Genomic DNA, 72,089 nt, shown 5'->3' on the forward strand with positions numbered 1-72,089 from the left:
AGTATTTTAAATAAAAATATTTAAGTATGTCTATTATTATTTTATTGTCATGATGCACATTCGTGTTTCAATGTAAAACGTTACTATTCGTTTTGTATTTTTGTTTCCGTGAAAAATATTTGAATAATTTTATCCCGAATATATAATTATTGTTCTCAAAACGCATACTTATACATTGCACGCGCGTCTGTTGTGCGCGATTCATGGAAAATCGCAGTGCATGTAATGGGCATTTTGTTATTTTATGTCTGTCCATGACTTTACCACTAACATATGAAAGTTGCAATTTTAATCGCGTAAAATAATGACCTGGAAGACGGAAATATATGTTATTTTTTCTTTCTAACCAATGATAAGGTGACCCGGAATATACAAGCGTACATCGTAATGTACTCGTAATAATACTCGTGTTCTTTTAAATTAACGATAGTACACGCATATTCTTTTTACACTAAAACGAGGAATTTATCGATTTAGTCGCCTACAACGACTGACTCATAAAGTCATAAAAACCGTTAAAAGTTGTAAAATACAGTCAGACTTGTTTTTATTTATTTATTATTATTTTATTTTATTTTTGACATAAATTAATAATAATATAACACAGAGTGCTAAAATATATTTATCTTTTTAATATGACCGAGACAGTTAAATTAATATTGTTAAAATGCAAAAATGCTAAAATTAATACATTTCTCTTTGTTGATATTTTAAATAAAAAGAACGGTATGATAATGAATATTATTATATATCTACGTAAAAGGTGGACTCATTTCCGTTATACGGTATTTTTCGAGTTTCAGTAAAAGTAGTAGGTTATAGATGTCAAGGAATCCAAATTTAAGCATTTTCAAATAATTTATTTACAATAATTTCATTAAAATAAAAATTGTTGATTTTATTTATCTGTTTATTACTTTTCTTTTATTTAGTTATCCTCATTTTATTTATTATTTAACTATTAATTTTTTTTATGAACTATTATAGAACTATATGTATTCTATTTAGAATTAGACATAATTCGGTGAAATTGTAAATTTGACAACATTGCATACGCAATTTCATAATCGTGTTTATTTATTTTTCTTACCCACCTTTTTATTACCCATCTACAAACGAATACAATCAGTGTTCTACCCAATACAAAACCTTTATATTTATCGAACAATTTTAATTAAAATCTTAAGTTAATTAAGAAATTAATTTAGTTTTTACATTATAAATACTCATTAAAAGTCCATAAGTGTATATAATTATATATATGCAGCTATTTATTTTAATTTGATCGTTTAGTTTAAAATCAGTACGGTTAAGTATATATATATATATATTATCATTAATATTTATCTTTATCCATCGGTACACGATATAAGTATAGAATTTAATATTTTACAATGTTATTTGGATATAGGAAAGTGTCATATAATAAAGAATTGAAAAAAGTCGTTTTGAGTAGAAAAAAATGCAGAAATATTTTATCATTCAACCAATCTGTGGATTGAAGAAAAGAAATTATAAGAAGCTGAATATCCTCGTATAACTATTAAATTTCAGTTTTGAATTTTGTAAAGACTTTTTGATACAATAAAATGTATACATAATAAAATATAACTCATGTTTACAAATAGTAATCTGAATTATACGACTGTATTATTTGTGTTTATTCTTTATGACGGTAATATACATAGTAGGGTATCATATAAATGTAATAGTAATAATAATACATCTAGCGTGTTCAAAAATTCTCAATCGTAATATCTAAATCATTTTTCTTTCTGTGGCTAATTTTATTTTTTCCGCACTATAGATAATTATCAAATATAAAATGAAAAAAAGTTATGACAGCACTCACAATATACCAACGTAGCTTGTGGGCTTATTCCCTGCACAACGGGTTACTTAAAGGAATGCAAACTATAATACACTTATTAACATTTATTGACTGTTTCAATGTATTCTCTGAAACTAGTTATAATACAAGATCAGCAATTAAACTACAACATTTTATTTTTATTTTACTTAATGAAAATCTTTAAAAAAAACAATCCCATAATAGTATGCAAATACTTTTCACTTGATGTTAAATATATTCGTACTTGTGTACAACAAATATTTTTGCTCAAAATAGATTTTATTATTATAATAATTATATATAATTAAAATATGATGAATTATGTGATAACTTCATGGAAAATAAGCAAAAATAAAAATATTATAAAATATTTCGTCAATTTAAATAAAACGAATGTTCATCTAAACTTAGAGTTTTAATGTAAAATCGAACTCAAGAGGGACTGGTACCGAATTGGTTCTCGAGCTCCAACCCCACGTGCTGAATTGGTTTCCGTTTGAAAAAGGTACTTTATTAGGTATAGTCGAATTGGTTCCCGTTTAATTACGCCCACATTTTACTTCTCAATTTTACAGGCTTAGGACTGTCAACTTTATAGTAGGCTTGATTAACAATATGCGTTAATGTGTGTTAAAAAAAAAAATGATAAAATATATACAACTTTAAATCGCTGATTTGGAAATGAACTATTCATCACTTAGGTGTATGAAATACAAATAATAAAATATAATAAATATAATTTAAAACCACTGATTTGTACATTTGAAGCTAACTTTCTTTAAATATTCAATTCTCGTAATTTTCTCATTAATGTAGTCAGTCATATAATTTTTCAAGTATTTGTTATATCTTTCCTGTTTGCTTGTAATTTGCTAGTCTCTAGTAATCTATAGTCTATTAAATTTCTATACTCTTATATATATATATATATATATATATATACTCTTCTTTATATCTTATCGATATAATTATTGTGTCTATATGTCATACATATAACTTTTAAAATTTTGTTTTTTGCTCTTTATGCACTGGCCCGCTGGATTTTAATTTTTAATAATGTAGGTAAATTGTATTAAAAATTAAAATTGTCACTATTTTACCTCTACACAAACGAGAACCATTTCGACTATACATAATAAAATACCTTTTTTAAATGGGAACCAATTCGGCCAAATGGACACCAATTTGATTACTTCCCCAAAAGGACTAAGACAAAAAATTTGTATTATTAAGAATTTGTTAATTTCTTTTTTATCTATAAAAATTCACTTTCTAATATCCATTACAAATTGATTTTATTGTTTTTATACTATATGTATCTTTACTATACAAATATTTTATAATTAATAGCATAATACGAACCGGGTAGTTGTAATATTATATTAATTTGTTTTTAGCGATAGTTTAATAAGTGATATTATATTAATTTTAATAAATATAATTTGGTCCTGATAGATCTCAATCGTTTATCGATCAATTATATCTTTAACATAGCTCATGTTCACATCAGTAAACAGCGATACTACTGAAATATAAATTATACCTATGCAATGCTGTTGTCCTATTTTGGACCATTATGATCAGATTCCTGGTTGAAACCCCAAAATTAATGTATACAGTATGCTCAACGATAAAGGTAACATAAAATATTTCGAACGCATGACCTTATATGCAATTCGGGTTTTTTGTAATGCATAAAGGACATAAAATTACATTTATTTTCGATAAATCTTAATTTAAAAAAAAAAAAAAAACGTTTTGCGCATGTGCAACAAAATAATTTTTTTAAATAGCACCCCCTATTTTCGAGTTCAAATTTTAATTATGTGAATTTTTTTCAAGCAACTTTGACTTTTAAAGTTTTGCTCTATCTTCAAAATTGACAGATTGAGAATGAGTTAAATTTTCGATTTATAACATTTGTATTTGTCGTATTTTTTAATAGTCTACTTAGAGTTATACAAATTTATAAGTGATTTCGTATGAATTTTTATTAAAAATTAAGTGTTCTGTCATAAGTACAAGTAATTACATTACTTCTACAGAAATTTTAACTCACTTGCGCATAACGCATTAATTGTTCACGAATATTTAAAAAGAACTTTTAATCATTATATATTAATGGATGGACAGTGTCCATTGGACACTCGTGGATCAGTACAATGGCCACCAAAACCACCAAATTTGACACCTTTGGATTTTTTTTATGGGGACATCTGAAGACGGTTATCTATTCTAATCCACCAAATAATCTTCAAGATTTGAAAAATAAAATAATTCTTGCGTATTAACCGAGGAACAAATACTTTCTACGACACAGAGAAGTGACGTTGTGAAGCATGCATGCATTGCACATAATGTTAATAACTTCGAGCAATTTATACAATGAATTGTAAAATTTAATCAAAACTCACCTGTGCATAGTTTAATTGTTAAATAAAATCAAAATTTTGTTTTAAATTAAAATAATAGAATATGTGTTAGTTTGTTTATTTTGTTTGATTATGTGTTAGTTTTAATCAACCAAAATTATACCATTTACAAGAAATTTGAGTTAAAATTTCTATAGAAGTAATGTAAATTACTTGTACTTATGACAGTATACTTAATTTTTAATAAAAATTCATACGAAATCATTTATAAATTTGTAAAACTCTAAGTAGACTATTGAAAAATACGATAAATACAAATGTTATAAATCGAAAATTTAACTCATTCTCATTTAGTCAATTTTGTAGATAGAGCAAAATTTTAAAGGTCAAAGTTACTTGAAAAAATTCATATAATTCATATTTGAACTCAAAAATGGGGTATGCTATTTAAAAAAAATTATTTTATTGCGCATGCGCAAAATGTTTTTTTTAAAATTAAGATTTATCGAAAATAAATGTAATTTTGTGTTTTTTATGCATTACAAAAAACTCGAATTACATATAAGGTCATGCATTTGAAATATTTCTTGTTACCTTTATCGTTGAACACACTGTATATTTATATTATATGTTGATAGAAAAAATCACAGTTGTTGCAGATAACATATAATGGTGAGGATCTTAAGTTACGCCACACAACCAAAATAATTATTATAATAATAAATTTTAAAGAAATCATGTGTCCAAGTTTGATAGGTACTGTACTTCCGGTTTCAATTCGAACGGATTGCCAAAATACTTTGTTGATATAATTAACGAAACACAATCATACAACTTCAAATATGAACTGATAAAAATTAAACGCTAATACGATAAAAAAAAATATTAAAGAATATATTATTGCGTATTATATTTGTATATAGCGGATCGTAAATGTTCAACCATGGACAAAAAATATTTAAAGAAATAAAATGATGCAAAAATGAATAAATCTGTTGAGAGATGGAATAACAAATGACAATATAAATAAATATAATTCAATTACAAGATGGAATACAAACCATTGTTTACTCTAGAAAGGATAAAAAATGCACTTACAAAATTCGACAGAGAACCAATGAAAGTTTTCAGATTACATTCGAGTGGTCCAAAAAATTAAAAAAAAAGTAAAATTTTATAATTATAAATATTACGATAAATCACGTAAATCAGAAAATAACTATATTCATAAAATACTTAGATAATTATCGTTATAATCTAATTATTGACGTTAATCACTGTTTTTAAATATAATAATTATTAAATATTAAAGTTTGAACAATTAGACATAGGTAATAGAAAAATTTAAAAATGAAAATAATCTCATTCATTGATCACTCATCATTCGAATTCATATTATATTTAAAATAAATTTCATTAATTTTCAAAACATAGTTAGGTAACTTTTAGTTACCTATATCTTGTTTTAATAGAATTCTCCCCTACGATTTGGTGTCCATAAAACACTATGTTAATTCATAGCGCAGTGACCTCATCCCACTCTGCACGACTTCCCTTGACGAGACTTAGCCAACGTACACATACGAAGTATAATCGGAAATTGTTGATAAGTTAAAACAACAAATTTATTTTCACAAACGTAATGTTTCAGTTGGGCACTTAAACATGCGTTTATGGTATATCCGTTTCAAAGTCGATACTGCAATAACTATTATACTGTCAACATTCTGTCAAACCTATTTTGTGACCGCTGGCTATCACCGGTGTGCGGCCGAAATATTACTTGGTCGGTAAATATTTTCGCACATTCACCAATTGTTTTGAAGAATGTTAAATTGCACCAACATTTCAAAATTTCTCAGTTGCATTCGACAGAGACTTACAATTACGCATTCGCTTCGAGCCCGAAATACACTCCGCCATGTCTACGCTATGTTTACGTTGTAAGAGAAAACTACCGAAGGTGCGATTTTAACTTGAAACGTTATAGCGATATGACATCATAGCGAAATAAAATAAACGTTGTTATCAGTTTTTTAAACACGTTTTAATTGTATTTTTGATGAAAATAAGTTAAGTGGTAAATAAGCTTTCGTGTTGCGTGGAGACGATAAGCTTCCATGAAAATAATAATTATGCCATAAAAGCTATCATGTGATAAATATTTTCTACCGTCGACTGACGTGCGCCCATGTGGCAGTGATGCGGTTAGACACGCGCCTATTATATTATCAAATATAATTATGTTTGCACGCGCAAATATTACGGCGTAATGGTAGAAGGTACATGAAAAAAAAATGTACAGTCAAGCGTCTGCAGGTAATCCGTTTAAAGCTTTTTTTTTCAAACTTTATTTATAGATGCTTTTTTAACACGAATACGAAAGACTAAAAAAAAAAAAGGGGGGGGGTAAGTTTTGAAACTATTTTTACCTACTACACGTCTCCGCACACTTTGTAGTATCATCATGCGGTGCAATGTTTTAGCTGGTTTTTTGCCAATTTTACCAGTCTTGGCATGACAGCAACGCTATAATAATATAAATTATATAATAATACAAAATTATACAGGAAATGAAAAAAAGCCTAATATAACCGTTTATTTACTTTGAGTTACGACAGAAAAATATCTAATCAGTTTAGTAGATATACTGGAGCAGAAGAGGGACGGTATTGTTGCGTTAATGTTACGTTAAGCGTCTGTATGATTGATAGCCAATGACGTATTTTGTACATAATAATATAAACTTGTTTTAAATGAATAACGATCAAATAGATTGAAGTAGTATTATAAATAAAACGTTTTTTTCTTCCCTTGGGGCTTGAAGTAATAGAATTGTAGTTTTTAATTTTAATGATACGATACTCCAGTCAATAATAGTTGATACTGAGTATTATTAAAAAATCGTGTGGCGCATTCATCTTCGCTCTGAGATATGTTGTGTTCACACATAAAATGTATTTTATTTAGATAATTTATTAAAATTCAAACTAGTTTTGAACGAATTCAAGAAATAATAATTTGCATAGTCATAAACTGTAATCTCGTAACTGTATGGACAAGTATTTTGGAGGGGGGGGGGGTGTCCTAAAGTATAGAAGTTGAATAGATCTACTGAGGCTTCACCCTCACACTCTATACTAATTTTTATAGATTAATATAACATACGAACAATCAATTTTATACTTCTCCACAAAAATCAAATACTCATTATATGAAATACAATAAACAACACAATAAGACACTTAACGAGGAACGACCATAAACTAAGGTTAAATTATCAATTAAAAATTGAAAAATGAATATATTAAAATGAAATTTACAAGATAAGTGTCGAAACATGTCATTATTTCTCTACATAATTGCCATTGAGGTCAATACATTTATAAAACCTAGGATTTCACCTGGGGTTATTTTTCTGAAGCCAGTTTTTGTATACTCTCGTCGTATACCTTTCGCTCCATCTCCCAAAGCCATTTTTGACAGCATTATGAACTTCTTCGTCATTATCTATCTTAAATTGACATAATGAGAAACAAAAATATAAAAGTATATAAATTGGAATATATTTTTAAATCTGCAACTCATTTTATTTACTTCGAGTTAATTTCTTCTCTAAAATAATAAAAAAAAATTCAGGAGATTAAATAAAACTAGAGATCTTGTCGTGGACCGGTGTATCACGGCACGACGCACAATAATAAAAAAAGAAAAATGTAATAATAATAATAATGAAAATCAGCGGAGCTGAATAAATTAACACTTGTATTCAGAGTCGAGGTTTTCGTATTTATTTGTAAAATAAACAGAAATTATGATGACAAGATGAACATTAAATGATGCACACGAATGGAAAGAAATGTTAAAACAGTGAAACAAAAACAAGTGCGCGCATATACGGAAAAGGGGTCGTGTGTTCACGTACACGGTGTTAATAGAACAGCACGGAACGGACCGGTTCGATAGTGTTGCTGTGCGGACGTCGTCGTGACCGTTCGCGACCCCTGACCATTGATCGATGGGAGGGACGGGGTGTCGCACAACAATAATAACATTAATGAAACACGAGTTTGAGAGAAGATACATTTGTGCAATTTGACCGAAAACCTTTTGATATTTATTACCAGCGCATATAGACGTGCATAGACCTGTATTTCAGAGATGCCTACAATACTTTTAGGCTCTATCTTAACAAAACTTGTAGGTATATATAATATATTTGGTATAATGTATAAATAATTAAATAAACATAAATTTAATTTTTTATTTAACATAGTGGTATATTAGTTCAAAATGAATATGTTTTCCTCGAGTCTCGTAAATTTTTCTCAGATAATTTCAATTATTTTTGATTTATATTCTTGTAGTCAATTGTAGCTGTTACATTATTATAATTAGATTATGCACGAAAATTTAGAAAATTTAGTTTTATTTTTTCTATTATGAAACATAATTTATTTTTACCAAATATTTTAGAATAAATTATATTTAATTTGAACAACATCAGTAAAAATATAGGCCCCTTACTCTTAGACTTTAACTGTAGAGCTCCATTTACAACAATTGGGGCGGTGCCCGAGCACACGCAACTCCCCCCGTGCTCTCGCCATAAGCCAGTACATTATAAGAACCGGTAAAATATACTTATATAATAATTAAAAAAAAATTATTATAATAAAATTAATTTTAATAATTGGAAGATGTATAAAATACATTATGCATAATATATAATGTATGCCATACTGCTGCAAGTGCATATTTGTATGTGTGTATTGGCATCATGTATTGTGAAAATCATTATAATTTGTATTTATAAATATCATACCCAACGGGTGTGTATTTACTACTTATTAATGCAATAGACGAGTTTGTTAGTAATTGTATACCTTTTTTTATTTTAGTCAGATTTTTTTATTTTTGTCACTCATTATTATTATCTAATATTATACTGCTTTATAATATTATGTAAAGAACTTTATACTTATTAGAGTACTAATGAAGTGATACATTTTTAATGCATTTAGTTTCTCTTTTCCTTCGCCTTAACGTGCGCTAATTTCATAAATTGTTCGCAATATTACATCAATGCTACATATAATATATGCTTAGCAACATTTTAGAATGCATCTATTTTTATATTTGATCCTTTCATTTCAATTATTTGTAGGCAACCCTTTAATGTTGTACTATTTGTACTTTGATCCGAAGTATATTTTTAATGAAGCAACTTATTTAAATGATTAAAACATTTTATACTAGGTACGCAATGTAACGCATTAATAGTTACGATCTCATAAATATAGGTCGGATCCGACATACATCAAACATAATTAACTGTTTAATAAGTAAATAAGTATAATCAAGAGATAAAAAATAGTAATTGAATACGTGATAAACCAATCAATCATAAAATAATATAATATGTATTATATATTATAATTTTAATACGTACGAACCAATTTAACTTAATATTGATAATTTATTAAACAGCGGTAGTTGAACAAGTTTCAAATCAGTATTTACATACCTAATTAATTATTAAAATTAAATTGCTTATCAGTAATCACGTATCATTGAGATGGTGTTCATAAAACATTAATTGTGACTTGTAATTCGTTTCAGTGCCCTTTCTGTTAATTTGTATTTCTGCACTTTGCCTGATCCTGTTTTGGGAAATTCATCTTTTTCAATAAATATGTACTTAGGGATCTTAAAATGAGCGATCTGAAATTGCATGGTACAATTAAATGTTAACATTTACGTTGAGTAAATATTAATTGACATAACATAAATATATAACCTTTCCTTTACAGTATGCCTTGAGTTCTGATTCTGTGACTGCCGAACCTTCTTTTACGATAACACTGGCACATATTTCTTCACCCATTCTTTGATCTGGTACACCATACACCTGAAAATTCGAAAATTTATTGCATATAAGCCAATAATCATGCTTAAATACTTATATCAATATTGTTTTAGTTGTTATTTCTATCCAAGAAAATATAAATTAAAATGATATAATTTTTTTCGAATAAAAAGAAAATTTACTAGAATATATACATTTACTAAATTATTTGTCTCATTTAATTAAATTAGTGTTTCATAAAAAAAAATTACTATACTACGTATATTATACGCACAGCTATCGAATAATGTTGGTATTTGTTATATACTAAAATGGATGAAATATTCAAATAAATATTATATATAATGTTTACAATGTACCATATTTAATACATTTATTGATATATTACAATATCAATTTTATAATGAATATAACTACGTGTTTATTTTTTAATAATATTCCAATTAAACTGCTCACTATTACTAACCTATCAACAATATAACTAGATGGCTCAAAGATATTGTATAATAAAGTATGTAAACTATTTATAAGCTAGAGATAAATCGTACATTTAAATAACTATGGTATAAATTTCATTCATTCATCGAAAATGAAAATAAAATTAGCGAAAAAATATAGAATTCAAAAGTCAATCAAATGTCCGTCTATGGTGAGGCTACGAGGCCTACTATATTTCGGGGGTTTTTGAATACATAAATTATGGTACATATATATTTTAAACACATTAATTGTTATTATTATTATTATTATTATTATATAATTAAACTTCATTTTTGAAAAAAAAAGAAAAAAATGTAAAATTATGATATTTGATAAATATAATATATTTTTTGTAATTTTGGGGTCCTTCAAATTCCGGGATCTCCAGCCTGAGCCCTCTGAGCCCATGAATTAATACGGCATTGGTATTGACAACTTTGTGATATAATGCCTAATTGATGAAATGTGTTAAAATACATAAAGCAAAATAATTGATATTAAAAAATGTATTTATTTTTAATTATAGTTTTAACTACATACTTTTATACTATTTTTGTTTTTAATTATTACCTGAACATGCAAAATCAACGGATGTGACTCAAAAAAGTATTCAATTTCTTTCGGAAATATATTTTCACCACCTCGGATAATCATTTCCTTTAATCTACCGACGTAGTTTCCATATCCATCTTCATACATGACAAATTGGTCTCTATACAGTTATGAAGTACAATAAAAACTGGTGTAATAAAAATATTGGCTATAATTAGTATTGCAAATGATCTACCCTGTATGAAGCCATCCGTTTGAATCAATTATTTCCTTTGTCTTTTCTTCGTTGTTATAATAACCGTTCATAACTACGTATCCTCGAACTAATAATTCTCCGGGTGTTCCAAAAGGTACCATTTGACCGTTTGAATCGACTACTTTTGCCTAAATAATATAAATTATAATTCCTATAATAATAATAATTATGAGTCGATCTTAATACTTTTTGCAATTTATAAAAAGTTCAGTATTGCGTATAAAACATGATTTTATATACATAATATTTGTATACATAATAAATATCCATAAACGTTGTCTCATTATTATTCTACAATCGAGTGATCGCCTAACCCGATCGTTATAAAAAAGGATGAATCCGCCTCGGCTGTTGTAGGTACAATACAACACATTAATTGCACAACGCACACCTAGTTTAAATTATTCTGGTTCCATGTAAATACTGACCTCCACGTGCTCTTGTACATGACCCACTGTCGATAGTATTTTTTGATCTGTGTCGTCGTAGAAATTTTGGAATGTACACGGGCTACTCTCCGTCATCCCAAATACTGACTGAAATGAGAGCGATTATTGATTGTACTTATACGAACTCAAACACAATAACATATGAATACACTAGTAATACACTGATAATTACTAATAGTTTAGCGTCTGGAAACATTTTCTTGAACTTAGTCATCAAAGCAGGAGAACTTGGAGCCCCACCAGTTATTGCCACCTTAATATTTTGTTGTTGTTGTTGTTCTGGCAAAAGTTTTTCGAAAACCGACATGATGTCCACGTATAAAGTAGGTGTACCAAAGAAAATTGTACATCTGCATAACATAGTTATGTATATTTGAACATCAAACGAATATTACGTGGAAATTCAAATGTTTAAATATTTTATTTTATATAGGTAATTTCTAACAATATATTACCTATTATTTTATATTGAAATAGCAAAAGTTCAGTTTCGAAACAAAGTACATAAAAATCTATTCTATGGTGTATATTGGTCAAAATTAAGGCTGAAATTCTATATACTAATAGAAAATTAAAGTGTATGTGAATAATATGTGAATAATATGTGTAGTATCATAAATATATTAAATTTAAATATACCACATACAATGAAGTTCCTTTTTTCCGTGTATTTATATGCAACAGCCAAATTAACTTAAAAATATATTAAAAATTTGTTATTTTACATAAAAATATACATTATATTTTCCTGCTATATAACGTTATGCTCAAATATAAAATTAACGTATATATATATATACTCGTATACCTATTCAAAATAAAGAAGATACTGTGGCTCCTGTTGCGAATGAAAATTGACTTTTATGTTTGTTTATCCAATGATTTAGAAATTTCAAAAATAATTTGATCAGTTAGATGGACAAATTTTGATTTTTGTTATTTATATGTGCATAAATACATGCAAAAACTACAAATATGCATAATAGATCCAAATCTTATAAAATAAGCAAAGCAACATAAAAAATTGTTGAATAATGTATGAGTACAAATTTATATCATGTTAAATTGTGGAAGCACGCTTATCCAAAAATAAATTAAATTTATCAAGTTCCAAGTCCTACAATAATATAACGAATCAGTTTTTTCTTCATTACAATCGATATTTTGTTGCAATCAAATTCAATCTGAATGAATCAAAGTTACGCTGTAGAAATTTACTTTTCTTTGGTCAGAACATCAACCGTAGTTTTTGGTTCAAAATGCGCTGTCGGTAAATATACTGTTGATTTGGTGATTATTGGGGCAATTATACCGGCGGACAGACCAAAAGTGTGAAATAATGGCATCGTACAGCAAAATTTATGTACATTTTCCTAAAATTATAATTATCGTATGAACCAAACATAATTAATGTTAATTAAATATCCAAATTAATTCAATTATGAAAAATCACCTCATTGGTATCATCACGAATTCCAAAACGTTTCATAATGTAGTAGGAGTTGTTGATTACACCAAAGTGGCTCAATACTGCTGCTTTAGGTCTACCAGTAGTCCCCTAAAACGTATAGTTTTTTTCTTATTTATACTTTTCGGTTGGCATATAGGAACAGTATTTCAAAAACCATAGGCGTAAGGGGTCTTAGGGGAAGGAGGTGGGGGAAATTGCCACCTAGAATAAAATAGTCATTTATCTAACCTAATGTTAGAAAATGAATAATTTTATATAATATTATGTAGATAGTAAAGCGGCGTTTAGCCTCGGACACTCTTTTCGTTAGATATGTAATTATTTTTCTTCCCCCTCCTCCCTTAATATATTTTCAAGTTACGCTTATGTCAGAAACATTCAACAAAATAACCAATATAATTAATAATGTCTTTTAAAAATTATAAAAATAATATTTTAAATCATATATACAACGTGATAATTTAGTAGGTACTAGTTATTGTTTTACGCTATTTTTTTACGCAAAGATGTTTGAAATTAAATATCCATACATCTGTATGTATATAAGATATTATAATTTAAAGAAAATGTAGTAACGATAATATTTAAAATATAATACGTTTAGTTTTCTGATTATAAATGAATAAAAATGTATTATAGACAAGTAATAGCTTAACATAACATAATCAGCAAGGTTACAAATGATAAATAATAATAATAATAAATAATATATATATATAACATTAATTACTTACTGAAGTAAACTGAATACTACATCCTTCATCAGGCTGAATATTTGGAGTACTATAACTTGTATTCGAACCTAAGTCCAAGAATGATTCTAAATTATAAGCACCACTGCAACAGGAATTATATCATTAACGCAATAATATGCGGAGATCATTTTATGTTATTGATTGAGTTTTTATCGTTTGTTAATTTACCATTCTTACTATAAATATTCAGGAGCGTATACAAGGGGGGGATTTGGGGGGGTCAGATCCCCCATAGAACTTTTAAAATGGTATAAAATAGTGTTCTTAATGTAAGGAAATTATAAGGAAACAAAAAAAATATTGCAAGGATTTATTGTAAATTATGATTTTGACACATTCAATACATATAATATAAAATATAAAAAGAATAAAAGAATAAAAAAAAAAATAAAAAAAATAAAAGAAAATAAAATAAAAATAAAAAAAAAGATATATATATATATATATATCTTTTATTATTTAAATGTGCAGGTACTTAGGTTTAGGAATTTTCCTTCCATAATAATTTGTTTGCAACTGATCCCCCTCCCATACAAAAGTTATGTATACGCCACTGTACATATTCTATAACGGTAAGTAATTATGCTAACTTAATATGATTCTCGGTAATGAAAACGACCGTTTCTAGCGTTGGCAACATTTTAGACTTGATCGGGGAGTTAGTAGGCTGCTTAAAGATTTCCGGATCAACATTTTCCAAAATTTTTGGATAATTTTGAGATTTAAACTTTTCCAAGGCCACCAGACATTTTATACCGACTAGGTTCGCTGAGTATTTTAGTTCGTCACTTTGATATGCGGGATTAATATTTACCTATAATTGCGTAAACCTTTTGATGATTATAAACGGTTTTATAAAAATCACCAACACAGTAATTAACTGTTGGAGATTCGTTTTGTTCATGACCACAATAATAAATTATATTACCAAAACTAGCCCCAGGCGAGCCACCGCGAGTATCATCGTGTAGTAAATCGCGTAGTTGGGTAACCACACCCCTACTCGATCGCCGTGCGTAAGGCCAATAGCGTTAAAACTTTTGCACAGCTTATCCACCTGTAAAAAAAAATATAAATATAAACATGTATATAATGCATATATATATAAATACTCTCACGTATTGTGAATTAACACGCATGTCTTTAGTATATATTTTTAGTGTGTCGCGTGTTGGCATTTTTCATGTCAAACACAAATAATATGTACACGTGTACGGACGAAACCGCTTTCAGTGAAATCGAAAAGAATTATTACACAAGGTATTATTTTCACCGACCTCAGAGTGCATGGTTGTGAACGTGAATCTCTTGTTTTCGTGGCAGCTGACCAAGCATTCGCGGTCCGGAGTTTTCTGTACGGCGTCATCGAATATTCCTGCGATCGTGTACGCTTTCAAGGGATCACTCGAAGCTCCACACAAATAGCTGTACTTGCTCCAATGAGTGTTTCTTACACACACGCGAATGCTGAAAAATAAATGGAAAAGTAAACAAAATGCTTATCGAAATTAGGATTGATATCAGGAGTTTATTTAAAGGATAGCGAAGAATCTAGGAGGCCTCGATTATCCTCGTTAATACTTGGCGCCAAAAACACATGGGGAGTAATCTGAAATGAGTGACTTAAATTGTTCAATAAAACGTAACCTTTTAAATAACTAAGCTTTGTTTAATGTATAAAGTGATTTATTAAAACATTTAAATAAAAATCAAATAATTAATTAATTTCCTTAAAATCTTAAAAGTTACAAAGATAATACTTGAAAAATATATTAATTGTATTTTAGCAGTATTATTTAATAATAAAAGTATTTTACATATTTCATAATTATTAAATATATTTTTATAGCTTGAATACCTAATTTTACTTAATTTTTTTGATATTATATAATTTATTTTGTTAAATTAATCATTGAAACTATTTTGAATTTTAAATAAATATTTTTTTACTTTATTATATCATTATTATTATTATTATTATTATTAGTTTTAGTAATTTATATTTATTGGAATACTATGATAGGTGTATATGTAGAGTCTTTAGAATTTTTGAATTACCTGGGACAGCTAATTAGTTGTCTATGAAGTGTTAAAGTAATAAAAAAAAAAAACCAAAGTGGAAAAACTGTAACATATCATAGCATCGCGAAAAAAAATATCGAAACAACACAAGTAGATGAATTTTTAGTTTTTTTTGTTTTCAATAATAAAAAGGGAAAAATGTTGATGTGTTTTAAAAACTCGCATCATAAAATATTAAATGATCTCTAATCACGACTGATGTACAGCTTTTTCATTAAATAAAATACAATTCTCCAAAGGGCATGTTTGATTGGAACAAAAATGCTACTGATGATTCAATGTACGTGACTGTATAAGGTTATAGTACATGGCGATAACTAATTTAATATTGTACATAAAAATACGTTCAGCTATTAGGTATATGTAGTTTAATGGAATTAGAGCATTTACAAGTAAAATAACAATTTCTAAAATTAAATTATGTCTACATGTGACTATACCATTTTGTGGCTAAATAATTTTTTCATACGAATTTTTTTTACTCTTTTACACATTATCAAATTCTAAACCATAATGTACTATAATATTCGAATTAAAATCTACACATAAATCGCATGGAAATTTTAGATAGTAATTTGTAATGACATTCTTAATAAATTTACATTTTTAGTAAAAAAATATTGATTAGGCTAATGAATTTTTATCCTGCGATTTAATAATAAGTTGTGACAATACATTTAGTAATAAAACATACTTATCCGCTTGTTTTCTGATAGAGAAGCATAATTAACTTTAACGGTTAAAGGTAAATATTTTTAATATAATTTTTATTTACGCAAATGTGACAAAACAGTAAAATAACTATTAACCATACAATATTTCTGTTGACTTTAATTATGGTCACTGATCCGAGTGTATTGATATTAAACTCTGCACCAACTTATGGTTCATATGAAATGCTATATTTGTCAGTTTTGGGAAAGTTATTTTTAAAAATAAACGCATTCCCCTTTCTCATACCTGCTGCAAAAAAAGAAAAACGTTATTGTTCTTTCAAAAAAAAAGAATGCGTGACCGTTTCTTTTAAATTTTTTTTAAAATCCAAGATGTTGTTAATGATGTACTTTTTGCGGACGATTTTTAAACAAAAAATTACCGACTAATTTTTAAAGTCAAAACATTTTTTGGTAGATTATTAAACTCAGATTGAACTTTAAAAACGTCAGCTTTTGATTTTTCTCATTTACAATATTCATTAAATTTGAAAGGAAAAACTAACAAAATGTAACAGAAAAACTGAAATTTTTAAAAAATCCCAATTTTTAACAACATTTAATTGTATTATTTATATCGTTTTTACAGCTAAACAACCATGATTTATACTATCATATTAATTTCATATTATTGTGTACCTTGTGTGCAAATTTATTAAATAATAAAATTATAGATAGGACATAACGTCTCATCGACAGTAATCAATGATTTCAATTAAAGCCAAATAAGTATATACCTTTTACCATTGTTATAAAATAAACTATTACTATTTTATTACTAAGATTAAAATTTAGTAGAATATATTTAATATGTTCTAGAAAATATTATTATTAAAATTAACATGTGTTTAATTTTTTATGTTTTTTTTTTGGAACGGAAATTTGCTCTCAAGTTCTTAATAAATAAGAACTCTTTCCCGTTCCTCGTCACTATATTTGAAAAGGAACATGTTCCAAGCTTTGCTCCATCAACCTTTAAAGATGAAATATCAAATGACGTATTTAACGTAGGCATGTTCGTGTTTAGTGACTGATCTCGAAAAAGCTGGTTTCTTCTTTTGATATATACCACGAAGCCACAGAAGTGCTACCGCTGGTAAGACGATAATTAACATGAAAAGTAAGCATAGTTAAAAATAAGGTTTTATTATGTTGTAGATGAACATAAGCGTGCGAAATATTACATTGAAACATGATATTTATGCACAATCGATAATACGAGAAAGACCTGAAATTTTGATGGCATCATGAGTAATGTACATGTTATTTAAACTTAAATGAAAAAGAGTTGTAATGCTGTATAAATCCATATATAGACTCAAATCAGTTAAAAATATAAAGATATATGTCAGTGTTTTGATCAAGAAACTCGAAAAATTATATCTACAATACTGTTTTTGTACAAATATTAATGTTCAAATTGAATACAGAAAACATTTTATTTTAATTATATTTATAAATAATGCTATACTATTACATTATTAAAATACACTTTCCGATTATACTTATTAAAACTTAAAGATTTCTTTAAAGCCAAATAAGAAACTGTTTTTCTTGAACTAGTATACCTATGTATTTGAATAAAAATGCCATATTCATTATCTCTATATTAACCACTGTTGTTCAAATTTAATTAAATTTTTTTGAGGTTTAAAGTGTTCCTTATAGTCTAATTTAAATATCTATAGTTTCTGTTTGCATAAAATAAGCCTCATAAAAATACGTTTAACAATGTAACGGTTTATTTAGCCGATCTGAAATGAAATGAAAACTATTTTCATTCACTGCATGCGTAGTATTACGCCATAGACTCAAAAACTCTGTAGGTCATGGCCACCCGTGCGAAAATGACCTAGTTGCAGTGCGGTACTTGATTTTTTTATTTTTATTATTATTATTTTTTTTTTTTACGGAAAAAATAAAGGGCTAGAAAATCAACGGGGGTAAACGCTAAGTGACCTACCCTCTCAGTAATATATTTTAACACTGTTTGATATACGTTTGCATGCTTCGTTCGTGCAATTAATACCAAAAACATGACATGCCTCGTTCCTTGATATGCGCTGTAGTGAACGCAGGCCAATCTATTTCTAATTATTAATTGTTTTCCTATCTTGTTCAGTTTTATTAGTGAGTTGAAATTCAAATTCGTATATACAAAATGTGCTTGCATTATTATTATTAATACCTACAATTTTAAATTGACCAAACCGGTTGAAATTTAATTGCATATAAATCTTGTTACAGCATTTTAATATATTACGCCCGTTCGATGAATAACGGTTTATTCAATGCTTGCGTATTTGCATTAATGCTCTACAGTATGATAAAATTAACTATAATTAGGTTGTAAGACATATAATACTCACATTAGATGCCTATTGAAATCTCGTAATCCTTTAAATCTCGTTATTTTAAACAACGAGTTCGTCATTTTATCAATTATTTTATAATACTATCTGTATCTATCACTATAGATAATACATTATTTGTTCATTAATTAAATAAATTTAAGTAAAAATAAATTGTTAAAATCAACAACGGTTTAATACAAATTCTCTCGAACTTTCAATCTTTTAATAGGTAATCGTTCTGCGGTTAATCGACAACTGTTCATTATGTTCCGTGAGAATGTCGAGAAATATATATAGGTAACGTGTAAATCTTATCGGTTACGTGCTACATATATATATATTTTATATTAATACAGCTCTATACTGCATAAAATTAATTGATTATATAAAGAGAGAGGGATATGACGTTAAAAAGTTGTTTCGTTGTTGGCTTTCAAATATTTATAATATTATACAGTATTTTGTTCGACTAAAGGTTTAATTATTTTATTGAGTTTATATGCTTTTATAGTACTATAAAATTAATCTAACTTTTTAACTGTTCGTTTTTACTATATTATTTAAATATAATATTTAATAAATATGAATACAAATGAAGTGGTTTTCAATGATAATATCAAATAAAAATCCAAATTGGTTTAAACCCATTCATAAATATCTGTAGTTTAAATTTGATTTTAACTTGAATAAAATACTAAAAAACAATATATTTCTCCATACTTACTGCTTGTATATAGGTTATAGTTTTTAAAATCCCAAAAATGTAATTATTGTTGCCACAGCCGTTTCTCGTAATCAGCTCGGCCTCGTTTTATTGCACTATTTATGTTAATTAATAATAATAAGGATTGTTAATTTTATAAGTATATTATATCATATGTTTATCGTATGTTTATTTATATCGTCCATTAAAGTCACCAAGTTGAAGTTATGTGCATTTTTGTGGTGTAATTTACGTGGCTGCCCAAAAAAAGTTATTTTTATTTTTTCGTATCACCATGTCGACTCGTTGCGATTTTTTATTTATTTTAAATAAGAATATTAATATTCACCTTATTTTATACTCAAATAGAAAAAATCAAGTTTCCTAATCAAAATTTTTGTAATGACTAGAATAGTCATACTATTAAAATATCGGATTAAATATAGTCAATTATTATCATAAACAGTAATTATTGTGTACCTAATTATCGTATTTTCCTTATTGTTGCCTGTGTATACCATGGAATAAGTACAGGCAGTACATCTCCAATACGGTCCAATGTGATTAATGCCGTGATCTTAATTATATTTTATGTATATTGTAATTACCAGTCAATCGATTATTATATTTATTATTATCAATCATTGTGAACAGTATTAAGTCAAAAGGAATCATCGAACTGTAGACTTAGTATTAATGTTATTATTTTTACATAAAAAAAAACACATCATCTTAGTTATTTGAAATTAAAGTACCTTTTCTATATATTAGCCTATGTTACCATAGGCGTGTTTACGGCTAAGGCCAGATCTACAAAATCCAGCTCCGTTTTAAATTTATGCTTAAATCATTAAAAATAATTACTAAAAATAAAAAAGAATGATTAAATAAAACAGAACTAAATAATAAATATTTTTACATAAAATATTATGTATGTATAATATGTTTGTGACAAAAACTAACCAATAATATTTACTATCTAATATCCATAGATAGCCGTGTAGTTCTAGTAGTATTTTATGTTATATACCTTTTATTTTTTTTGAAGAGAGTGAGTATATTATTTACTAGCTATAGTTATTGTAGTAGCTACAATTACTACGCACGTTCTCGAGGATGTGTATTGTGTGTAAGTCACTCTTTGTCTTCGTATCCTAAATGAAAATTTCAATTTTCCTAATGAAAAATGTTATTGGCTATACCTGTACGAAATTTTCAGACACGCCTATGTATGTTACCCATTAACATTGGTCACATTACTTATTAGATCTGCAATGTAATCCAAGCCAATATTGACTATCTCATTATATAACACCACTGACCAGTTGCACATGTTTATACATTTTTATAATAAATTTATATATATATTTATCTACCTAGATTATTCCTATAATAACAGAGATGGGTTTGCACGTAACAGAATTTTATGCTTAAGCCCAAATGCGTACATTGAGTTACTGCGTATTTCTTATATTTTAAGGGCATTGCAAACGGATCATTTTTAAGGGGTTCGGTATAGGCAATTATATTAATGTGTGCGTGTGAAGCGTACATATGTATGCGTAGTAAATGATCATTAGTGTTAATGCGGCTTCCGCACTTCCATGATCTTCCGCACGCTCACGTAAAAGTCACCGACACCGCGCTTCGCGCATGAACAATCCAGAATGTATGTTTTATTGTGCTAAAAGTATGTACTTATTGTCAATCCTACTGTTCAACCTAGTTATGCGATAAGATTTTTAAAAAAGGATTTTAATTCGTTATTTTGTCTACATGAGATCGATCAGACCACATTTCAAGTTTTTAAATTTTAGCTTGGAACAATCAATATTTAAAATTTCGTAAATTTTAAAATATTCAAACTAAATTATTAGATTTTAGGGATCAAAATTTAAAAAAATGGTCTGATCGATCAAAAGTACACGTTATAAAGAATTTAAAACAGTTTTCAAAAATCTTATCGCATTATTCAATACATCGATCCGATTGACAAAAGATAGGTATGTTTTAGTTGAAATAATCAACCGTAAATATCTATGGCTTTTTTCGAAAAAATTTTAAGTTTTTACCCAATTAAAAATCTAGTACTGAAATCTTATGACGTAAGAAAGACCTGGTCAAAAAATATTAAACCAATTTCAACCCTTTAAATTCAAAATTTCAAAAAATCCTTTCTTAGCGCACGTCTACATCATAATAGCTATCTGTATGCCAAATTTCAGCCAGATCCGTCCAATGGTTTGAGCTGTGCGTTGATAGCAGTCAATCAGCTTACTGTTTTATATATACAGAAGAAGATAAAGAATTTGATTGAAGTTGATGAAGAAAAAAAAAGAAAAAAAAAGAATTAAAATAAGAATTTTATAAGACTTCTGAGTATATGATATTTTTTGTTATATTTCTTGTTGAAATTAAAATCATAAGATGATTCGGGTCCCCAGTTCGAGAAAATGCCATGTATAATTGCCCATGTGAAAAGCACTCTGTACGAAGATCTACGCCAACGTACTTGAATGTTTGACCTTGCGCTTTGTTTATGGTAACGGCAAAAGAAACTTTAACCGAGAATTGAAGCCGTTTGAAAGAAAACGGCAAGCCAAAGGGAATCATGGGAATTCTTGGAATAAATGCAATTTCTCCTTTCGCTGGCCCTGTAAGATTTACAGCTTCTATAATATTATTTCGCAACAATTTTATTTGTAATCTTGTACCGTTACATAAGTTCGGTGGTTGAAGATTACGTAATAATGTAATTGGAGTATCAATTTTTAATTTTAGCTTATGAGGAGGAAACCCCGAAGGAGAAAGAGAATTGAGAAATTCTTGTGGATAATGAATAGCATCATCTGTTGATGTAACTGTATCAATAGATAGATATTCATGTGAGTGTCCATCGAATTTTAGAAGGATGATATCATTAATTTCTCCTGCTGTTACATTTCTCGGAGAGATAATAGCTCTTTCACATAACCACTGATAAGATTTATTGGACAGATTAAAAATGTCAGGATAAACTGTAGAAATCAACTCTTCCATGTTATTGACCACCCGTCCAATCGTGTGATTGACTGAAATGTAACCATTTTCATTTTCTAAAGTTACATTTCTAATTTTCAACAACTATGCTAGAAAAATATCGTCCCCTCCGCATAAATAAACTCTCATGTTTGTTCGCAAATAAAGTTTTTCAACATAGTTCCATATAGGGGAAGATTTTAAGCAAGCATTAACGACATCAGCTCGAGTACCTTTAGGGATTACTGGTAAGGTTTGACGGAAATCACCAGCGAAAACAAATGTTATGCCACCCATAAACTTATTATTACACCTAAGATCTTTTAATGTTCGATCAATTGCTTCGATATGTGATCTGTGACATTGTACACTCATCCCACACAACGAATGAGGTTTCTTGGAGAATTTTTCCAAGAGGGCCATTTTTACGAATCGGACAAACGTATTCTGTATCAAATAATACATTTAACGGTAACTTGAAAGTCGAGTGAGCAGTTCTGCCGCCACTAAGGAGAGTTGCTGCTATACCAGATGAAGTTACTACTAATGCAACTTTACCTGAGGATCTAATTTGAGCCAACAACAAATTAATTAGGAATGTTTTTCCTGTACCACCCGGAGAATCTAAAAAAAAACTCTTCCTTGATGATTCATTACGCTTTTTGTAATAACATTAAAAGCATATTTTTGACCATTTACTAATTTTGGTAAATTGATTTCTACAAATTCTTGTAATCGGTTATTATCGTAAGAACGCAAAATTGAGAATTCAAAAGGATCAGATGCTTTTTCATTTCGAACAGGTGAGTTCATTCCAAATTCAGTTAAATATTTTTCAGACAGACAAACAACTTTATCTTTTATTTCAATCAAACCTCTATTAAATATTTCATCAGAAAAAGTAAATTGCAAGTCATTTAATTGAGTGCGCTCTGTATGAAGAATATCTTCACAAAAATAATTTTTGAAATGTTTCCACAAAGATAGAGGTTCAGACGGTTGGCATAAAACTATGATTATTGCGAATAATTCTCTTAATTTTGAAGGACTTTCTGAAAGAGTTGCCTCCGCTAGAGCATTTTTCCATTGCTCGTCATTTTCTAAAAGCCTAAGAGCAAAACAGGTAGCTTTAAAAGTCGCGTGAATGACTCCATCAAAGGCTTGTACATAATTTAGTAACAATCTTAAATGGAAGCACTCACTTTGATTTGGGTGAATCGTGTAAATTCTATCAATAGCAGTGTCCATTTTTATTCCTGGCCAACCTGGAACATATTTTCCCCCTCTTCTCTTTAACCAGCCTCTGCTATCATCCCAGGTATAATAAGAAGGAACTTCATGATAGAACAGTGTTTTCGCAAAATCATCATGTGAACACAGTTCAAAAAATGCTATTAGTGTCGTTTTTCTTGGATTTTCAATAACTTGATGAAGATTATTAGCATAAAAGAAAACACGCTGTCCATTTTCTAGATGAACAGCCAAGTGCTGAACTGTCGGATCTCTATCATGGATTTCAAAATTGAAAATTCTCCAAAACGCTTCAGAAGTACATATGTATCGACCATTCAAATAATTTGTAATCTCGTCGTTTTCACGATTAACAGAAAAAGTAGCTCTATCTGATCCTTTATTAATATATTTACATATGTATTTTATCGCTTAAACCGAATGACAGTATTCTACGTTAATATGCGCATTAAAGCACCTAGATAGCACTGGACAATACGGTACAACCTAACGGTTGTCAACCACGATTTTTGTTTGACCACGAACTTTTAATATTGCAGTATAACCTCCATCATCTGGTGATCTCCGTCGGTAAGTGGGATAACCATCATCCCCAGTTTGAGTATCCTTGACCAATTTGTGAGGATATTTCTTACTACATTTTCCATTACTCATACATGGCGATATAATATTTAACTCGCCGCATGGGCCATGAATCATATTCTTGCATACTATTTCATTAAGTATAGGATCTCTGTCTTTGTTTGGTATCTCGGTAGAAATAATTTTATCAATTTCATCTGGCTGAATATTCGTTTGTAACCACAAAAGAATGTGGCAGTGTGGCAAACCTCGTTTTTGCCATTCAACACTGTAAACATAACAATTTACATCACCGAAAATATATTTATTTTTTAATACATGCATACTAACTTTTTTAGTTTGAGATGAAAATCTCTAGAGATTATATCGTGTCTATCAAACGACTTTTGGTCTTGAAATAATTCATTTTTTATTTCCGGCCATTCCGGATTGTATGTGAAAGTAATAAATAAATCTGGGCGGCCAGATTTACAAACATAAGTCATGGCATCCTGATTTTTTTCATGCATGTAACGTGGGGAGCCAGTAAAAGAGGAGGGAAGAATTACTTGTTACCCCACGTTATTAGCATTAATATTTGCATCACTGTAACAGCATCTCGGAGGTGAACATAATCATCCGCACGTAGTTGTTTTTGATGGTTACGAATAAAGTGCAGTCTTTCAGAAATCATTTTTGCTATCATATCTACGGCGAATTGGCTGAATAATATTTTGTAATAATGTAGATAATTTAGACTTGTTTCTCTAACCATAAACCTATAAGAATAAAATTGCATGCAGGAGACAGTTTTTGTTCGATTTTGGTTATTTTTCTGTAAAATATTAATGTGATAACCGTCTTCGCCTCTAGTATACATCAATGGATATTGCAGTGCAATTATTTTTTGTATTTGTAATTTTTAATTGTCTTCTTTTTTTTAAATTTTTTTTTTTTAGAAAATCTTTTTTCTGACGTCGCGTCGATTGTTGATAGGGTCGATTCTATAGGATGGCAGTGTTCCTGGTACTTTGATCCATGCTCATTAACGAGCTTATTTTTTTTTTGAGGATCATCAATTAGATAATACTGCCGTAGAAATGAGGTATGTCGGTAATTAATTCGTATATGTATATTATTAATATCTATATATATTAATATTACATAAGACCTATCATGGGTGTACTTACTTCAAGGGAGGGGGACTCAAATTTTTTCTTCAATCCAGGCTCAAAATTTACAAGTTAAATTTTTGGTAATATTTAAATCAGGTGAATCCTTAATAATATGTGTTTTTTTTTTTAATCTAATGTCGGATCTACTTAGAATCGACTTTTGTGTAGTTATTTTTTAACACCTGTCTGTGTTTTGAAAGTTACGCTTGTGTATTTATTTAATTTTTCACTAAGTATGGACCCGACAAAAAGCCCAATTCAGTATTCACAACAACGTGTAATTTGATTTCGTTATAAAATGATCCACAGTAAAAAAAATTGAAATGTGTATCTCACATATAATCGATTCATTAAATATGGATTCAGGGGAGGGCAATCGCTCCCCCCCTAAAATACGCCCCTGTCCTGGTATAGTAAATGGTATTGTCCATTCCCCAAAGTAAGAAGTTTTTACACAGAAAATCAGTATTTAAAAAATGTGCACTATGTTCTTTCCAATATATCAAAGTGAACATTTTTATAATAATATAGATATAAATTATTTTTAATTTCCCATATGTATATTTTATATGATATAAAAATCGTTGTTTATTTTATTTAATTTTATCTATGATATATTTTAAATTTTCAATTTATGAAAAATTTAAATCACAATATTTAAAGACCACATTCAATTTTCCGATAAATCTATATCATTTGAGATCAGAAATTTGTAAATGTAAATATTTGTATTAATCATAGATGCCCAGCAGTGAATAAAAACTTATAACTTATGAATGAATACGCGTTTGTACATTCCTAATTTAAACAATAAGTAATATTATATTTACTTTCAAAGTGACTATCAAAAACTTTAGTATGTTTATTAGTAATAATAATATCATTGCTACACATAACTACATAAGAAAATAAACAATGTATTATTAATTTACTACAACAATGCAGTGTTAAGTTCTTAGTCTTGCACGTGATCATATACGAACGGTACACGCTGCGACATTTTTCCAGAAGGCAAAAGTCGATCATATTAAACAATATAATATATTAACAATAACCTATACATATATATATATATACACTGCCTCCTTGAATTTAATGAGGATCACAATATAATTGATAAATAGCCTGGAGCGAAATGGCGTACCCATTTTATGAATATATAACATTAAAACATAAAAGACTTGCACCACCTATTCCATATAATATTAAAAATGTTTAATCAACGCTTACTTACAAAGCACTTGCTCATGCTCCATCGATACACTACATACTCTTTCTATTGTTTACACTTCTATGCATTTTGTATTTTCTACCGTACAAGGACAAAAATACATACGACATTGTAAAATCAATGCAAATTTATTAAGATAACATAACTACAATAATAATAGTTTATATAATTAATTTATGCATACAATAAGGAGTTAAACGCGAGGATAACAATACATTATGTAGGTATATTTGTGTGTGTATGTGTGTGTGTGTGTGCGTGCTCGCGCGCGTGGGTGTATGGAAACCAAATTTCAATGGAAACTAAATAAGCAGTTTGAAAAATATGGGCAATATGTTCGTCCAAAAATGACCTTTCGCTAGGTTAGGTTAGGTTAGGTTATTCGCCCAAATATTTTAAATCTACTTTCCTTTTTTGCCCAATAATATTATATAGCACTTTTCAACCACATTTTTTTAAAACACACTTTGGGTAACACTTACTTTAAATTATTTATGTCTAACATAATAATAATAGATTTGTCATATTTAAATTATTTATTTGTGTAAATTAGTTTTATAAAGCCATTTAGCATTACCCAGAGAGCAACACGAGAAGGTGGCTTCTATTACTCTCCAAAAATGTAATGTGTTTTTGTACATTAATGTAATTTTTATATAATATATGTAAGTTCTTATCAAAAATATAAATCGTCAAAATATTATTATTATTTATTAGTATTGTAGCATTAAATAGAATAGTTAAATGACATTGATTTAATAAAATCATACCATTAATTGATCCTGCTTAATATTGTTGTATTTTTTCCTGATTTTTTAGCTGTCGATCTATATTTTTTTTTATCTTTGGGACACATTTGTAAATTAATATTATTTAATTTTATGTAGACCTCGGTTTGAATTTTATTTATAACACTTATTGGTGGAGAATGATTAAAACTTTTGTTAAAAAAAGAATGAAAAGATTCATACGCGTTGGTTGTTCTTATTAATTCTGACGTATTAAATGCCCAAATACTCATTGGAAATAAACAACCTTCAGATATGTAAGTATCGGTTAAATAGTCATAGTAGTTTGTTAATTTATCATTTACTGGACAATCAGATAATAGATCTTCAACAAAACAATTTGATACTTCATCTGGATTTAAAAATACCAAACCAAATGTATACTGTATCCACTTACCAATTTCTGAAGACTCATCTTTATAGAAAGAAGATAAACCACACTTTTGAATACTTCTCCGCCATGATTGAGTTAAGTGAAATCGGCATCCTATTACTATTATATTCAGCCAGATATTTTCTATAGCTTTATGAATTGTTAATTCAAAATCAACGGTAACTTTTTTGGGTGAGAACAGAAAACCAAGTGTATTACATTTTTCAACAATCATAATAAACACAAAGTCATAAGTTTTGACCGATTTATCAATGAGCAAACAAAATAATAATGGAAATATAATGGAATATAATGGAATATAATGTCCGTTTTTAAATCTACTGAGATAGATATTTCTAGACGACGGACCATTGTAGAAATTATATACATATAGTTTCCAAATATTATAAAAATAAGATTAAGATATTGTAGATATATGATGTAGATATAGTGTTTACCAAAGTGTGTATTATAAAAATATGGTCGAAGAGTATAATATTCTTGAGCGTAAAGAGTACCGCCCGAAAATCTATACCATGTATGTTATATATAACGAAATGCATATTATACAGCCCAACACCTTTCTAAATTTGCAACATACACGTTTACTGGAAGATAAATACACATCTGTAATTAGAGCCGTACCGCGCCATTTTTTATCTTGAGGCAAAACTGAAGCAATACACCCCCTAGGTTGTAGAGTTGTCATACTCACAGCTTTTAATATGTATAATACGATTTGGAAGAATCTGAAAAATTGTAATTAGGTTTCTAGCAAAACAAGAATAACATTTTTTAGCCATAAGTATATAATTATTAATTATCTTCAACTTATGTTATGGTAAGCAAATAAATATAAATTATTATATGTTTGGAAACAATATTTAATAAAATAATAAAAATAAATAAAAATATAATAAAATAATTTAAAACAATTATTATTTATGATTGAATTTTTGTGTCAGCAAATATAATGTAGACATCAAGCAGATACCGATCGATCGTCGATTAAACGGAAAATAGTCATAAATATAATATATATAGTATTAATAACAAAATATAAAATTATAATAATAATAATAATAAATACTAAAAATAATTCAATAATTGTAAAGTAATAAACGAGTAATCAACAAAGAAATACATTTTATATTGAAAATATAATATTACGTTTACGGATCGGTGAGTAGTAATGAAAAATATTTAAATATTATACTGTCAATTATACAGTACTATACGATAATTAATACTTTTTCTTAAGTTAATCGTTTAATATTTTTGCGCCCCCCAACTTCAGCCGCCCAAGGCAAGTGCCTCGCTGGTCTCACCCTAGTTACGGCTCTGTGTGTAATATATTTTGTTCGTACGCCGTGATGTTTAGAAATAATAATACGTACATCGGGTGTTATTGGACATTATTGGAACGCGATGGGATGCGTAAATAATAAATATCATTTAAATACACCGATAACTGGCGCACGGCCTCGGTATTTACTTAAGCGTACACGCGCGTATACGCACGAACATCATCGTCTGCGATGTTCGACTTAAAGGTAATCGTTTGTTCGTACGCACGCGAAACATGAGGGGATTGTCAAAGTTTAATTTCTCCGGGGGTGCCCCTGTCCGCCAGCCGGCCTTGTGCACATGTAATGCCTCGACGACTGTTATTCGGGTGCATTGGGCGGACGTGTATAAAATACGTGCATATGATGTATAAATACGGATGGCGGAATGATATCAAACTCGGATTATACTTGTAGCTGTCAAACATTGCATGCGTATCGAGGGATGGTTTCCGGTAATTGCATGTTATTAGGCCTTCGAGACAAAACTTATTGACAAAACAGCGCATTCATTTAAAACACTTTTATATTTCCGGATGAATTTTCATAGTTCTCCGAAGACAATAATAATATAACACCGTCACCGCCGTCTCGCGAACGCGTTCGGCGCGCAAACAACAACTGTACCTACTGCATGTATGTACTACAACACGCATATTGGATACATAATAAATCAGTGTCTGCAGTGGCGTATTCAATGTTTTTTTGTTTTTTTTTTTTTGTTCTATTCTCGTAGAGACCACTTGCCAAAAAACATATTATTCTCGCCATAATCTAAAATGTAAAATAATTACTACTACGGATTCATAGCAAATATATGTACGACTACAATTAAACTTTTCGCAAACAAGTTATATTTTCTCATTTTGTATAGCACAGTGAAAAATTCGCAAAACGAAAAATGATACTAGTTCAAATGTATAATTAAATAATTTATATCACCAATAAGAGCTTAAAATTAAAACAAACTAGGCAAAAACAAAGGAACAGAAAAAAAATCCAAAATGGAAATTATAAAATAAGTAACCTCAGTATAATTTTTGTTCGAGGGAAATTATTTACTAACACCAATGTTCCCTTTCCACAACTAACTCCGTTAAAAATATTTTTAAATATGTAATATATTTATATCACACGAAACGCTTTTGAGCTATTGATCAATTTTAATATTATAGGCACTTCTACGGTTATACCCAAAACATACAGTTTGAAACAAATTATAGTTTATTAATTTCTTTAAATTTATTTTTTTAATATATAAGCAGTGCAATTTATGCAAACCAATTAATCGGTCAAGTTTTTTTTATTGCTAAAATATTAACTTCATTCAAGATTTTAATTTTCAGATTCTAGAATTATCTTATCTACCAACAACAATTTTCGAACGTCACATTAAACGTTAAAATAGTTGTTAATTTATATTCCCCCATTTTCAAAGAAAAACAATCAAGATTGTACGGTATTATAATTGTAAAACTGTGTTAAGGGGATTGCAAGCTATGATTTTCTTTCTCTTTCTATCACACGCGTAATACCTATAGGGATTTAGATGTTTTCTACTTCCAACGTACCGATTGTACGTATCTATTGATGCTATTAAATTATCTATTGATGAAGACTTTACGATGAATTCATATCAGTTTTCAAAATCCTTACCGTCTTAATAGATCAATCGGTTAAAATAGGAAAAGTCTAAATCCCTATATTGCGCGTGTGATAGAAAGAGAAAGAAAATCATGGTTTGTAATCCCCTTAAACTAATATACAATATATTAATAATAGTTAATATAGTATTGTAAGAATATTAATAACTTTCCGTTTGCCGATTTTCAAAATCGACATCACTCCAATCTTACATAACACTTTCGATTCGGAAGAAAATGAAATTATTGTAAGGATTATAGTGCCATGAGGAGCGGGTGCCCGCGATGAGAACATTATAATTTACAGCCCGGTCAAATTACATGAAAGAAAGAGAAAATAGAAAATTAAAAAAATATTAAATAAATAACGTGAAAAGAAGGGTGTATGTTCACTCCTAACCTAAATTAAGTAGAATTATGTGCGAGTGGGGAGGCTACGGGTCGGGCAACTGTTGTAGGGGCAGCCAGTTACGGTGGGAAGGCAACGGGGAGGGTTAGACCGGGAGAGTGATCGGGGGTAGTGGTGGTGGTGGTGGTAGTGGAGGTGGTGGTGTAACGACGACGGAGGGTATTATAAAGGAGCACGTAAGCATGCAAACTTCTATAGGTGCACCGCTACCTTTCGCTCAGGTAAGTTCGCTTTCATTGGTCTACAACAGGAGACATGCAAATCCCGAGAACGTTGGTACACATTATTCGTAAACGTATACGATATTGTTTATAATCGCCCAGAGTGCCAGTTACGGAGCAACTCCGGGCGACCGCTGTGACAAAACGCACTCGGAACCCATAACACATACGGTTCGTTATTAATAACCGTGCGTATTATCTACAGTTTTTCCGTTCGGGTCACGTTTGCATACTCCGAAACACAACGTGGTACTCGCAATACCGTCATTGCCTAAATCATCAATACCATCGTCATATCTAACGACGTGCGACAACTATGTTTTCCCGAACAGTCCTCCGGCCGGTCGGTACACGCGTGTTCGTCAAAAAGTTTCGCGTCGATTTCCTGTTTCGTTGAACGCGGGCGCGCGTATTCGTTCGTGTTTCACTTCGTTTTGACCGTGTATAGGGATGTGAACCATTAAAGGACTATCGGCACACGCGATGATCGGTGGATCTGGGAAAAGAGGCTCGGCGGCCAGCAGCAGTAAGCCGCCGTCGTCCACAGCCACGGCTGTGACCGCGGCCGAAGACAAAGCGTCTGCGGCCAGCGGGGTCTCGAAGGGTGACGACAAAAAAGACGAGGCAAAAGGTAATACTCGTAGATTAAGGATATATATACAGGAATATCAGGAATAGCTGATATATCTAGAACGCCTTGGAGATTCTAACGTCTCGTTTCAGTAATATATTCCCGCCTGTCGTCCTATCGAAAGAAGCCGGAATAGTTTCTGAAAAATGTACGCGACGAATAAAACGCCAGTAAAACACTCACATGTCATGCACATATAACTCTTGATAAAATTAAACGTACTTCAACTATAATCTATTTAGATTGTTCACGTTATAATAATTCAAACTATTCATTATTACATTGTTTTGATTCGATTAATTTAACTGAAATAAAAACAATAATATTCTTTTTCTTTTTTTTACTTTCGTGACTTCGACCTTCAAGACCATGTCATTCAACAGATTTGTCTCCAAATGTTCCTATTTATTGTTAACTCCTTACAATAATATTATCTATATTAAAAATGTATACAAATATATTTGCAGTTGAAAATATTTAAAGTACTATAATATGAATCAAATTCAATGATTACAATAAAGTATTTGTAATTTTTTCAAACTACGGTTATTAATAATTAGAAAAAAATCTGTATATTCAAGCAATCGACCATTAATTAATTTAAATAACTTTGAGTGATTTATTATATATTATCACATACTTGGAAACTTAATTTTCAATTTTGAGGCATAAGAAGTAAGCTTTATACCAACATGCCTGAAGAAATAAGAGTAAGCTAAGAATTGATAGGCAAAAGAAATCATAAATACATTCACCAAGTTTGAAAACATTTCACAGGAATATTAAATAGTGTTGCAGGGAATATTTTTCATTATAAAAATATGTTCACATATTCTCTATATAGCTGATGCAACAGTTAATAGACATTACATATTCATACTGTTAATAAATTTCTATAATAAATTTAAAAGTGCAAAAAAAAAACCCATCTAAAGTTTCTTTATTTAAGTAAAAATACCAAGGTTTTTTAATTTTAATAATTTTCTTGTAAGTAAACTTAATCATAATTCATATTATTTGATAAATTCTGTAGTTTTTGGTTTATTTATATATATTGCTAAAAATCATTGATCATTATTTGATTAATCGATTTATAAATATCAAAGTGTTTTGTTCGATAAAATGCTTCTTATTTTTATATCAATAGATAATAAATTACTTACAATTAAATATTAAAATTTAATAATATTTTAATCAATGTTAGAAAATATTACCTATGAAACGCTTATACTTTTTACCTAGATTTAACGAATAACTAAAATCAACGTTTTCAACATAATCATCAATTTATATGCGGTGAAACATATAGTGATTATTATAATTACAGCTAATTACTATTTACATTTATGTTCTGTATAAAATTAACTTTTTACCTATAGACAGAAATTATTTATGTAAACTAATTTCTTTTCAACAAATTGTTTAATTTGTTTAATGTAATTTATATTATTAATAGCTTATTTTTCAACTAAACTGTACCTATTCCGCCAAATGGATTGATAATCAACTTATTAAGTTTGGTTCAACAGATAAATACAAACAAAATATAACATGATATATAAACTTTATAGTTCATTTATATGAATAATATATTTGTTTTAATAAAAAAAAAATATATTTTAAGTCGAATCATTACGTTACCTAATTGCTTTAATGAATTTCACTAGGTGATTATTATGCATATTCGATATTTTTTTTAGATGGGGTGGTTCCTATAACTCTACCAAGTCCAGGTTCGTCTATCAGAGACGGAGCCCAACGAATTTTACAACTGAGCCAAAAATCGGAATGGCCACCATTAGACCAGGCTTTAAAGGTGGTCGAAAAACTGGTGTCTACCGGTGGCGAAGATGTGACGTCAACACCATTAGCCGGTGTTGTGGATCAGGTAAAATTTGAATTTGCTTAATTTTTTATTGAACCCATTTACATTTTAATTGTATCCATGATGCGCAAATATTTTGTTATGGTTGAAAAACCAGGGGTTGATGTCCATTCCAAAATATGCGTGGACGTTGGAAAACTAGCACAACCGGAAAAGCGTCATGGTCCGCCGACACGCGATTTACCGTTAAGGGCACAACTTGAACTTAACACATACATTACATGATTAAAGTAAATTGTCAAAATTGAGCTAAAAATGGTTAATAAGAACAATTTATTTGACCTCAAAATGATGAGATTTTAAATATAATATGAAATAATATTTTATAGTTCAACTAAAATATAGAGAATAATTATTTATAATGATACGTTTTAATTAAGCCCGCATAACTTTGCAATAAATCGACTTTCCACCAAAAAGTTTTCAATATATTTCCCAATAGTCGACTTCTTATTGAAACCCGTGTTTAGTTTTACTATATAGGCATTTGTCAAATTAAAAAACCGTTTTCGAAAAAAAAGTTTCTTATTTATTGTATCAGCCATAAAACTTGTAATATCGATTAAATTCTATAATTTTCTAGAGGAAGTACAAGATAATTCCTGGAAGTATATCATGAAATTCTTAATAGCTGTTTGATAATTTGTAAACACAATTCAAATATAAAACTAAAGATATATCAACTGACTTATATTCATATAAAATCAATTATTGAATAACCTCTATATTTTCTTTAGTAGGTACATATAAGATACAACATTTTGAATATTTTAAATATGTTGTACTCAAGTACAACATTTTAAATTAATATGTTTATGTCCAACATACAAATAATGTTTTATATACAAAAAAAAAAAACAACTTGTGAAACAATTTGTGATACAACCGTGTAAATCATATCATAAATGTAGTATGTATCTATTACAAGCGTAGAATTAATCAAAAAGTACGTTATTATTATTGAATAGACATAGTTCGATCAAAAACAATCTCTTAAATCAAAAATATAAATATAATACACGAAAATGTTACTACAATATTTATGTATTTTATATTATGTAGAGCAATGGCATGACACCTTTAATGTATGCAGTTAAAGAAAGCAAAACTACTTTCCTAGAACGTTTGATAGATCTAGGAAGTGATGTTACGATCAGAAATAATGTAAGTACTACATTTATAATATTCATACCGATAACTTTATTATTTAGTGATTCATTTTAAGTAATCGTATAAACGTTGGAGGAACTTTTAACAAAAATATTTGTACTCAAGTTTCACTAGAACTAAATAGACAACTCACGAAAAAGAGTTATTATACTAAGCACAACTTATCATCAGGTTGCAAATTTATTAAGGTTAAAGATAGTAGTTGTTTTTTTTTTTTTATAAATATATTCCGGTCACGCAAAATTACTTGATCGTTTGTCTTCCCTAAATATGACTTGTGTTCTACCGATCTACGCCCCTATTCATTTGGATAATTAGAATATAATGTTGAAGTAATTTTCAGGAAAATTTTAATGCGTTGCATTTGGCTGCTACGTACTCCAGAGAAGACGTGATAAAAGTTCTATTGCCGAAAAAAGGCGTGGACGTTTACTGCCCAGGAGGAGTATGTGATAATTGTTTAAATTTTAAAATTATTCAATATACATATAAATATTGTTAACTATTAATTGTTTGAGCTCACCAATGATTTGTGTGTTTAAAGCCAAAACAACAAACGGCTGTACACATGGTGGCAAGCAGACAGACGGGTACAGCGACGAGCATACTTCGAGTTCTTCTAGGGTCTTGCGGAAAAGATATTCGCACCATTGCCGATGGGGTCAGTTGGTTTACGTATTATTATTGAGTCTTGGCTATTGTAGCGCAGTAGCGGATTCACGGGAAAGGGAGGATCAACCCCTCCAAAATCAGGAAAAATATATATTAAAAATCAATAATTTTATGAATTAAGAAAAGTATTATTTTTTTTTTAAATATGAAAGAAAGAATATAATTTGTATTTTTATTCATACAAGAAATCAGTAGTCTTAGATCTAAATTAATGTATTATATTACTTATTATTATCTTAATTCATTATCAACCACTGACTGCAATGTTATAAAAAATATCGCATTTTTTAAATCCCCTCCCCCCCCCAAAGAAAATCCTAGATCCAACACTGTTGTAGCAAAACATCCGACGGGCACACTTAATTTTTTTCACAATTCATTCCGTACAGGACGGGAAAATCCCACTTCTGTTGGCCGTGGAAACCGGTAACCAATCTATGTGCCGAGAACTACTGTCGACCCAAGCTGTTGAACAGCTGAAGTACAAAACTAAATCCGGTGACATGGCTATCCATTTAGCTGCCAAACGAAAAGATATGGACATGATAAAAATATTAATTGACTACGGTGCTAGTGTTGATAGTCAAAACGTAGGTATCAGTTAAAATACCGTTCGTTCTCGTTCACGCGTACTTGCTTAACTCGATTGTTGAACAACAGGGCCAAGGGCAAACAGCTCTTCATATTGCTTCAGCCGACGGAGACGAAGCTTTGGTTAAATATTTTTATGGTGCTCGAGCCAACGCTTCTATAACGGATAATCAAGGTACATACTATTATATTATCTTGTGTCGCATGCATAGCTGTTATTAATATACCTATGCTGTGGAGGGGAAAAGGTGAATTGTTTAACGCCAGTGCTGTCCTCTAGTCTCGATTCACAAATATAAAAATTGAAAAGGCATGATCGAACCGTTGTCAGTGATTATCAATGCAAATAATTTTAAACTATGATGGCATTTTATTGTCAATGAGTTTTCTTCGGAAACAGCGCGAGTTTTAATTCTATAAGAATTATTTTTGACGAATTATTATAATCACATTGTACGTTGTTGTTTAGACCGAACTCCGATGCATTTGGCTGCCGAAAATGGACATGCTAATATCATTGAGTTATTGGTGGATAAGTTTAAAGCTTCGATATTCGAGAGGACTAAAGACGGTAGTACTCTAATGCATATAGCATCATTGAACGGCCACGCGGATTGTGCGATGATGTTGTTTAAAAAGGGGGTGTACTTGCACATGCCAAATAAAAGTGGCGCTAGAAGTATACACACAGCAGCCAGATACGGGCATGTCGGAATTATCAATACGTTGCTGCAAAAAGGGGAAAAAGTCGACGTCACAACAAATGTGAGTAAACCGGTCTATTGTAATTTCTAACGAGTGATTTGATACATTTGATTTTTAGGACAATTACACTCCTTTGCACATAGCAGTGGAATCCGTTAAACCAGCTGTAATAGAAACTCTATTGGGATACGGAGCTGATGTACACGTAAGAGGTTAGTTAAGTACGTCATCTATGTAGATAGTATACTGTCTTCTGCAGATTTCAATGCGTTTACCAATCCGTTATAACTCCTCAGGCGGAAAACTGCGTGAGACTCCGCTTCACATAGCCGCCAGAGTAAAAGATGGCGATCGCTGTGCTCTCATGCTGCTCAAGTCCGGAGCCGGTCCAAATCTAGCCACGGATGACGGACAAACCCCTGTGCACGTGGCTGCCCAGCACGGAAACCTCATAACACTTCAGTTATTACTGGACGACGGTGGAGATCCTCTTTTCAAAAACAATGTATAATATTATTCGCAAACCCATTACTTGTGACTATAGATCGTTTTAAAATGTACAACTGAAACAGGTGGGAGAAACTCCGTTGCATTTGGCATGCAGAAGTTGTCAAGCAGATATCGTCGGACAACTAATAGATTTTGTCAAATCCAAACAAGGAGATGAAGTAGCCAATTCTTATGTAAATAATGTTAACGAAGACGGTGCTTCTGCTCTACATTATGCTGCCAACATAAAAAAATCCGAAGTCAATGTATCAAAACCAAATCATGATGCTAAAGTTATAAAATTACTTTTTGAAGGTGGAGCTGACATAAATTTACGGACAAAACTGGTGAATTTTATTTTCGTTTCCTCATCTATAACTACGTGAATAGTAATTCCATACACGACAATAATTTTTAAATATTGTGTGCAGTAAATATAATAAATTTTATTAACTTGTAAAAAGATTGATCAAATCTAATTAATTTTATAGTAAATAAATATACCATTGCATTCGTATGTAGTTTTTGCAGTTATATTTTACATTTATATTAAAATTAGGATGTTAATTGATCTTCAATAAAATTATTTTAAACGTTCAACTATTGGATTAGCTATTCACAAGCATAATTTAAACAGTCAAATTATACACGAAAACATAAAATGTTAATAACAATTGTTGTCATAATATTATTACTTCAAATATTGACAGGATTATTATTGTTTATTTTTTTAAATAAAAATATAACAAAATAAATATTTCACGTTCTATTATGAGTTTTGTTGTTTCGATGGCATTATACGATTTTATCATTACAGCATCATGAAACAGCTTTACACTTTTGTGCTGTAGCTGGAAACAACGATGTACTTACAGCAATTCTAGATGGAATGTCACCATCTGAAGTGCAACAGTCGATGAACCGTCAATCCAGTGTCGGTTGGACTCCTTTATTAATCGCTTGCCATAGAGGCCATATGAGTTTAGTGAACACTATGCTGAATAACCACGCAAGGGTAGACGTGTTCGATAACGAAGGTCGGTCTGCTCTGCATTTAGCCGCTGAAAGGGGATATTTGAAAGTGGGTGTATAGATTAACAACAATAATTATTAATCGATTACAGTATAAAAATCAATTATCTGTGTTAGGTATGCGATGCGCTGCTGACACATAAAGCATTCATAAACAGTAAATCGAGAGTCGGCTGGACGGCACTGCATCTAGCAGCTATGAACGGCTTTGCCGATCTTTGCAGGTAAACATTCAGCGTTATGATATTGAGCTGTTCGCTGTACTAAACGTTCGGAACGAATATTTTATAATTATTATTTTTTTATCCGTTTTTAAGATTTTTGATCCACGACCACAACGCAGTAATCGACATCCTCACCCTAAGAAAACAAACACCTCTACACTTGGCCGCGTCGGCGGGCCAACTGGAGGTGTGTCGACTGCTTTTGGATTTGGGGGCAAACATAGATGCGACCGACGATCAAGGACAAAAACCAATTCACGTCGCAGCGCAGAATAATTTCCCAGAAGTGACGCAGCTGTTCTTGCAACAGCATCCACAATTGGTCTTGGCCAGCACTAAGGTAAACATTTTCGGCGGTTCGATAGGAGAAAAAAAAATAATAAGCTAATAATAATAATATTAATTATCGGTAAAACGCGTGTTAGGACGGAAACACGTGCGCCCACATAGCAGCGATGCAAGGATCGGTCACCGTGATCGTTGAACTAATGAAGTTCGATAAGAACGGCGTGATCTCGGCTAGAAACCGCATTACGGAGGCCACACCGCTTCAGTTAGCTGCCGAGGGTGGCCACGCTCAAGTGGTTAAGGTTCTGGTCAGAGCAGGTGCATCGTGTTCGGATGAAAACAAGGTATTTGTAACGTGCAAGACACAATTCATACAAAGTACTAATTCCGATATGGGGTTGTTTTTTTTTTTTTTGTTTGTTTTTTCGTTTTGTACACACATAACGCGAACGACACGACGTTTTTAGGCAGGGTTCACGGCTGTTCACTTAGCGGCGCAGAATGGCCATTTGTCCGTGCTGGAGGTGTTGCGTTCGTCCCAATCGCTAAAGATATCTAGCAAGAGGCTCGGTATGACGGCACTTCACATGGCCGCGTACTGCGGTCAAACAGGTATGCCCACTGCCCTATCCCGGGAACGGAGTACTGGTAAACGTGATTACACAACATATGACGATCGTCGCTCGTTGCAGACACCGTTCGGGAACTGCTGTCCCACATACCGGCGACCGTGAAATCCGACCCGCCGTCCGGGGTGAGCGTGCTGGGTGTGCTCGGCAACGAGTCCGGTATGACACCGTTGCATTTTGCCGCCTACAGCGGCAACGAGAACGTGGTGCGGCTGCTGCTCAACTCTGCCGGGGTCCAGGTGGACGCGTCGACGGCCGAAAACGTAAGTTGATGTAACCGTCGGTGTCCTCTTCGGGTCTGCGGGGACTAACAGCTTTGACGAGGGTTCACAACGTTACAGGGCTACAATGCGCTTCACCTGGCGTGTTTCGGCGGCCACGTAACCGTAGTCGGGCTACTGTTGTCCAGAGCGGCCGACCTGCTGCACAGCGCTGACCTCAATGGCAAAACGTGTCTGCACATCGCCGCCACGTACGGCCATTACGCTATGGTGGAAGTGTTGCTCGGACAGGGCGCCGAGATCAACGCGACGGACAAGGTTCGGACAACGTTTTTGTTTTGACGTGCGCGATCGGTACACGCGTACGAGCGCAAAAATAATAATAATAATAACAACAATAATATAAAATAGTAATAATAATAATAATTCGTTTGCACGCGTTTCGTTCCGCACCGCGAAAACGAACAACGCAGAACGGATGGACTGCGATGCATTGCGCCGCCCGTGCCGGGTACTTGGACGTGGTAAAACTGCTGGTCGAGTCCGGCGCTTCTCCCAAAGCGGAAACCAACTACGGAGCGTCGCCGATATGGTTTGCCGCGCAAGAAGGTCATAACGACGTGTTGGAGTACCTGATGACCAAGGAGCACGACACGTACGGATTGATGGACGATAGACGGGTGCGACGCTGAAGCTTGACGATGAGCTTTTGCGCGAAACGAACTAATGAACGGTTTCTGTTTTTAGTTCGTCTACAATCTAATGATTTGCAGCAAAAACCATAATAACAAACCAATCGAAGAATTTATCTTAGTGTCGCCTGCACCTGTAGATACTGCAGCAAAACTTTCCAGTATATTTATTAACCTATCAAATAAGGTATAATGTAATTCAAATTGAATTGTATGTATAATAATTTCTGCATGAACTGTGCTCCGATGCAGTGGCGTATAAAGGTTCGCTAGCGCTCCTGGCAAACTTAAAAAAACGCTTTTTAACCAATTAAAATTTGATGTAATGATATTTTTTTTAACCTTTTATTTTACTAATTTTTTTTAAGTATGTAGTTTATATTTATAATTTATTATTACGGTGTAAATTTTAAACTTTGAAAATTTGCTTTTCTCGCTTTATGACAGGCAAATTCATCGATAATTTCTTCATATGACATTTTTTTATTTTAATACCCTTATGCTATTTTCATAATTTCATCATTCAATTCACACGTAGTGTGTACAAGTATACAACATCTACGTATTTCAAAAAATATAATGGAAACATTTCTATTTGATTGTAAGATAAAAATACGATTTCTGCACAATTTTACACCCCTTTGCAATTTGCACCCCTGGTGTAGGCACAGAGCTGAGACACGATTGAGCATAAAACACCTTTTTTGCGACACGATTAAGCATAAATTGTCGGCGTATCAAAGAAAATTGAAATACAAAAGAAAATCAACATGGTTGAGCATAAAAAACTCTGCAACGTTGCCATTTTCAATTTTGAACTGTATTATAGGTACAAAAATATTTATTTAAATAATTATAATAATTCAATGTATAACATGGCAAAAAAATATTATATTTTCATAGTCAATAACTGTTGTCCATGTATTCTATTCTGAGAGAAGGTTCACCAACAATCTACTAACAAATTATTATATTTTAGTAAAAAAGTACTATATTATATAATTATTTCTTACTTTTCTCCGCCATGATTGTCCTAAATGAAATCTACATCCAATTATTTTAATATATCCAAACACGTCTGTTATTGCCTGATGAGCTCCAATTTCAAAATCAACATGAAATGTGTTTATTTGCAAATAACGAACGAACACTGATATTATTTCTATAATAATTTTGGAATTGTATCTTAATTATCTTATATTTTCCCCGATGCTAAATGTTTAAAAAGTCGTTTTGCTCCGAAACTAATTTATTAATCGATAACATTGTCGATAAAGCTGAGGGGCTCGGCTCACGGCTCGCGTCAGATATCATAATAATTGGTGTAATAATAAGTGAAAATAATAAATTACAAAATGTTGGCAACGTGAATGTGACAACATCGCATAAAATATTCTATGCTCAATCGTGTTGTTAAAAAGGTCTATGCTCAATCGTGCTTTTCCGAGGCATAGTTCGCCATACCCTTACTACGTTACTGCTCCAATGTAATCGATGTATACTAATTAAAATTGAAAACCAAGTCGGTATATTCCAAATAAATTATTACTAAATAACTTTTGAATAGAGTAAAATAAAATTTAACCAAACTTAATATGGAAAATAATAATTAAATTCATCTAAATATAATAGTTTTATTATTTCTTATGGCAATGAATAATAGTCAATAACATAGTAAATTTATCATTTAATATTTACCTAATTTTTTAGTTATTCTAAATATTTTTTTGACTAGAAAGTCTGAAGTAATCAAGTATACGTAACTATTACATCATAATACATACCTATTTTATTCAACAAATAATTAATTCAAAATAAATATAATAGGTTTATATTAAGTAGGTATTTAGTATTTTATTTTTAAAACGAATATTGTACAATGATCAGGAAAAAGAGAGAGCAAAAGACTTAATAGCTGCAGGAAAACAATGCGAAGCTATGGCTACTGAACTTTTGGCATTAGCTGCTGGTCAAGATTCAGCTGGTCGGATTCTAACTGCTTCAGATCGACGAAATACTGAATTTTTAGACGTCCTTATTGAAAACGAGCAAAAAGAAGTTATAGCTCATACTGTCGTACAAAGGTATCTACAGGTTAGTCATTATTTATTGTTAAATACCGATTAATATATGATTTAATTTAATGTAATCAAATTTAGGAACTTTGGCAAGGAAGACTGAATTGGGCCGGTTGGAAAACACTACTTATGTTCTTAGGGTTTATTGCTTGTCCTCCGTTATGGATAGTATTTACGTTACCGCTATGGCATACGTACAGTAAAGTTCCAATTATTAAGTTTATGTCATATTTGACATCACACGTTTACTTAATGCTTCTATTGCAAATGGTCGCTATCACTCCGTATCATAAAGCGGCACGATCAACCTTATCTCCCTATTGGTACGAATGGTTACTTTTGGTAAGTCGTCAATAAATATGTATAAAATTGGTCCTAAATAATGCGTACCAATTATATTAAAAAAATATTTATTACTTAAAACAAATAATTCACAAACAGCTAATAAGAGTATTAGTAATAGCTTGGTGATAGGTAAGCCATCTTCATGTTGTATATAAATTAAAATCAAATATTAATACAAACTATGTAAAATTTACATAAAAATTAATCAGAAATTATACATGTGTACAATTTTAGTTTTCATTTAAATTATTTTGTCAGAAGACAACTTCATATTGGCTAAAGCAGAAAACTTTAATTTTTACAATACTCCTGGCTGCTTATACATATTTCATATATATTTACCGTATACATTTCATTATAGATAAACGAATATTTATCAATTTTATTTTTAATTAATTTAGGTTTGGTTAAGTGGTTTGCTGCTGTTCGAACTTACTAATCCAAGTGACAAGAGCGGATTGGGCTGGGTGAAGTTAGCTGTTCTGTTATGGAGTGTCATAGGAGTGGCGTTTCATTTAGTCGGATATTTTAATCTTGTTTCCTCTCCATATCTTCCTACCGTCATATATCTGAGAAATCAGATGTTCGCTATATCGTTTTTAATGGCGTGCGTTCAAATCTTGGACTTCTTGTCGTTCCACCATTTGTTTGGACCTTGGGCTATAATAATTGGCGATTTAATGAAGGATTTAGCAAGATTCCTAGTAGTACTGAGCATTTTCGTTTTTGGTTTTTCAATGCAAATCGTAGCTATGAACCATCCCATCAAGAAAAAATTAGAAAGACAAAACTCAGAAATATTTTCAGAAGGTATAAATACATACATGCACATTTCCACTTATTAACAGACAATAAGAATAATAATAATAATAGATACAACGACTAACAAGTTATTCATTTTTTTTGTCTTTTTTCTTCTATATATAGTCTTAATGAGCCCAATAGATGCATTTGAATTACTTTTTTTCGCTGTGTTCGGTATGGCAACGCATACCGATTTAAGACAGGCCACTAATAGTGATCAACCATCGTGGACGGTTTACTTGTTCAAAGCCGTCTTTGGTATCTATATGTTAGTTTCGGTTGTCGTGCTAATTAATCTGCTCATTGCTATGATGAGTGATACTTATCAAAGAATTCAGGTAAATTTATTGCATTTACACGGGTTCTATACCGGCACACCAACACCTATAACAGCCACGTTGAACAATATTATTTTATTACACGTTTTTGTTGAAATCAGGCTCAATCTGATATTGAATGGAAGTTTGGACTGGCCAAATTGATTAGAAATATGCACAGGACAACTACGACGCCATCGCCTCTGAACTTAATTACAACTTGGTTTATGTATTTACTAGAGATATGCAAGAAAAGAGGTAAAAATAGGAGAAAGAAAAATATTCAGGAAACACTTACGAACTTTTCTAAACTGTTAAATACAGTTAAGCAAAAAAAGCGCCCAAGCTTATCACAGATGGTCGACATGAAAACGAAGGGACGAGTAAGTGCCAGGACTCGAATGGGCAATAAATGGTTATCAAAAGTGAAGAAAGCTCAAGTAGTACCGAGAGGTAACAAATAACAAAATTAAAATTCATAACAAATGTGAGTAAAACATTGTTTTAATATTGAATTATAACGTGCTATAGAGTCAACGTCAGTTAGCGTGGTGCACTTGAGCCCGTATGGATCCCAAATAAGCTTTTCCAGTTTATCGAACCGCATCGAAACTGTCACGGACTGGGATTCCATAGCGAAGAAATACCGAGCATTACAGGGTTCTAGTGAAAATGATGAAAGGGAAGACACAAAGGCGTCGAACGCTTCGATGGAACGATTAACAAGAAGCAACAGTGAAGCGCAATCAGACCCTCAACCATTAATGGCAAACAACATTAATAATTTCCCTTGAAACATTAGAATAGTGTAAATAACTTGATTATACAATTATATATAAATTCATGTACAAAGTAAACATTTATTGTTAAAAAAAAAAAATTATAATTTAATAAAACATGGGATAAATACATATGTTACTCAAACATATCAACTATCAACCTAATGTGTAAGACCATAAAAAATAAATTTATATTATTTTATAAAGTAAGTTTTTAACTTTCATAGTTAAATTTATAAGTTGAGTTATTAATTAAGCCAGTTTTTTTTCTCATTGTAATAGATGAGAGCACGTGTTAGAGGAAGTACTTTTGGAAGTTTAGTACAAATAAATACTAAATTGTGAATTCAACAATTTATAACAAAATTAAGCACCTATATGATTACATGCTAAAATTACATATCAAGTTTTCCACATATATCTGTTGTTATATGAGATTGATAAATCAATTAATATTCTAAATAAAAAAAAAATGAATAAGTATAAGTATTAAGAATTTATTTTGAATATATTTAAATAGATATAAAGATAGAGAAAAATTGGTTTATAATAATTATAACAAGACATTATAACCCTCACTATACAAGTGCCTACAGCATATACATATATAGTTGAGCAAAATAAGAAATAAATTACATTTAATAACACAAATAAATATATAATAAAATGGAATAATGGCATTGTCACCAAAAGAAACAAGTGTGAATCTATGGAAGGATATCAATTAAATTGCTCATTCTGAAATTAAAAATTATCAATTGATATACTCCTCCCAAGCATGTAACAAGTCTTACAATTTTAGAAATGTGTTAAAAGATTAACATACTTGTTGATTTTATTAATATTCTACCTTTTAGTAAAAAGAAATTTTTTTTAAAAAAATTAATGTTTTTTTTAATTATATATTGTAATGCTACTTGTGAATACATAAGAAATGATTACAACTAGCATAACTATACATCAAATTCACAGATTTTATTTTTTATTTTTTATTTTTATACAAAAACAGGCCGTGGCCCAAAGTACAGTAGTATTAGATAATATATTATAACAGTTATAAGTAATTACATAATATTATTAAAATAAGGTGGCTGAATACTCATTAGCAATGTGCATTATTCTAAATATAGGTTCATTACGGATATAATTAATGGTGCAAAGTGGTATGAAAAAAGTATAGTGTGACCGTGAATGGAAACTGGGTATTTTAAAGTTAAGTTGACTTAGCAATTCAAGACAGTTAATAGAGCCATCTATGAGTTTTTGTAAAAATATCTGGTTAGCTGTAATACGTCTGTCAATTAGGTTCGATAATCCTAGAAGGGTACAGATTGGTTCATAATTATGAGGTCTATGTTCAATATGAAGGACTCTAGCAGCATAGTTTAGGAACTTACGTTGAATCCTTTCAATTTTACTTCTACTAGTAGCTGTATAAGGGTCCCAAATAACAGTACCATATTCTAGAATTGACCTAAAAAATGCACTATACAGAGCTTTAAGTGGCGCTAAAAATTTTAATTCAATGGCAACTCTTTTTATGAGGCCAAGTGTTTTTAGAGCTTTACATCAGGTTTTTTCAATATGTTCATGAAAAGTAAGTGCCCGTTCCATTGTAATACCAAAATCACTGACAGCTGCACCTGAATGAGTGAGAAGTAGAATACACAATGTGTAACTCAATATGATTGGATTACAAATTTTTGTAAAAGGACATAAGAAGGCACTTGGTGATATTAAAATCTAGACCAATATTAGTAGCCCAAGCACTTAGTGTATCGAGATTACTCTGTAATCTATGACAATCATTTATACAACAGATTTCAAGAAATATTTTTAAATCATCGGCAAACATCAGAAAATAACTATTTCGAATAACATGTTGAAAATTGTTTATAAACAAGGAGATAAGAATTGGAGAAAAATGACCCCCTTGAGAGACACCAGATGGGATATTACTTTTACATAATATATATGATTTTTTAGGTAAGAGATAAACCAAATATTATAATATTTATTAGATATATGGTCATTGTTACTATTGTAAATATTGTAACTAATTTTATGGAAGTATACTATATAATAAACCAAAAATAAATATTCCTAGCTCTTAAAATAAAAAATATTAGGTTCTTTGAACAACACATCAATTTTTTTAAACCAATACTTTTGACTAAAATTACATTTTAGTTTAAAATAAAATAAAAAATCTATTTCATCTATGAAAAAAATATGTTGGCAATAACTAAATTTTAAATAAAATACTTTATTTGCGATATAACTTCTAACACCTAATTTTAAAAATAAAATTGATCAAAATACCAAATATAAAATTTGAAAATGTATTAATAGACTATAAACTAAATACCATTTATAGAAAAAACTTAAAACTGAAAAACAAATTTTTAAATACTTTTCTTTATTGAGTAAAAAATTTTAAATTTAGTTATATACTTAACTATAAACATTATAATCTTCTTTTCAAAAAAATAATCTACTAATTACCACTTGCACTGGTAATTCATTGGAGAGAAGTAATGGATGACGTGACAGATAAGAACTGAAAAATAAATAATGATTGCAATTGAATATTTAACAAATAATTATTTCAATAAAAAATATGACTGTAAATTAAATTTTTATCCCAAAATATGCAATGAAAATATTTTCACAGAAAATGATATACCAAAGACTGGAGTTACACAAGCGTTGGTAAATCAGACGTTGCAATTGATAAATGTCATATCATATACTAGGTTCATATTGAAAAATTTCCTGTTTGAGCACAAATATTTTATTTAATAATACTTACCAATTTAAAAATGTCTGTTTCAACATCTAATTTTAGATCATGAACCAGAAAAATTTCAACGCTTGTGAGATCCTAGCCTTATAATTACTCGTTATCACAGTTACATAATTTATATTATAAGTATAAGCTGAATAACAATAAATTATAAGCATCCATGAATTACTATATAGATTCATATCTATACAATAATAATAATTATAATTAATAAGTTTAATTAAATATAATAATAAGTTCATATATTTAATTTGTTACTGCAATTTATTTTTTTCTCAGTTTTCAATCTATCAAGACTCAACAAATCCAAAAAATTATTCCATATTTTCAATAATTATTAGAGTTTAAATAATTACTGTAAATTAATTCATTATTATTTATTTTTTAACTTTTTTTATAAATGTAAATCACTTACTTTGGTTACAGTATTAAAAGTTGAATAAACATTTTGTTGATTAATTGTGTATGGTAAAAAAATATCCAACTCATATTTTATTCGTTTTAAAGTAGTTAATAATAAACAATCTTCTCCGCATTTTAAATCAATTTCTTGTGAATTATTCTATGGAAAATAAGAAATAAATCAATTCAAGTAAAAAAAATTTAATTAACTTCATTAATTATGTTTATTTAACTACCACTTCTGGTAACCAAACATCTAATATCAATTTTTTTGGATTGTGCTCTGGCTGTATATAAATTCTGTATTCTGGTATGACATATTTCTCTAATTGAGGTGATCCTTTACAATTTAACTCTTCGATCAAAGGTTTTTTTTTTAATATTGATGGCCTAGGAGGCCTTTGTTGTATTCTATGTTGCTGCAATGACCCAAGACATTTCCTGTTCTTTAATACAATTGGATCTATACCATAAAATATCAATAGTTATATTTCTAATTAAACAAAACTATAACCAATTAATACTTTCAGAGCTTATTTTAATTTTGAACTTTTCTGCAACACCTTCAATCGTTAACGATATAATAAATGTCTGAAATAGTTCATCATTTAGACACTGATCAAAAAATTTAGAATTCACTGCCACATCGTAAACTTTAACTTTTGCACCAGCTGTAAAAATATAAATTACAGTTAAAATATGTTACTAATAATTTAATCAATTTAATTTTGTGCAATTTATAAAATGTTTACAACAATTACTAGTTATTATTTAGAATAGAAATTTGAATTTATTCAATATAATTCTCCAATAGTAATTTAAATAAAAATATATTAAAAGTTATATTAAAAAAAATGTTTAATCTTGAACATTAATCAACATTGTAATATTAATAAATAATTATATTTATTAACTAGTTTTATTTAATGTTATTAAGAGAAACCGTAACAGTATTATTATTATAACTTATTATACAATTATTTTATACTTAAAAGATTACATTTATCATTTTCTTCATGTTCTGTCCCAATACTTAATGGAACAAAGAATTTTTCTGGATCTTGAGACTCAAGAGCTTGGATTAATTCATCACGAGTTATTTCATCCGGTTGTGGAATATCAGTGTGATGACAGAGATTTATAAAAACTTTGGACTTATCATCAGTTTTAATTATTTTGATACAAATTCCTGAAATTCAATATTTTTATTAAAATGTTTAAGGTAATAACAATTTATTATTAAATTATTGATATCTAACCTGGAGCTGGTTTGATAATTTTTCCAGCATCGGGATTAAGAAAACCTGTTACAAATTCTTTAAATTCTTGTTCCTCATTATTCTTAAAACAATAATTATTAAGTAAATTAAATGTATTGTTAAATATAAACCGATATGGTCAAAGTATTTACTTGAATCAAAAGATTTTTTTCCATAATCGACTCGTCGATATCTAAAAAATTTTTGGACAACATATTCAGAAGCTGTAAATATAAATGCTATAAAAATATACCATAAAATCAGTACAGAATTTTTTTAAGACACAGATTTTAACAGTAATAACAATTATAAGTTATAGTTATCAGTTAAAGTTACAACAGAAAAAATTATTATTTTCAACACGGAGTAATATTATGATTAGTGATTTGTGATAACATTTTATCATCCCAGTGAATATCCAAATATTAGATAAAATACTTTAAAAAAATATATAGTATATAAATATAGTATCACAGATTATATGAAAATTTATTTCATGCAAATGATTTATTCGATTATTTTATTATTCGAATTATTTTTTTTTAAATAATCGAATCGTTTCGATTATTCAAATAATCGAAATATTCGATTATTCTATTCGATTATTCCCATCACTTCTATGTAGTAGAGATGTTCCGGGTACCCGGCAATTGCTCGATGGCCAGGTACTCGATATCATATTTAAGCCTCGGCTCTTACTCGGTACCCGGCGTAATATCTACATTTTTACCCGGCATTACTCGGTACCCTGCGTAATACTACATTTTTACTCGACTCATATCCAATGGCAAACGACAATCTATTTATAAATATAGTAATACCTATAATTAACATAACGGGAGAAATCTAAAATTCTAAGGTAATGAATTATAATTTATTTTGGTACTTATTAATTATCATAAGCGTGTGCAGACATAACTGGCAGGGTAGTCAAACATAACACATTATCATTTAATATTAACAAAAAATTTGCATTCGTAACTTCATTTAACTTAAAAACTATATTTCTCCAGTATTCTTACATTTTTTTTAACGTTAACTAATGTTTCGAAGTGGTTGAAAATAATATGTTTATTTATTATTGTGATCATATTGAATATTTTGGTGAGGGTGGGAAGTTTCACAGAATAGTCAAGTACCTACCCTGACTACCCCGTGTGCACGCTTATGTTAATTATTATATTACTTAGAATAACTGAACCGATTTACGATAGCCAGTTGATTATAAACAAATCATGTTTTTCTTCTATGAATTACAAAAATAAATCTCGTGTTTACCGTCTAATGTTTATATATAAATTATATGATAACAATCTGCAATCAAAACCCGTAATAAAATATAAATTATTACTATACAAATATTCTCAAGTATAAGTAATCAGTAATCACTTTACAGTCTAGTAGTTTACACTGCACAGCTAGTACAGTTATAGTACATTCTACCTATTGCTTTTTTTGTTTTAACTTTTTTAAATTCATTCAATGAATCCCATGGACGAGGCCGAGGACGAGAAAGTGCCATTTATCGGTACGTAATACATTTTATATAATTTTAAACTCTATTATTTTTTACATTTGAATTTTTAGTTACAAATTACAATATTCATTCATTATTCAATATTATTATCTATTGAACAAAACTGCACATAGCTATTGCCTAATATCTAAACAACTGGTATTAGTGTTACTTAATTTGTATTTGTGTTTGGCTAAGTTTTGTTATTAATTTATTATAATTGCAGAACTACCTGGTGGTCAGTACCAGTACTGACTACTGAGTGCTTAAACTGTTTAAAGACTTAAATTATATTATTAATAATTTTTAATCAGTAATTGTTAGTTGATACTTTAATACTAGTATAATTCCAATTTTGTATTTACACTTCTACTCGGCCTATACTCGATACCCGGTTTGTATTAAAATTTTTACTCGGCCAATACTCGATACCCACTTGGTACTATAAATTTTACTCGGCCAATACTCGATACTCGGTTAGTATAAACAATTTTACTCGGCCAGTACTCGGTACCCGGCTTAGTACCAGATTTTTTACTCAGAACATCTCTACTATGTAGTATACTATTATATATCTATTATACCCGTATATAAAGCCACGGACTAAGATAATGTACCTTATGTGAACTATAAAAAAATATATATTATAGGTACATAAGGTGTGAAAAATGTTATGATGATATCAGGAAATCTGAATTGTAAGGTATCCCTCCACTTATCTTGAGCTATTTCGACCACTGACTATATCGATAAGATAGAGTAAAGACAATACATTTTAAAATTGTATGATGCAATTTGAAAATATAGCACGGACCAGATAAAAAAGGCTCGCGGGCCGCCAGTTGCACGCCCCTGATTTAGTCAAAGATAGTATGTATCTATTTTTGTAATATAGATTTACGGCCACTTTTCGTGACAATGGTAACCAGTGTTGCTGATGATGTGGTAATTTAATCCACTTGTGGTACATGGTGTGGTATTTTTGAAAAAAAAAATGGCATTAAAGAATTAAATTGCATTATACACTAAAATTAACAAATTTTTTTTTTTTTTTGTTAAATTACCAACGTTGGTTATATAAAATTTCACAGACTTCAGCTGTAAACTGTTCTGTGATAATTTCATAAATTATAATCATAACCATTACCAGTTATCACGTTCACATCATTCGTGGTGTAATCACAACTAGGAACTATCCACCATAGATATATAAATATAATAAAAGCTGCGTCTATATTAAATATTTATATTTTATAATCCAAGTTGTGATAGTTTTCATTTTATTCAAAAAATTTAGTTATAGTTAAGTATAGTAAGTTATTATTTGTTCTTATATATTGTTTATTTGTGGGTGTTGAAGGTTTTGACTTATAGAAGAAAGTGATTTTAATTAAATAACAGTCTTTATTTTAACAATAAATATACAATTTATAATTATTATTGTAAAAGACGGAAAGACGACCAACTGTTGTTTTACTCTCAAATGCCGTACGTGAGCTGATTCCGTCCGCCGAGGCGACGGCCCGCGCCGCCGGCGGCAGCCAGATCGGTTCGGTCGTGTCCTTGTGGACGAGGGACGATAGGGACGCTGTGGTTATTGTGATAACGACCCGGGCATATTTATTCGTCATACAGTAAAAATTTTGATTTATAATTTAAAATACACATTGTTAAATCAAGTAAACAAAAGATAAACATGTAAAAACTGTATGTACCAGATATTGTAGGTAGTAATCAAAGACTTATACAAGTTCTATAAAAAAAAAAAAATATAAATGTGGTAGTAATGTATAAACCTATCTATAGTATATTTAGTATACGATATTAATACTCTCTATCGAACCAAGCGCGTTATATTTCTAAATTCTAATGTGGTATTCAGGATGGTAATATTGATATGGTATATGTGGTAATTTTGTTATCATGAAATGGTAATATGAAATTTTGAATTCAGCAACACTGCCTATAATACCGGAACCCGAACCTTTTAATAAAATAATTGGGAACCGGAACCAAAAAAAAAATGAAAGATACCAGTCCCTGTATGGTATAATACTCTTTCTAAAAATTATGACATTTGTGTTGTCGTTGTTATATCATGCTAGACTTTATCCTATAAGAATAAGCCGAATCTGTTACAATGGAGTTTAATACCGATGCAGTTTATTATATATGAAAAAATTATTTTCAGTATTGGTATAGTATTGGCCAAAAAATATTCTAAATAAATACATTACACGTATCTCTTTGTGGTATCTTGGATACACATTTATTTAATGAATTTAACCGTTTGAAAACCACATTTGAACGTAGCTACTAGTAAAGCGCGGATCAAAGTTTGAACGGGATAATATTTCAAATATATTGAAACATTTTCGAATTTTCGTTTGAACATCTAGCTGGAAAGCAAACATATTCAATCCGAACATTTTGAATCTTCGAAATATTCTTGCGAGGAGTATAGGAGCGGAAGCGACTTTCTATCACGTACGTATTAAATATCCGTAGGGGCACGTGCACAACTTAGCACATTTAAGTCCAGTATACTCGGTCATGCTTCATAATCACATCTAATCGCTTACATTGAATTCCTTGGAATTTGTAAACCTCCAATCGTCTCAATTTTCTACATCTGCACACTAACCAACGGCCTTTATATCAATGTACTGCATTTTTTTTCCTCTCGTTTCATCACATGCTCAAAATATCTCAGTCTATTTTCTCTCTTCTTGTCTACTATAGATACTACTCGATTTTTACCTCTCACATATTCGGTCCTTATTCCATCTTCTCTTGTCACTTCACTCATCCATCTAAGTATTCTCATTTCCACAATACTCATACTCTAATCTATTATCCTGTCAACTACTCAACACTCTAGGTCAATATAGCATAGTTGGTCTCATTACACTCCTGTATATTTTACCTTTCAGCCTCATTGGAATTTTATTATATTATAAGATAATCTCTTATTGAATAAAACGCCCGGCGTTTCACTTCTTTTCATCCAACCGCTTTTTAATCCTATGTTTTATCTCCATGCCAAAACCCCCGCCTTATTGTACAAATGATCAATATATTTATTTAAAGAATATTTATAAATCTCGACTTCACCTATAACATCACCACTTATTGTTATTGGTCTCCTCATACCCTCAATTTCTTGGTATCTTCCTCCAAAATCATACTGTATATACTCTGTTTTATTTCTACTAATTTTCAATCCCTTTCCTTCAAGAGCTGACCTCCACTCATCCAATCTATTATTAATTTTTGCTAGATTTCCTTCTACCAAAACTATATAATCAGCAAACATCTATACACCATGGTATCTCGCCCTGTATGTATGTCATAATTTCAATCTTTACCACAGAGAACAATTAAGGGCTTTGAGCCGTCCTCTGAGGCACACCTACTCCAACGTTAATATTTTCTGTTACTCCACATAAACTTTTTACCCTAGTTCTCGAACTTTCTTACATATCTTGAATTTCAGACATTTGAAATATTTCATTTTTTTAAATTTCGTGAAATTTTCAAACACTAATCGTGCCCGATGTACAGATTACATCACAGATATGCCATAACAGTCGTTTAACTCGACCGTGAGTAAGTTACGTTCTTGAAAAATCGCAACGCAATGATTTCGGTGCTGACTCGACACTTGACGGAAATGTCCTTCAACGCGTCACGCGCAGACACTCCGTGGCAAGCGAAGTGATCCCGGATCGGAGTAATGTTCTCTCAACATCAAGTGACGTTGCTCGGGAATAGGTCACCGAACTACAGTTTTGCTGAACGGTTCGTCATCAGTGCCAGGACCGCACGGAAAAGAAACTTTTTACGTGAGCTCAGACATATCTGGTAACACCGAAATGTCTTGAAAACTTTTCACGAAATTATATTCAATAGTTGAGAACGTGCGAGACACCGGGGATACGTAACGGCTGCAATCTCGCACCGGGCCGTCGACGACAGCTGGACGGCAGTGCCGTTTTTCGGGACGATAAAAATACAACGATTGATTTTAAAAACTACACTCCAACGTTAATGCATACCTAATGGGCTGCTCTTTTAAAGCAAGAAAAATATAATTTGAAGCTGACGAAATAATCATTTTCGTTGTAAGATATTATGTCTACAACACTCGGATGATTGAAATGCTATCGTTAAATATATTATAAATATTCGAATAATAAATTATTGTTACTAAGTTTTATATATATATAATATATACTAGCTGACCCGACAGACATAGTCCTGTATTAATTATGAATATTGAATTCGAATTGTTATAATTAATAAAAAAAATATGGCGTACAATTTTCTTGAATAAATTTTGTTGCACCAAATGACGTAATTTTAAAACAATTATTGTACTGCTGGATATGAGTCAAAAAAATGTTTATAACCTGGTTCCTTTCCGGAAAGCAATGAATGTAGTGGCTCTGGTGGTGGTAACAATTGATGTCAATTTAACTTGATCGCTTGCGCAACACAATCCAGGAGCTTAATTTTTAAACATAAATGCCTTTCAATATTGGCACACAGCGTTCATCAATCCAATAGCAACGATTTGTTGTGAACTGTAATCGATTTCCACGCTATAATTGAATGCACCTCATTAGGAGTCAAACGCAACATTTCTATGTAATTGATTTCAATTCCATCGATTCCGTTCGACTTCATTCCGCGCTTCACGTTGCTCGTCAGTTTGACTTGCTCTTGTATATCTTTGACTCGTGGCATTGCGAGTTCTGCGACTTAAGTATGTACGTCTAATTGCTGGCATTTTCAAAACGAAAATTCAACTGTATATTAAAAAAAACTATTGTATTCTTTTTTAAAATAAAGTATATTACTTTTGTTATGTTAGTCTATACAAACTTACTAAAACTCCATATTAAATTGAACTTTTAATATTAGACGTGATTGTTCTGAACTAATCGTGGTGTGCACTAAGAAATAATTGAATTATTCAGTTATATTACATAGATATAATAATTAGATACATGCATTTTTTTTTTATCAATAAAATAACTCTGACCGGAACATCTGTTTTAAACGGCAATCAGTTTTTTTAAATCCTGTTTGACGATATTTATAGCACGCATTCTGTCAATTCTATGTCAAACTTCAAAAGGTTACATACAAAAAGTTGATGTTGTCTGAAGCGCTATGGTTAGATTAGAAATAATTTTATATAGTGGTAAAGTATTCTTAAATTTTCTAATTTTCCACGCAATTTTTTTTAATATTTTCTTTCATAAGAAACTTCTCCTGACAATAACAAATACAACAAAAAAAAGAATTAGCGAAATCGGTTCAGCCGTTCATGCGTGACTGCGTAACCAAGGGAAAGAGGGATTCATTTTTTTATGTATAATATTTTACACTATTTGTCATATAGCTGGTGGGTTTGAGGAAACAAAAATAGTGAGGGGTTTCATCTTTCACCCACTATACAAAATTATCTTTAAGAAAATTTAAAATGGTTTGGAGATAGGACTAATAAGCTATTCCAAACCCTCTCCCTATTTACGTACATAAACAGCCATTCTACCCATTTATGAGTTATAATAGTTACTCTAGTTTCAATTGTTTTCTAAAAAAAAATCATATAAATCATTTTAAGTTCATGGAATACAAATAAAACACTTTATTTAATTCAATGTATAATACATATACGAGTACTTTTGAGATCCCACTTTTCCAACAATTAAATTAATAGTATTTTCTCGCAAATGAGGAGAACAAATTACACCAATGCAGTATATTTATTCTTATGCTCTTAACTAACAATTACAAAAATGATATAACCAAATTTAAAGGTATATAATGAAAAATAATTTATTTTTTCAATAGGACTTAAGTTTGATGTACTTAATACAAAATTTCACATTGTTAATGTATATACGAGGTATAGGTGAATTATTTTGTAGTATAGGAATATTTTCGATAAAACATGTTCTTAGACATGTATCTAGGGCTAACAATATTAACATATTAAATTAATAAATAAGGGAAAAAAAATAAATTAAAAAAAAAAGTTCTGTTCATATTTTAATAGGTTTTATTAAGGACAATCTAATTATTATGTTATAAGTATTACTTTATAAATTATAATAGAAGCTATATGGGATTATTCTTAAATATTAGAAAAAGGGACTACATTATTTAATTAAATAAATTAGCAATGTTGTCGATGATGTGGTAATCAACCGGTAAGGGGTCATGTGTTCGAAAATCATATATTCGAATGCCGTATGTACGAACTTCAAGTGTCCGAAAAATTGTCTGTACGAAAGACTGTGTGTACGAAAGGTCGTATGTTCGAAATTATTGATAAACGAAAATAACATTATAATTGCGTTTTCATAATATTGGATTTCACACAATTTTATCTTTACTGATAAAGTATTACAGATATTCTCGACGGTTTTTTTTTGTCTGTTATCTATCAGTACGGCTTGATACATCATTACAAAAGTGTCAAACACAATTTCGTTTAAATTTTGTTTTTAAATAATATTTTATAAATTTGTCTAAGTGATTTTTCTTTTTTAAATGGCAAGTTTAAAGACGTTTAAAAGTATACACGGCAAGGAAATGTTACTTGTAAATAATTATGAATTCATGCTTGATAAGATACGACTGCGAATACGTGATCAAAATAATATATATTATTGGAAATGTACAAAACGATGTGGAGCAATATTTCGGACAATATTTGACCACGGTAAACATAAACAAGACGATTGTTCTATTTTTAATGATCATTACCACGCATCAGATACAGTTAAAATTCAATGCAAAATTTTAAAAAATAAAATTAAAAAATGTGCTCAAGCTTCACAAGACGCACCAAATCAAATATATCTGAATGAAATTGTAAATTGCAATGTCATAATTTAATCTCAAGTAACTAAAAACGCATCTAAGCAAATCGTAAAAAGGCAGAGAAAAGGAAAAGAACTAGAATCAGTTTCACTAAATTTTATACCTCCCTCGGAACTTCAAAATACAATTTCAGGACAACCTTTCTTTTTGAAAAATGTAATCGAAGGAAATAATAAATTTATGATTTTCACAACAGTTCAGAATTGTATATACATGAGAGAATCACATTTTTGGCTCGCTGATGGAACATTCAAGGCTTGTCTTGGAATTTTTAAACAGATATTTACAATACATGGGTCAATTTCACGAGGTATCAATAGCAACATTTGTGTACTATTGCTATACGTGTTGATGACCAACCAAACTGAAGATGATTATAAAACAGTGCTAAATGTGTTTAATAATTTTGCGATTGAAAATAATATTAATTTCGAAAACAATAATGAACTTGAAATAATAACGGACTTTGAAAAAGCTTCAATCAACGTGATCAATGATGTCTTTCCATTTGTAACGCATTCTGCTTGTTTTTTTTCATTTTTGTCAAAATATCTGGCGTCATATTCAAAAAGAAGGGCTATCTACAAAGTACATGGAAGACCCGGAATTTAATTTGATCCGTCGGCATTTGCCTGCTCTTTCTTTTCTCCCAGTAAACAAAGTACGTATTAAAAAAAATACGTAACACTTACCTTTTTTTATTTTATTACTATCTAATACTTCAGAGTCGTGTAATCTTATTGCAACTTTTAAAATATACTGTTATATTTTTTTTTTAGGTAATCGAAGGTTGGGAAATTGTGAAATTATTATTTAGTGACAACGAAAGAGAACAAGCACTTTTAGAATACTTCGAAAATACTTACATTTATGGTAAACCAGCTATGAAACTACGCGGACGTATAAAACCTCAACGACACCCTCCCTTATTTCCAATTGACATGTAGTCAGTAGCTTCAAGAGTTGATGAAAATTTGCAAAGAACAACAAATATTGCTGAATCATGGCACGGTCGACTTAATAGGTAGGAACAATGTATCAATAGTCATAACATAATTTGTTGCAAAATGAACGTTATAACGTGGTTATAATATAAAAAAAATGTTTATAGATTAGTATCCAAACAACCAGGAATTTACAAATTGATGAGACAATTCCGAAAAATTCAGAATGAAACTGAAAACTCTACAGAACAAATAATTCAAGGCAGAACAAGTAAGAAAATAAAAACATGCAATGAAGAACGGGAACAACGAATTAAAAATTTAGTTCTAAGAATAAAAAATTCAGAAATAAATATTATTGAGTTTTTACGAGGAATATCATACAATTTAAGTTTTTAGTTTTTTTTTTTTATTTAACATTTACATTTATTAATGACTTATTTATCTTACGACTTTTTATATTTTTAAATTAAATTTTTTTCACAGACAATCGAATCAACGAATAATAAATATTATGGTAAAATTGATGTTGTTTTCGTTCATTGATAATTTTGAACATACGACCTTTCGTACACAAAGTCTTTCGAACAGACAATCTTTCGTACACTTGAAGTTCGAACATATGGCATTTGAACACATGATTTTCGAACATATGACACGCTACCTAATCAACTCATACGGTGGTAATTTAATCCACTTGTGGTATAATATAAAATGTGGTATTTTTGAAGAAAAAAAAATGGCATTAGAGAATTAAATTGCAATATTATACTGAAATTAACAAATTTTTTTTTTTTTTTTGTTAAATTACCAACCGTAGTTATATAAAATATTCACAGACTTCAGCTGTAAACTGTTCTGTGATAATTGTATAAATTATAATCATAACCGTGATTACCATTACCAGTTATCACGTTCACATCATTCGTGGTGTAATCACAACTAGGTACTATCCACCATAGATATATAAATATAATAAAAGCTGTGTCTATATTAAATATTTATATTTTATAATCCAAGTTGTGATAGTTTACTGTAATTTACGAATCGATATACGCCCATACATTTGTCATTTGTCAACAAAAAAAGCTAAATAGTAAGTTGAAAACGTTTTCATCTGTTATTGAAATATCTCTATATATGTTTATTTATTTATTTTTTATTAAAATAGAAGATTTAAAATTTGTACCATATTTATAATAAGCAAATAGGATATTAAGATGTGGAAAAGTGATAGTTAATATGAGAAGGAGAGAACTTACATTTTGTATTATGATTAGAGATTTAATAAATCTCTGTACTAGGTCCCGTATTTTTAACCGAAGAGGGGAATTTTCTGGCAAGTTGGCTTGAATGACTATATGTGGGTTGATGCAATGGTGTAGCATGGAACTTGCTGTTTCTGGGGCCTATAAAATACCTAGGTCATCTTTAACACTGAAATTAAATATTATCATATAAATTATTTCATTTTTTATAGTGGCGCTTAAAATATTGATTTCAATACCATATCTAGCACAACAGTATAGTGGCACGAAGTAAGAAAAAAAAACATACATTTTATAGAATAAATAAATAATAATAATGTATACGAGTATTATTATATTAATAATCACTGATTATTATAATAATAATCACTGATTATTAATCAGCAACAATTGTAGTTAGATTGAAATATAAATTTTGAACTGAGAATGTTTTAATAATATATCCAAATGCGGTAGCGTATGTATTTGTACTTTTGTCTAGCAATAAGAAATAAAATAATGGAACATAATGTCCATTTTTAAAAATATGAACTGTAAACAATTGATAGAAATATTTCGGGCAATTATAAAATGTACCATCTACAAATATTTTGTCACTAGAGCATAGCAATTTTAAATTATAATTTGTAGATTAGAATAAAATATTATTTACTGTGTCAGTATTTAGTAGAAAATCTGCTGGAAAGTTCCATATATATAATTTTTATATTATTAGAATTTTAACTAGGAAATCATATTTTCTATTGTTTGTATATACTATAAATGTATTATGCATACAACATACACGAGTGGCGTATATATAACTTTTTTTACGGGGGAAGGGGATCATTTGCAAACTAATCATTATTTTTATTTTATCATTATTGAAACGCCATTATAGGTATAAATAATTTATTCTAACGCCCTCACACTAAGAACATTATTTTTTTAACATATAAAAAAAAGTCTTGGGGGATCTGACCCCCACATCCTCCCTTGAATACACCACTGACTCACACACACGGATATCCATTATGCATAAACACATACAACCCAATGAAACTTTGATAATTTTTGTGACGGAACGTATTCGGGATTATTATATTATTAACCATAATTTTCTACTTTAGTATTAATTGCACAACTTAGATTATGGATGACTTCTTTAAAAAATGAGCCTAAAATGCCATAAAATTTATTAGAATTTCTAAATAAATGCAATGAAAATTACTTTCCAAATGTCTACAGACTATTAAATATTGTGACAAATTTACCCATTACAAATTAACTTTCTGCAGTAGCAGAACTTAGATTAGCTGTTAAGTGCATTAATTAAGTGCATTAAGTTACGAGCCTAGTAATAACTATTATAACCCAGGCAATTTGGACATTTTCAACTTTATTTATTTATTTTTTTTTTTTGTATCTTATTCGTAATGTATTTATATATTATTCATAATGTTGAGTATTCAATTAAAATAACTATATTTTTTTGTTATTAATGCCTTTTTTTAATTGGTTTATTTAATTGATTCTACATGTGTTATATTTTTATAATAAAATAAATATTCGATGCATGAACAGCTTTTTTTCCTACAAGTGAATAAGTTTAAAATTGCTGAATCCCCCCCCCCTAAAAAAAAGTTCATTGACAATTATTATATAGTAAATATATAATACATATTCAGGCCGGTAAAAGTATAGGTGGCCTGGGCGATTGCTCAGGGCGCCAGCATGGAAGAGACGGTAAACTGAAAATTATTTTTATCTAATTTATCTTTTAATACGCATTAACAACCTACAGAAAGTAAGAATATAACTAGGGTTGTCATAAATTAATAAGGTGAAACTGGGACAAAACAAAAATATTATTGAATAATATACTTTTTATATAGTTTTTGATATATTGAGAGAACCATTAATGGCCAGCAATATAATATTTAAAAATATTTATGTAAAATAAAATATATTATATATTTGCATATAAATTACAAATTATGATTTTATTACGATTAAAAATGTACCTTGAAAAAGTAAAATTCTATAAATATATGAATTATGAATATAACAGTTTTTAAACATAAAATACGCGAATTCCTACAAAAAAATTATAAAGTATGCGAAATTATGCAAAAAAAATTTTGCATTTGGAGTAAACTATAGATAAAATTTTTATCGAATCAGAATTTCGATATGCTCTTTTCAAACATATATATAAATGCTTAAATTTCTGAGCCTTATTAATAACCTTATTATAATATTGTATGATCAGATAATAAAGTTAAAAGTTATAATACTTAATTCATTCTAACATTGATTAAAAATACTAGTATTTTACTTTATTTTACTACTACTCAAACTAAGTGGGTTGGGTGGGGAGTGTAAGGGTTTCGCCAAAATATGGTTTCTCTCAGGGCGCCAATACTTCTAGCGCCGACCCTGTACATAATAGTATAAAAGGTATTACTTTTCTATTATTTTGTTTTTTGTAGTATATCGAAGTATATTCTTACATTTCTATCAACTTCCCTCCAAAATAAAACTTTAAATACATGCCTGTTACAACCTAGATATTTTATTATATATGAGATACATATGGTAGGTGTAAATATTTTACTTTCGTTATGTTGTTTGATAGATTAGGTTTTAAAACAAAAGAATCAAACATCACTATAATGGTTTAATACTGTTCTGCTCATTGTTTTAATTTAAAATAGCTTTATAGAAAAAATGTATTATAATTAATTGTCTAATTGACATAAACAAGCAGTGCCTCGATTAATCCAATGATCTCTTGGCCGATCAATTATGAAATTCATTAACATCACAAAATTAGTTGAATGACCAGTAGTTGAAAGAACACCTCGTCGAGCACTTGTTTTATAAATAGGAGCTTCGTAGTATAATTTTTTTTCAAATCGTGACTAAAAAAAAAAAACAAGCAATATTAATGCTTAAATGTCTTAAGATTTATACTCAAAAATTTAAACAATACTTTAATTCCTGGTTTGAAACAAATAATTGGAACCGTATCAAAAAGAATTTTTGGATAAGACTCGTTTAATACAAGTAAATGTCTGTCCCATCTAGCTCCTTCTAAAAATAAGCCCTAAAAAAAATGTTTAATTTAAGAATGTTACACGCTATTTTTTTAACGTAAAATAAGAGTGATAATTAATGTTTTTAAATGCAATTTATCATTAGCAAATCAATTCATCTATATAAACAAAAATATACTACATAAATATATATAATATAATACAAATCTATGTAGGTATCAAATTATATCATCTAAATTATAGGTTATTTAATTATATTGAATGTTCATAAAATTAATTAAAACATACAAAAATCAAATATTATTTACCTTATACATAATAAATATAATAATTTTTTTTAGTAAGAATATTTTTTTGAGAACATTATTTTAGAGTTTGAATGAAACGAGGAAGCAATATTGTTTTTGTTATGATATTTGTTCTTTTGTACATTTTTTTTAATTTGTCATGTCTAGTTACAATATTTTGACCACAAGGATTTCTCCGACCATTATAATCATTGGATGTTTCTGATATTTTCTATTTGATAATTCTAGTGGGAGTAATTTTATGTAATTCCCAATAATTTTATTAATAATTTAAAAATACTTTCGAAAAGTAAAAAAAAAAAAAAAAACGGCGAAATTTGGAGCACATTGGTTTTTGAAAAAATCGATTTTATTTTTATGTTACAACTTAAAAAAATAATAACCATGAAAACTTGAAATGTCACAGAATTCTAATAGTTTTCTATAAATATCCTACTTATTGCGAGCTATTCATACACATTCGAAAATGTCATGTATTTTTAGCTTTTTTTTATAAATATTCGATACGTTTATTTTATGTTCAAAACAAAAATTGAAAATTGTATATAACAGGGTCGGCCAAACGGTGGATCGCGATCGACCGGTCGATCACGGACGATTTCAGAGTCGATTATGTTAGAATTTATTTTTAGACCACATGCACAAAAATTAATCGTGGTGGTCTTGAACAAATTGCCGATAAGTTTTACCTGTAAAGTTTTTATCTTTTATTCTGGTTTATAAAAAAAATTTCCAAGAAAGTCGATCTTCAAAGGTGAAGTATATTTTCAGTAGATCGTGGCCGAAAAAAGTTTGGTCACCTCTGGTATATATAATATAATGTAATCGTTATTTTGTATATTATTCTTTTTATTTAACCATCTGTTGGAAGCTTGACTTATACTACAGATATTATCCTGTATATGTCAAGTTTCTCTTTAACAATATGTGTTAAATATATAAAAATGTATGTGTATACCTTAACAAAAACGCTGAATTCCTCGATTTCCAATTTTTCCTTTGCGATAAAAATTATGAGAGCATGAAAAAATATGAGCTTTTGTAAATTTGTAACAACTTATAATAATAATAACCATTCAAATATTTGTATAAATTTAAACATACATAATTTTTTCTATTACTTACACAATACTTTTTTTTTATACGAATCAAATACCAATTTCATAATCAAAAGTGATACAATTACTTAACATAATATGCAATAACAACAAATACAAAGTCATATATTAAATCTTAAAACACCAATATATTTTGGCCATCAATCAAATTTTAAATAATAATATCTAAAACTTTGTAAGACTTACCCGACAGTACACTCCCCACTCAGGCATTTTCATTACTTCCATTTCTGATTCAAAATTAGTGACTTCAAACTCAAAGCCAAGTTGGTCTATTGGTATTTTATGTTTACGTGAAAAGTTTTGAAGTACACCCGATAAGAAAGATTGAGTAAAATAAAAACCAGACAGCCAAAAAACTTCTGGTATCCCGTTATCAAGCCAATCTTGTAAGAATTTTAATCTAAAACCCATTAATTAATATTTAACTTTTATTTTATTTGAAAAATAGTTCTAATGTTACCTCTGTAATAAGTCTGTGACATAACCACCCAAAGGTTTTAAGGATGGGTACGATTTATTCATCCAACTAGCTGGAACTCTACCAATAACTAAACTGGTATGTAATTCTTCTAAGTCAGATGACATAACAACAATACCTTTGATAGCTTTTTGGACTTCCACTAAGGATGTTTTTATTATGTCTAGTAGTTTGTTGAAGCGAATCAATTCCTAGATAATAATAAAAATAATAAATAAATAAATAATAAAAATATTTTCAATTAATTTTAAATTATAAATATAAAAAATAATATGTTTAAATAAATCAATATAATACCTGTCGTATAACAGTATTCATTGATTGCTCATATTTCATTGGATATTTTTCAGTAGCTGCTTCTACATCAAATAAATCTGGTATATTTTCAGCGATATTATTAGCTAGCTCTATAATTTTATCATCTACATCTGTATCACAGCTTCCCGTTGCAATTTGGGATTGAGTTAAAATGGTGCTGTTCAATAGCTATAAACAAATTATTTTATAATATTATACTATTTTATGAAATAAAATATAAGGATTATTATAATGAATGTTCAAACCAAATTAGTTTCATAATTATTTTTCGTTATATCAGCATTTTCATGTAAGCCGAATACTTCAGGTTGTGGATTTATAGGCAAAGTCTTAATATAATCTAAACACCCATTATATGTGGTATCTTTTGGTACGTAATATTTTCCACTTTCAGAAAATGTATACCTATTACATTATTAAAGATGAAAATTAAAACAAAGTAATCACGAATTAAATACATTTTAAAATTGTTGCATTTTTGAGTATATTATTTATTATTTAAAGAAGTAAACAAAAAAAAAAAAAAAAATTATAAAAACTCAATAATTATTTATTAAAATTATTAAATAGCAGTCATGTAACATTAGCATAGTAATTCGTAAAAAAAATTTACTAAAGTACCTAATTCTTGGGAGGGAGTCATCTTGAAAGACGAGTTCAATATAACTTTGAAGCTAATGAAAACATGTAAAGCCGCAGGTATAGACGACATATCAATGGAACTAATCCAACATTTGAGTACAGAATTACAAGATGAGCTATTTAAATTAATGAATGTATGTATACACTACGAGAGAGATCCCCAAAGTTTTCAAGGAGAGCATTATAATACCTATACCTAAAAAAGCAACGACTGATAAATGTAATGAATTCATAACGATAAGTTTAATGACATATGCAGTCAAAATCCTAATAAAAATAATATACACTCGAATCGAGAACAGTAGAAAAAGAGTTAAGCGATGATCAGTTCGGATTTAGAAGGAACAAAGGTACTAGAGAGGTAATCTTAAGCTTAAGAGTATTAATAGAAAAACCAATAGAATTTAATAAAGATACATTTATAGCGTTTAGAGATTTGGAAAAGGCTTTTAATAAGATACCGGGGAAAGAACTATTCCATAATTTAGAAGGAATTGGAGCTAAAATATATAATTTACACAAAGACCAATCAGCTACAATAAAAGTAACGGACAAAAAGAGACAGCGATAATTTGAAAGGGTGTAAAACAAGGTTGTCCACTTTTGCCAATTTTATTGAATATCTATATTGAACAGCTTATTAAAGAAATAAGAGAAACACGGCCCAGAAATAATATAGGCATAAGTGGGTGGTAAAATAATATCCTTCATAAGATTCACTGTCGATATTGTCATACTTTGTATATTATGTATTGTAATATACTAACAAATAATGAGCAAGATTTGGAAAAAATCACTGGAAAAAATTACGAGATGCTTCCAAAAATATAATTTGATAATCAACTAGCGAAAAACTAAAATTATGATGTACCAAAAAGAAAACCAAATTCTTAGAATAAATATCCAAACAGGGAACAAACTGCTTGAACAAATAGAATATTATAATACCTAGGCAGTATAATCAACCAAGAAGGAAGATACATCATAGAAATAAAATCCAGAATCGCACAGACAAAGTAAGCATTTATGAAAAAGAAAAAATGTTATGCTCCAATAACATGAGTATATAGATGAGTAAAACGTTTCATAAAAGTATATGTATGGAGTGTGGCACTCTATGATTTTAAAACATGGATATTAAATAAAGCAGAATAACGAACACTCGAAAGCTTCGAAGTGTGATGTTGGAGAAGCATCCTGAGAGTGAGTTGGATAAAACACCGTACAAATGAAAACATACTCAGTGAAATAGATGAACGAAGAGCAATACTCAAAGCCATCAGAACAAGACGATGGAACATGATGGGACATATACTAAAACACGAAAATAAACTAACCCATAGAATAATAGAAGGGACAATTGAAGGTAAAAAGGACTGAGGACGTCCGAGAACTTCATTTATCAAATAAATGATCTCCGAGGCTGGACTAACGAACTGAAAAGGCTAGCTGAAAATAGAGAAGAATGAAGAGCGAATATACAATTGCAAAACCAACCTTAAGGGTTGAATACCAAAAAGTAGAAGACCTAATTCTTATATATTTAAATTTTTTTAAATTTTATTAATATGTCAATTCATTTTCTTGTTTATTTTTAGTTTAATTTGATGTGAGATTTAACTATACTCTTAGGTATAAAATACCGATTTTAGAAGGTTAAAAAACTACCCAAGGTTCCTTAATTATATAATAAGAAGTTATAAAACAATGTAAATATATTACTGACACATATTGAATATTCTCAAATATTCTATGTTAGTATTTACTTACAAATCATGATCAATAACATCTGAGTTGAAAAATATTGAAAGTAGAGATGATAATAAACGTCTATCTTTATCGTCAGTTACTCGACCACCATAATTGCACTCTCCAATTAAATACAGTAACGCTGCATATGGTATTTCATCGTAATCATTTAAAAACATCTAATGGTAATTTTATTCAATTATTACAAATAAAGTATAATTTATCAAAGTAAAATGGGTGTATTAATACTTGTAACTGCATAACACTAATGTTTAAATCAGAGTCATTAAATTCATATGGAATATTCCAACCAAGTGAACCAAATTTTCGTCGTTCTTGAATTATCCCATGGAAAAAGCATAATGAAAATATTAATGTTCTCAATTCTGAACTCTTCTTACATTCAAGGTAAAATTCTGGATTGTTAATAGGATTTGTTGTATATGAGCGAAATAGGTTTGCTGCAAGACCTTTTGGAGCTTCATTAATCATTTTAATTCCTATAGTGTTGGATTCAGAAAAAATTAAATAAACTATATAACTCATATTAATATTCAGATTACCATTCTGTAGTATAGAAACAGGAAAACTGTCGGATGGATAACTAGTTAACCAAAGACGAAATGATTTATGAGTACGATTTAGTTCAATGTCTTCATCACATATGCGATCAAGTTCTTTCATCCAACTAACAGCCAAATGACAGTTTTGTAACACGACCCATTGACCAGTCACTATACCTGTTTTTATCATGCTAGCTGCTATTGGACCCTACAGTAAATTTAAATTATTATAAAACGATTAAAACAAAAAAAATTTTATTTTATTCTTAGAATATTTATTCATTAATTAAATTATAAATATATATTTAAATTACTTGTCCTTGACCAAGTGATATAGTTATTAAATCATTCGGACTAGCTTGTTTGTCTTCAGAAAATTTAATTAAACTTGACATTGGATCCGTCCCTGGAGATAATATAAATATTAATGGTGTACAACAATTCGAGTCTTTATATGAATCCATCAAGTCAAATGATGGAGGTTCTATGTATTTTTGACCCAAACTATTTATAATATATTGCTGAAATTATTTAAAAAATTCAAAATAAATCATAAATTCATTAAATGTAATTGTAACATGTAACATATTGATATATATATACCTGAACAGCTGGCACTACTTTATCAGAACGAATACATTTTATTATTATAAGTTTTTCAAGACCATCAATATTTTTAAATGGTTCTGGAATAGGTAAATCTTGTGGATTATTCGAGTCATACCAGAATTTCCATGCATCAATTGAATCAATAATCGATTTATAAAATTGGTTTAATCTATAATTCATACTCAATTAAATAAATTTATATAACTATTATAAATATAAAAGAACACAATTTACTTATGTATTAGTTTCAGTATTTGTACTCGCTATATATCAAATTTAATTAAAATAATTACATAAATATATTATATTTTTGCATTATTTATGATGTTAAGTGAATATATATTAGATTTATTTTTAATTTATAAAACAAATAACTATTAAATTATTAACACAGTAGGGAAAAAATTGAACATTCTATAGCTAGTTTTATTAAAAACATTTTTAAGTATACAGAATCATGTTTGTAAAAGTTTAGAAAATAATATAGTAGGTAGGTATAACATGTATATTGAACATATATTCTGATTATAATAATTAATAACCTTTAAGATTAAAATGTATTTATTTAAATGTATAACGAACTCTTCACTCCAGAAAAGGAAAAAATCTAGATTTAAATTATTATGTTTTTTACTTTGGTAATTCAGATGCTTTAACAGCTTCATTCCATGATTTATCAGTTAACCATTTGGGAGCAGGATTTCGATGTAGATTATTTAATCCGACTCCTCCAGTAAGGAAAAATGTAAATAATTTGTCATCCAATTCTCCCTGTGATAAATATAAGAATACACGTTAAAAATTAAAACACAAAGTATAACTAACAAATATAATACCTTTGACCGAGAAATTCCTGTGGTTAATATGAAAGAAAAAATCAATTTGTCTTTTTCAAACAAAGATCTACAAATGTTTCGATAGGTACTATACGTAAAATAATCATTCAAAATATTTATTCTTTCGTTAATGTCATCTGATTTTTCACTTTGTATTATTGACTAAAAAAAAAAAGCTTTATTAATATGATAATGATAAAATGTTTATACTACGTAGGTACTAAACGATTATAAAATATAATACTCAGATGAAATATACCCAGAAATATATTAAGGTGTATAATATACATTGTATATACATATAAACATGAAATAAAATCATAATCAAACCAATATATAGTTGAATATTAAATAAATATGTGTATATTAATAAATAAAAAACAATTTATGTATGTATCTAATTTCCTTTTATAATGTATATACTAAATATGCACTGAATGTCTATACATATATTATATATTTTAATGTATATACAATGAATTCTTATTTTAACACTTACCTGATGAAATAAGTTTAAAAACCAAGATAATGAATATTGATACATTGGATCAATATTACTTAAATTAGTGATACAGAAAAATAAAACTGAAGAATGTTTGGATACAGGAATATAAACATCACGAGCTACATCAATTTCTTTTTCAGTTATGACAGCAGTTTCTTGCTTTAATTCGATTTCGGCTGATAAAGACTAAAATCATATATAGTTTGAATTATGAATAATGAATTATATTTTTTATAACTATAAGTTAGGTAATTTAAATACTTTTGATGAAGACAAAATTTTTATTGCTGATTCATCCTCTAAAATATTTCCCTCGGAAGATGAAAGAACATGCAATATTTTGTCTTCGATTTCTTTAAGTAATTTATTGTTTTCAGCACTATCAATTATTAACTTATTTTTCTTTTCCTCCAACTGGGGTCGCTCTTTAGCAACAACAATCCCAAGCAATTGATCTTGTAATCCTTGTTGCGTGATCATAAAGTTTAGTAAAGTTACCTAGATTGTATTAAAAACAAATAATTATAACAATACAACTTATTTTTTACTTTCCGTAATGTTCAAAGACAAACGCAAAATACATTTAAAAAAAAAAAAAATATTTTTTAATAACTAAAATAAATATCAGTGTAGAGAAATTATTTTTAATTACTAATATTCTATAAATTATTATATTCACAAACTAAACATTTTACTAAGATAATTAAAATATAACTAATTGTAATTTAAAAATATAGATTTAAAATTTTCCCTTACTTCATATAAAAATAAAAATCTTACTTTAACAGCAATATCAGGTAAATAATGAGGATTTCTAAGTCGTGTAGTAATATAAAGTCTAAATGAATGGTTGTACTCCAATAAATTATCACCAAATTTTAAATAGTCAATTCCTCCTTGTTTGTAAATACTTTTTAAAAGTACTTGATCTATTAAAAAAAAAAAAAAGGAAAATAACTAAAACTATGAATATAAATTTAGATTTCATTAACTAAATTTAACTTTAATTAATTTAAAATTAATTGTATTTGATGTTATATTAATACCAAGTATAGGATCAATTTCTTCTAGTACATTTTCCAAAAGAACTGGTAAACCATGTTCAATTGCTAATTGTAAAGTAGTTATATAATTTGAATTTGACAGTTTAATTACAGACATTTGATTTTGAAGTTCCACATTTTTTATCCATTTATTTGCTTGACCTTGAGGGTCAATCATAAGAGGCCATCTTGTAGCACTGTATAAAATGATTCCATTCTCCATTGAAAAATTATCAGCTGGAAGTCCATTAATATTCCATGCCCGAATTAATACTTGTTCTCCTAATGTACGAATTAACGAAAATTGT

At 29.3% G+C, this 72,089-nt stretch overlaps 4 protein-coding genes and 1 long non-coding RNA gene across 6 annotated transcripts in view; 1 reads left to right on the forward strand and 4 right to left on the reverse strand.

Annotated features, from left to right (window-relative positions):
* Positions 1-6,631: 6,631 nt before the first annotated feature.
* LOC112690361 lies at positions 6,632-8,089 on the reverse strand. Its single transcript, XR_003149209.1, has 3 exons — positions 7,822-8,089; positions 7,629-7,738; positions 6,632-6,753 (listed from the first exon to the last, which is right to left on the reverse strand). It is a non-coding gene; the product is annotated as an uncharacterized LOC112690361 (long non-coding RNA).
* Positions 8,090-9,683: 1,594 nt separating this feature from the next.
* LOC112690342 (acyl-CoA synthetase family member 2, mitochondrial) lies at positions 9,684-19,466 on the reverse strand. The gene is made up of 13 exons (XM_025564343.1): positions 19,221-19,466; positions 15,334-15,523; positions 14,985-15,113; positions 14,647-14,870; positions 14,036-14,138; positions 13,284-13,388; positions 13,049-13,203; positions 12,003-12,180; positions 11,810-11,917; positions 11,361-11,509; positions 11,144-11,285; positions 10,025-10,135; positions 9,684-9,948 (listed from the first exon to the last, which is right to left on the reverse strand). Exons 1-13 carry the CDS (start codon positions 19,283-19,285, stop codon positions 9,820-9,822), a joined length of 1,788 nt encoding a protein of 595 aa, XP_025420128.1. The 5' UTR covers positions 19,286-19,466; the 3' UTR covers positions 9,684-9,819.
* Positions 19,467-32,407: 12,941 nt separating this feature from the next.
* Positions 32,408-45,491, forward strand: LOC112690284 (serine/threonine-protein phosphatase 6 regulatory ankyrin repeat subunit A). 2 transcript variants are annotated; one of them, XM_025564265.1, is made up of 27 exons: positions 32,408-32,555; positions 34,256-34,443; positions 35,503-35,604; positions 35,954-36,055; positions 36,155-36,271; positions 36,672-36,872; positions 36,943-37,048; positions 37,343-37,638; positions 37,697-37,790; positions 37,875-38,083; positions 38,151-38,414; positions 38,885-39,148; positions 39,217-39,323; positions 39,417-39,663; positions 39,749-39,955; positions 40,079-40,223; positions 40,304-40,503; positions 40,582-40,779; positions 40,935-41,141; positions 41,209-41,340; positions 43,041-43,247; positions 43,313-43,573; positions 43,978-44,386; positions 44,504-44,718; positions 44,820-44,955; positions 45,022-45,150; positions 45,229-45,491. In XM_025564265.1, exons 1-27 carry the CDS (start codon positions 32,408-32,410, stop codon positions 45,489-45,491), a joined length of 5,154 nt encoding a protein of 1,717 aa, XP_025420050.1. The 2 variants fall into 2 exon arrangements, with proteins under 2 accessions (XP_025420050.1, XP_025420049.1); XM_025564264.1 differs by having other exon boundaries at positions 44,820-45,150.
* A 2,444-nt stretch (positions 45,492-47,935) lies between these two features.
* On the reverse strand, positions 47,936-50,275 carry LOC112690285 (PIH1 domain-containing protein 1-like). The gene is made up of 7 exons (XM_025564266.1): positions 50,096-50,275; positions 49,944-50,025; positions 49,685-49,873; positions 49,209-49,355; positions 48,921-49,147; positions 48,698-48,844; positions 47,936-48,036 (listed from the first exon to the last, which is right to left on the reverse strand). The coding sequence occupies exons 1-7, from the start codon at positions 50,156-50,158 to the stop codon at positions 47,998-48,000; spliced, it is 894 nt and encodes a 297-aa protein (XP_025420051.1). The 5' UTR covers positions 50,159-50,275; the 3' UTR covers positions 47,936-47,997.
* Positions 50,276-63,223: 12,948 nt separating this feature from the next.
* The window catches only part of LOC112690335 (dynein heavy chain 3, axonemal-like), a 20,540-nt gene continuing 11,674 nt past the window's right edge, over positions 63,224-72,089 (reverse strand). The window contains 18 exon segments of the mRNA XM_025564332.1: positions 63,224-63,474; positions 63,546-63,659; positions 64,876-64,914; positions 65,222-65,438; positions 65,499-65,707; positions 65,814-66,002; positions 66,080-66,239; positions 68,247-68,404; positions 68,475-68,725; positions 68,789-68,996; positions 69,103-69,309; positions 69,392-69,566; positions 70,032-70,168; positions 70,234-70,395; positions 70,733-70,924; positions 71,000-71,236; positions 71,519-71,667; positions 71,785-72,089. The exon segment at positions 71,785-72,089 is cut by the window's right edge and continues 56 nt beyond it. Of these exon segments, the coding sequence (XP_025420117.1) occupies positions 63,292-63,474; positions 63,546-63,659; positions 64,876-64,914; positions 65,222-65,438; positions 65,499-65,707; positions 65,814-66,002; positions 66,080-66,239; positions 68,247-68,404; positions 68,475-68,725; positions 68,789-68,996; positions 69,103-69,309; positions 69,392-69,566; positions 70,032-70,168; positions 70,234-70,395; positions 70,733-70,924; positions 71,000-71,236; positions 71,519-71,667; positions 71,785-72,089 (3,292 nt within the window). The 3' untranslated portion in view covers positions 63,224-63,291.

Source organism: Sipha flava, unplaced genomic scaffold (assembly GCF_003268045.1).
Source record: "Sipha flava isolate LNK unplaced genomic scaffold, YSA_version1 49_pilon_pilon, whole genome shotgun sequence".
NCBI classification, from domain to species: domain Eukaryota; kingdom Metazoa; phylum Arthropoda; class Insecta; order Hemiptera; family Aphididae; genus Sipha; species Sipha flava.

Excerpts from the sequence above, each read along its gene's own strand:
- LOC112690284 (XM_025564264.1), top strand. The coding sequence starts at position 32,408 with ATGATCGGTGGATCTGGGAAAAGAGGCTCGGCGGCCAGCAGCAGTAAG. Across the intron at positions 36,056-36,154 it reads ACGTTTACTGCCCAGGAGGA|CCAAAACAACAAACGGCTGT; the intron begins GTATGTGATAAT and ends GTGTGTTTAAAG. Across the intron at positions 36,272-36,671 it reads TTCGCACCATTGCCGATGGG|GACGGGAAAATCCCACTTCT; the intron begins GTCAGTTGGTTT and ends CATTCCGTACAG.
- LOC112690342 (XM_025564343.1), bottom strand. The coding sequence starts at position 19,285 with ATGACGAACTCGTTGTTTAAAATAACGAGATTTAAAGGATTACGAGAT. Across the intron at positions 14,871-14,984 it reads CTCGCCTGGGGCTAGTTTTG|GTAAATATTAATCCCGCATA; the intron begins GTAATATAATTT and ends ACGCAATTATAG. Across the intron at positions 12,181-13,048 it reads GATGTTCTGACCAAAGAAAA|ATGTACAATTTTCTTTGGTA; the intron begins GTAAATTTCTAC and ends TATGTTATGCAG.
- LOC112690285 (XM_025564266.1), bottom strand. The coding sequence starts at position 50,158 with ATGTTGTCCAAAAATTTTTTAGATATCGACGAGTCGATTATGGAAAAA. Across the intron at positions 50,026-50,095 it reads AAAAAAATCTTTTGATTCAA|AATAATGAGGAACAAGAATT; the intron begins GTAAATACTTTG and ends TATTGTTTTAAG. Across the intron at positions 49,874-49,943 it reads AATTATCAAACCAGCTCCAG|GAATTTGTATCAAAATAATT; the intron begins GTTAGATATCAA and ends ATTGAATTTCAG.